This window comes from Euprymna scolopes, chromosome 20 (assembly GCF_053919585.1).
Source record: "Euprymna scolopes isolate OS-2025 chromosome 20, ASM5391958v1, whole genome shotgun sequence".
NCBI lineage: Eukaryota > Metazoa > Mollusca > Cephalopoda > Sepiida > Sepiolidae > Euprymna > Euprymna scolopes.
In genome coordinates this window covers 33,451,312-33,523,400 of record NC_136501.1, presented here as the reverse complement: position 1 = coordinate 33,523,400, position 72,089 = coordinate 33,451,312, and positions in this window count along the sequence as shown.

Below are 72,089 nucleotides of genomic sequence, written 5' to 3'. Positions count from 1 at the left end.
ATGTGAGCGACGAACAAGGAAAGCGCTTCCATCAAGACATCAGCAACATGAAGGTCTGCTATCAAGGTGCGCTGGATACCACTATGCTTGCAGACGCCTGTTGGTCTGTCAAGCGCAATGATGCCAGAGTTACCATTTTAGAAAATCAGTAAAACGTTAATTTATGGATGATGATGATGATGATGATGATGACTATGTTTATCATTTTTTACAACTTCAAGTTTTAATTGTGAATATTTTGTTGTGATTTCATGAATATGTGCCTTAAAGTTACATAAAAATATTGTTTCCTTGATTTGCCTGTTTTCATTGTAGCTATCAGCTTCCTAGGGGAAAAGGAATACAATAGAAGAACAACTAGACCTGATAGAAAAAATGTGACAGCATTTCTGGAATCAGTGGCCTCAAATTAGGTAAAAACAGTTGAAACAGCTTAGAAACCATGATAATGTTTTGTTGGTCAGTGTAATCTAAGAGAATTTGTAACAGTCACCGAGAACTTGGTAATATAATTAATAAAAAATCGGAATGAAGGGAAAGACTCATACTACGCAACGGACAGTAATACAGAAAACAAGCTGAAATATTAGGAAAATCCCTCAAGTGAGGAAACTAATCTAGGTGAGTGACACATGCTTACCGGTTATATAGAAAATGCAACAGAAGTAAAACAAAGATTCAAAGAAACCTCAAAATTGTAGAATTACTACTCCCCCCCCCCAAAAAAAAAACAATTGTAGTGTCGACATCGACTGCCACCTCGCCAAATAGTCAAGAAGATATAAAAAGAATGGAAAGGGCCAAGAAATAGAGCACTAAGCAGATCTACTGGATAGGTGCGATGCTGGTCTTGAGAGGATTTATTGCCACTCAAACTTCAGTGAAGATAAATAGCTATTACCAGCGAGAAGTTAATGAAAACGACTGTTGAGATAACGCAAATTTATTTGCAAAGGTTATCGAAATAGACGGAGAGTACTGGCAATTTTGTGAAACTTGCTGTCACTCTAACTCCGAGTAATACGACTGGTTGTTGTCAGTGAGTAATCTTTAATGATAAACTGATGATGGGTACAAATAACAATCAGTTAAGTCACGAGATGTTGGAGAGGAAGAAATAAAAAGTAAATGGCATCAGCAATAATAATACTAATTTACATATGAAAAATTTCATTACTGACGTCATTCTATCATTTGTATTATTTGGATTCATCGGATTACTGATCTCATTTTTTTAGTGATTCAAATTCAGCAATGTCATGATTCTATAATATTTTTTATTACATTTTCACCTCAAACAAGGCACAGTGTCACTTTGATGTAAAGCGCTATTTTCAGGGACACTGTGCAGGGATACTATGTAGGGGATTGACCAGCAATATGTCTGTTAACTTTACACTTGAACTTCTGCATGTCAGTACAGTTGGAAAAGCAGGAATCCGGAAGGGAATTCCAAAGTCTAGCAGTTCTAGGGAATAAACTATTAAAGTAGCTTTCTTACATCTAGGGATTTCTACTGTGTAGGGTGGGACTTTGCTGCTTGTCGGGGTTTTCGGGGGTATTTACGTCGATGGGGGGAGGGCGTGTAGTTTGTCGGAGCATACACGATTAAAATACTTGTAAAACGTGCAAAGGGATGTAACATTTCGTCGATGGGACAGAGGTTGAAGTTTAGATGACAGTTCGGGACCTATCAGGGCGACTCTTATTTGAACTTTGTTCAGGAGTGAGAGACTAGTAGCAGATGCACCAGCCTAAATATGACAACAATATATACATGGGCGAATGGTAGCCTTGTGAACGTTAAACTGAAAAGTGTGAACGAATTACTTTCTGGTAATGTATCTTTAGCCATAACTATTGGTATTTGAGAATATTTCTTGTAATTGTTAAAGGAAACGAGCTTAGTCTTGGCAGTATTGAACGTTACCGTCCATTTTTTATCCCATTCCACTAATATATGAATACTATCATGGGTGCCCGGCGTTCATTGTGTGTTTGGAGGTGTATGCTGAGCAAAAAAAAAGTGGTAGTAGGAAGGTAGGCTCGAACCCGTACCGCAAAGGAGGAAAAGAACGGGAAAAAACGCGACGTCTTTGCTGTTACGACCACCGCCAAACCAGAAGTGACGTAGGTTTTAATTAAGGCAAGACAATCGAAAGGATAGGATGACTTCCGAAAATATCGGCGAAAAAAGTGAAGATATTAATGTTTTTAGCCAATTTTTCGAGAGGTCAAGTTTCAAAACGATACAGATCTAGTAAAAATCCGTCGCCCCTGTCGAAAGTTTTAGGCAGACATTCAAACATACATACATACTTACATACATACATTTATATATTGGCAGCTCAAATTTTCGACCAAAACCGATTAAAAAGCTTGCACTGTCTCTGAATACCCTTTATGTAAAATTTCAAATTGTCTGAGTAATTTGGTAGAGACCGAAGCGGTAAATTTTTTAAAACTTTGACCCCTATTATGACCCCTTAACATTAATTGCTTTGGGGTCAAATCAAGTTATTAAGTTAGAGCCATGTGCAAGGAACCTATATCTAAAATTTCAAGAGCTAAGACCAGAAATTGTCGGAGGAGTCCGGTAGCGTTCTCAAAGGTCAAATCGTTGAACTTTGACCTCTTAACAGCCAAATTTCTGGCGGAAAACGGATTACAAAGATTTTTCACATACTTAATACCCTGTATATCAAATTTCGAGTCTGTAGACTGACAATTGACAGAGTTATTGTGTCGGGAAATGTACACAGAGACCCATACACACACACACACTATGACTTTTATAGATATATAGATTAGTGCGAACACTGACGAAGCATACTTTTTTTCTGTAAATTTTGACGGAGAGAGTACACTAGTCTTTGAATAAAGCCGAAACTATTTTATGATCACATTAATGACTAGCTTCTGTGTGAACGTTGTACACTTTTCATTGCGTCCGCAAGCCTGTAAAATAATTTCATTTCTAACGAGTCAGTTTATGTGTTATTAAATGCTGCAGTTAAATGAGACCACCTGGAGACTATTTTGTGATCACCTTAAAGACTGACAAACACAATTAAAAGTATGGAAACCTAGAAAGTAATTAAAAATACATTAAAGTTTTATTTATTGTCTCTGGCGAAACCCCCGCTTTCTCTTGATTCATTTTCCATAAATGGATTTACTTTAAAATATGCAATGGTATGATTTATACACAAGCAAAGCAATCTCATTATCTTACAAAAATGGAGATGGTCTGCATTGTGTAACCGAGATTGCGCCAGAACTCTCAAAGATACGACGTATTCTGTCAAAATCAAATGTAAATCTAGAAATATGAGTATTATGAATTATTATGAGTTTTCGTCGAATGCAGGTTGACTCAATGTTGCGATAAAATGATTTGGTTTGTCTGACTGTGTTTGGTTGCAGTGTTTTTGTTTAGCTGGTGTTTTTGTTTAGCAGGTATTTTTGTTTAGCTGGTGTTTTTGTTTAGCAGGTATTTTTGTTTAGCAGGTATTTTTGTTTAGCTGGTATTTTTGTTTAGCAGGTATTTTTGTTTAGCAAGTATTTTTGTTTAGCTGGTATTTTTGTTTAGCAGGTATTTTTGTTTAGCAGGTATTTTTGTTTAGCTGGTATTTTTGTTTAGCAGGTATTTTTGTTTAGCAGGTATCTTTGGTTAGCTTGTATTTTTGTTTATCTGGTATGTTTGTTTAGCAGGTATTTTTGTTTATCAGATATTTTTGTTTAGCAGGTATTTTTGTTCAGCAGGTATTTTTGTTAAGCTGGTATTTTTGTTTAGCTGGTATTTTTGTTAAGCCGGTATTTTTGTTTAGCAGGTATTTTTGTTTAGCAGGTATCTTTGGTTAGCTTGTATTTTTATGGCGGTTTTTCTGTTGTTTAGCTGGTATTATTGGTTAGCAAGTATTTTTGGTTAGCTTGTATTTTTATATTTTTTGTTGTTTAGCTGGTATTTTTGGCTAGCTGGTATTTTTGTTTAGCAGGTATTTTTGTTTAGCTGGTATTTTTGTTTAGCTGGTATTTTTGTTTAGCAGGTATTTTTATTTAGCTGGTATTTTTGTTTAGCTTTTTTTGTTTTGTTTTTTTAACAAGTATTTTTGTTCACTGGTATTTTTGGTTAGCTGGTATTTTTTATCTGGTATTTTTGTTTAGCTGGTATTTTTGTTTAGCAGGTATTTTTTACTGGGATTTTTGTGAAGCTTGGGTTTTTGTTTAGCTGGTATTTTTTTAAGCTGGGTAAAATGTGATTGTGTGTGTTCTTCGTTTTGCTAAAAAAAAAAAGGAAAAAGGCATTAATATTAATGTTTGGTGCATTTTCGGTCTGAAAGCCAATATCTTTAGACACCCTGATCTGGTAGCAAATTTATTTTTGACCATTTTAGTTGTCCAATGATGTAATCTACCGTAAATGTAATCTAATGCCAACGCATGCGTTTCTCTTTGTCGATCTGCCAAGCATTCTACATCCACACTGTGTTTAAAGATCCACAGCAGTTTAGTAATAATTAGTGATTGAACGATTCCGATAGTTTACCTGATTCCGATACATTTACTGTTTTTTCTAAATTCCTAAATATTTAGTTATAGATTTGGGGTTTGTTTTTTCTGATTACCGACAAATCTCGCACAAACTTTTGAAAAATTACAAATACACTTGTCAAAGGGGGCGTATATTACACGAGTAGATCTATTTTTCTTAAATCTTTTGGTCATAATAATAATAATAATATTTTTTTAAAATCATTGCAAGATTTTCGTCTTTGTTTTTTAGTTGTGTTAATTTTTTCTATATTCACTTATACCATTTTATTTGTGCCATTTGGACATGTTGCATTTTTACTGTGCCATTTCTTCTGGTGTAATTTTAACTTAATTTGTTGTTATCATTATACAGATTTTAGTTTTTAATCGTAATTTAAAAACAATTAATATTATTTTTATATGTTTTACTTTTTTTTAATCTTTTGAGATGAGGCTTAAAAATTTTGTGCATTCATTCTTTTTGCGGACTGTTATCCACATCTTGGCTGAAACGTGGTAAAACAACAACAACAACTATGAAGATGAAGATAACAGTCGTCAAAAATAGAAATAAATACAATTAATATTTATCATCTTATTATTTTATCATTAGGATTAACAATGTAGAATTCTGTTTTAAACAATAACAAAATTTTTCAAAATCGTTTTGGGAATCGGAAATTTAGTTCGAATGTTTCCGATTTCGATTCCGATATCAGAAAAAAAGTTCCGATTCCCGATTCCGATTACTCATCTCAAAACTAGTATGAACTCAGCTATTCTGTAGCTTGGATAAATAACTGGGTGAAAATTCCCCGTTTTCAGCTAGTCTGTAGCATGGGTAAATAGCTGATCAAAATTTCCTCCTTTCTGATATGGTGCGGTAATATGTTGTCTCTACTGTGCTGTGTCCGACAGACTGTGAGCAAACAAACTGAAATAAATGTTTGCATACAAAAATAAAGATATTTTTGTCTTACAAACATTCCATATATTATAACTAACCGAACACTGTTACTCCATTGACTAACTAGGACCTATGTAAGATTAAGCTTAGAGCTTCAACTTTTTATTTATTCATATTCTTCAATCTTTGTAAATCAGAGCTTACTTGTTATTGCATACCTGAAAAATATTTCATACAGATGCATCCCTTAAGATTAGATCTAAGTGGATTGTGATTGGTCATGACCAATCCAACAATCAATAGACAGATCGGGTTGATTCATGCTTAGCCTTTTTTGAAAGTTCACCTACTAAAGTTGACTCTTCAACATAAGGTATGCTACGAAACCTACATCCCGTTCAGACGTGATTTTCCCCAATCATGATGTCATAAGTACCGTTGGGATATACATGGTTTCTATTATTCTACAAAAACAGACAAATCTTTAATGAATAAAACAAAAGTAAAATTCCTCTAATCCTTTGCCCTACCTTTACTCACTAACATGAATTATTGTACCATTATTATTGCTAAAAATATGAACGATATGAAATATGCTTTTAGGAAAATAATACATTCCTTCATTTACAACAATAACAAAATAAACGAAAATGTTGTACAGAAATTTTTACATTAACGAAACAAACGAAAATGTTTGCACACAAATATTTACAACAATAATGAAACAAACGAAAAAGGTTTGTTAACAAAAGATACAGTTGTTTAGAATTACTACTATCAATGTCAAAAAATAATGACGGCTTGGTTGGGTCAAAAAACAAGACAACAGAGTAACGGTTACGAGGGAGAAAGAAGGGTTCTCAAAATTAAGTACAGCCAGTAGGCAAGACTTCGAGTGACTATTCACTTTATTAATAACGAAATTAAATGGTAATAAGATGCTTTTTTTTGTTTGTTTGTTTGTTTGTTTTTCTTTTAAATGGTTGGTCGATGAGAAAATTTAAAAATTCTATTTACCACTAATCCAGAAGGCATTTTTTTTTTACATCAGCATCACCACTTATCGAAGCCCAGAGACCACTTGGCGATAAGGCTTAAGAGTTTACAGTAGTCAATTGGAAAATATAGTAATCGTTAGTAATGGAAATTTGGTAAATTTGTTAACTAAAGTGGAACGGCTCATCAAGAATTTGTTCACGTTGGACTTGAAGACAATCAAATTTTCTGCAAGCTTTCCGTTGGTTGAAAGGGTGTATTTTCCTTTTTTTTTTTTTTTTTTTTTTTTTTTTTGATTCTTTCGGTTGGACTTATCCACGTATCAGGGACCGGAGTTACCTTATCGATTTCGAGCTGATAACTGATTTGCTTCCCTTCCCACGCTTATTTATGGCAGCACAACCCATGCTAGGTTATTGTAAAACCCTCTGGGACCTTCTAGATCATTCTAAAACTTCTAAATCCTTCTAAAAATTTCTATGACTATACTCTGGTTTTTAAACTATTTCATGAATTAAAACCTTTTGGAATTTGATTATTAGGACTGCCTAGAATATTTTAGCACACATTTAAACTATTTATTGATTTCTTTTATTATTGTTTCATAGAAATGCTCCCTCGTAACACTAAATATAGCTCAAACTTGATATAGAGCAAGGCTTTTCTCTATAAATCCCTTGCATCTAATTTTTTATGTGTAAGTGTTCGTGTTTTGTTTTTTGTTTTTTTTTTCAAGTTTAAGTGTTCGTGTGTTTTTATTTTAAGTTTAAGTGTTCGTTTGTTTGTTTTTTTAAGTTTAAGTGTTAGCGTTTGTTCGCACACCCTTAATGATGAAGTTTACACAAAAAAATATCATGTTCATGGTACTCACTGTGTTGCCGAGCATATATTCTAGCACTTGTAATGATAGGTTCATTAATTAAAGAGTTCATCCTGTACGGTGAAATATATTACCTAAGTTTATATATACGCACCTCCTTTAATGTTAAAATGTACAAAAGTGTAATATGCCCATGTTACTTGCCGGGTTGCTTTAAATATATATTCTAAAATTCATATTTATCTATCGATTAGTTTAATAGTTTATGCGTGTGCATTTATTAATTTAATCAAAATTGATAAAATTAGTTTCTATTTTCCAATGCCAAAAACGATTCTTTTTAAGTGTTTTCTTTTGTTTTTATTTGAAACTTTCTTTATTATTGATGATACTAATTATGAAATGATCAATATTTATTGATTTTAAACTACCAGAAAAACTAAAATCTTTTGATTACTTTCCACTCCCCATACACGCATGTGTATTTTACGTTTGTGGAAATATATGCATGTATTACATCTTTTTTTTGGGGGGGGGGAGGCTGGTGCAATAATGAGAAATAAAAACAAAAAAACTTTATAGCTAACTATTTAAAGATTGTAAACGAATCAGACTCAGAAATTAAGAACAGAATACAGTATTTATATTAGAATCGGTAGAAATATTGGAATCCTCCCATATATATATATATATATATATATATATATATATATATATATATAGAGAGAGAGAGAGAGAGAGAGAGAGAAAGAGAGAGAGAGCCGGCAAAAAGATACTCCGCACTTGTAATTTTTTCAAAAACTGCAAATTAAAGCTAAATTTAATGTAACTGATTAAAACAAACTCTACCTCATTTAATTCGCCTTTTATCTCTCTATAATTTTACCTGTTCATATTTGACTTTTAATTGAAATATTCTAGAGTTCAAGGCAATGTAAAAAATTAACTTCAAATTGAGGAGGCCAAAAAAAAAGTCCGCAGCAACAAATTCGCTTGAAACCAGCTTAAATTATCACCCCTAAATAAGTTTAAAATATCCACCAACAGGCAGCAAAGCATCTCTAACCGTAATTATTTTTGTTCCAGGTAATACAGCGTAACATTTAGTCCATGTGCCACGACTTTCTCTTAGTGATCGTCAGGAACTCATTAATCTCCACCTTTCTGGTTTATCCAATCGAGAAATCGGCCGTAGATTGAAATGTGATGAGAAAACGGTACGAAAGACCGGCAGTGTTTGTGATGCGTCTAAATCTGGTCGTACTGGAGTTACTTCTAACAGGGTAGACAATGCTATCAAGATTTGCAGCTTAAGAAACAGATTTGAAACGCCCCCCCCCAAATCCAACAGCAGTGCAATCTTGTTAAAAATTGCTCTCTTTCTACTGTCAAGAACAGATTAAAGGAATTTAATTTGCGAGGATATGTCGTAAGACGCTAGGAATGATTTCTGTAAAGAACAGAAAGCGCCGTCTGGATTTCGTCAGATGCAATGAAGATCATGACTCTTCATATTGGTCAGAAGTTCTTTTTAGCAACGAAAGCAAGTTCAATAGGCTAGACAGTGATGGTAGGCAGTACGTCCGTCGGAGGAAAGACGTAGAATTTCATTCTAGGTGCTCAGTTTCACGCTGCAAGATAGTGGAGGTTCAGTTTTGGTGTGGGGTATTATTAGTACCAATGGTCCAGGGCCTATAGTTCGCTTGCAAGGTCGAATTAATTCGACTAAGAACAATATGTTGACTGAGCATTTTATACCCTTTGGTCGGAATTTGGATGAATCCCATCTTCATGCAGGATACACAATTGGCAATGTAAAGAGGTTCCTGGAAGAGCATAATATTCCGTGTTTGGATTGGCCTGCACAATCTCCAGACGTCAATCCTATCGAAAACGTATGGCATTACATCAAGCAACAGCTACGTAATGATAAAATTTCAAATTTGGAAGAACTTTGGACAAAAATTTCAGAAAAGTGGGATGCCCTTTCCCCGGGGTATTGCTGCTGTCTACTTCAAGGAATTCTCAAAAGATTGCAGGCTGTCAAATTGCAGAAGGGCAATGCTACTAAATATTTACTAGTTCATTGTGTTTCTGTTGTATTTGTGTTGCATTAATGTCCTAAAGTTACATTTAAATAACAAGTTTTCATAGTGCGGACTTTCTTTTTGTCTCCTCAATTTGAAGTTATTTTTTTAATTGCTTTGAACACTAGAATATTTCAATGTGTGTGTGTGTGCGTGTATTTCAATGTGTATTTCAATGTATATTTCAATGTGTGTGTATGTGCGTGTGTGTGTGTGTGTGTGTGTGTGTGTGTGTATGTGCGTGTGTGTGTGTGTGCGTGAGGAAACCTCTCCACCTATAAACTCAACGGATTTTTTATCTACAGACTTGGTATATAAGATATTCAGGTATGTAGAAAACTTTTTAATTTGTTTGGATACGGAAAAACGAGCTGCTTAAAGGGTTAAAATTGAGAAATTGTTACGTGGGAAGTTGTCAGATTTCTATCTGCTTGCTGTTTCACGAATGCGCGTACGTGAATGGTTCCCATGACAGATTTATTATGTTAAAAATAGTAAAGTTGGAAAACACTTTTTAAAGGTCGTATCAATCCGGCATAATGGTTATCGTACTTTACGCATTGTCTTTAGGTTTCGATCTCAGCGTGGGTATTTTATTTTATTTTTTTTTTTTTTTTTTTACTTCCAAGAAGTGAATTGTTGAGAATAAACACATAATACTTGCATGCGCATGTCTCAGTTTCTGTATGAATTAAACTATAATATTTATGCGTATTTTACAACCGGTCAACGCTGGGTAGCTTGCTAGTATATATGTATAAAGAGGTATAATTTGACTGCCAACAAATGTTCTAAAGTAATAAAAATAAGAGACGAAAAGGCGATATGTGAATACATAAAATAGGAATTAGCCGTTATTATTTGTCCAACAGGATTTTATAATGGATCGATTGAATAAACACTGTTGAACGTTCTGGAAGCTAAACAACACTTATAAAGCGTGCTTTGTTCAAGGACACGTGACGCACAATGTAACTGGGCATGCGCAGTGATAACCTGGCAAAAGCAATTTTATGCCTGACAGACTAAAGATGGCGTCGAAACAGTAATGAATGGAGACAAAACAAGGAAGGCGTGGTTCATTCAGCCCCTCGTTGGACTGTTTATGCATTTACAGGCAGAATACAGGTTTATTTGAATCTCTGTGAGTAGGTAGGCAGAGATAGATAGATAGATAGATAGATAGATAGATAGATAGATAGATAAATAAACAGAGGGGTGGAGAGGCTGTAGAGAGTGTAAAAGATATATATATATATATATATTTATATATAGGAGTCACCACTTATCAAGGCCCAGGCGCCACTCGAGGATAAAGGTTATTGAGTGTATAATAATCAATGGGATAATATCGAAGATTTGGTAAAGTGTATTACTTAAGGGGGCGGTTCATCAAGAATTTTTTTACGTTGGACTTGAGCTAGGAAATAGGCAAACGGAAGAGAGTTCCGCGGCGTGCAGTTCTAGGAAAGAAGCTTTGGATATTATGAGAAGAATAAACAAAGAAGCAAGCAAAGAAAACTGTTCTCAACTTTCATGGAAACAGAGTAATAACTAGGACTAGGACAACGGCATATTCTTTTCATTGTTTTGACCCTCAAGTGTGTATCCGTTGATATCTTATATGCTTTTATATAGAGTGATGTGGTTCTCGATTGATTAACTGTGTCTGTGTCAAATATATACCCGAGAGTCAAAACAACGAAAAGAATATGCTGTTGTCATAGCTCTACTAATAACTTATTATTAATTAACACGTTTAAGATATATATGTGTGTTTTGAGAAAAATAGAAAAAAACGAATGAAATTATTAAAAAAAAAAATCAACGTTTCGTCCTTATTTCAGAGGACATCTTCAGGATAATTGAAATAAAAATGTAAGAAAATAAAAAGTCGTAGATCGTGCGAAAAAGACAGTTTTTGAATCCTACCCATGTCGGGAAGGACAAACATATGTGTGCGTATGGGAAGGTTGGGTTGTTCGATGTCTATATATACACTTTTAAAAATGCGTTAAAATAAATATGTACATTTTTTTTTCTGTAAACTTATTCATTTTGTTGAAATATTTAAGGAAAAACGGTTAGCCAGGATCTGTTTTGATATTTTGTTCTTTTAACGCATTTTTAAAAGTGTATATATAGACATCGAACAACCCAACCTACCCATACGCACACATATGTTTGTCCTTCCCGACATGGGTAGGATTCAAAAACTGTCTTTTTCGCACGATCTATGACTTTTTCTTTTCTTACATTTTTATTTCAATTATCCTGAAGATGTCCTCTGAAATAAGGACGAAACGTTGATTTTTTTTTGTTTTTGTTTTTTTTTTAATAATTTCATTCGGTTTTTTTCTATTTTTCTCAAAACATAACGTCAACCACCGCTGGTATTTTTTTCATTTCTTATACATATATATGTGTGTGTAATGAATTTATAATTATAATTGCCTACGTTTCATCTAAAGTACCTGATTAGATGAAAATTAAGATTTTAAAGCATTTTCTGTTGCTCTTCAATTAAAGCAGTTAAAGTTCAATTTAAAACAGCTTAATTTCAAATTAAAACAAATCACATAAAATTAAATATACTGTGAAATTATGCCCCCCCCTCTGACTGAAGGAATGGTATAATGGGTAAAAATATATATACTACCCTGCTCTTTAGAAGGGGCAATGCATGGGAAGACAGTATCATGAGAAACAAAAATATATTGCACTAGCTCTCCAATAAGGAGGTAATGCCTGAGAGAGTAGTTTCATGACAACAGACCTAAATTACATTATTTTTAGAGGCGACGAACTTTAAATTAAAATAAACTATATGAAAAATATTTTTATTAAACAAATACATGGCTATTCAAAAGATTAATTTTTGCCATTTATAATTTAAATACAATTTACGCGGCTCGCGCGTATGTGGCGAAATGGAGCTATAGTAAATGACGTCACACGTGATATTATAGCTGCAAAGAGAGGGGATGCTGAGTTGGAAGCTCGGCGTGATCAGAGGTGATAAAAATGCATTATAAATCAACGATAAACGAAGTAAGGTGCCAAGCGTCAAAAGATCTTCAGCTCCGGCGTTTCTTCTGCAAATAAAATAATTATTCAAATTCGTAGTCTATGTATTGATTACTCGCATTTTAGCCCGGCGTTGCTCGGGTGTTGAGCAAAAATAAAAATAAAAAGCGGTCAATTTTTTTTAACTTTGACCCTTATTATGACCTCTTAACATTTAGTGCTTGGGGTTCAAATCAAGTTAAGTTAGAGCCATGTCCAAGGAACCTATATCTGAAATTTCAAGTGTTTAGACCCAAGATTGTCGTAGGAGTTTTGTAGAGTTCTCAAAGGTCAAATTGCTGAAATTTGACCCCTTAACAGCCAAATTTCCGGCCGAAAACAGATTACAAAGATTTTCCCAAATTTCAGTACCCTGTATATCAAATTTCCAGTCTGTAGACTGAAAATTGACAGAGTTATTGCGTTGGAAAATGTACACACACAGACACACAGACACACACACAGACACGTTCACTTTTATATATATTACTAGCATGGGTTCCCGGCGTTGCCCGGATTATGAGGTGTATCTTAAGCAAAAAAAAAAGCAGGCAATTTTTTTAACTTTGACCCCCTATTATGACCCCTTAATGTTTATTGTTTTGGGCTCAAGTCAAGTTATAAAGTTAAATCCATGTCCAAGGAATTTCAAGTATTTAGGCCCAAAATTGTCGGAGGAGTTTGGTAGAGTTCTCAAAGGTCAAATCGTTGAACTTTGACCCCTTTACAGTAAAATTTCTGGCCAAAAATCGATCAAAAAGATTTTCCCAAATCTCAGTACTCTTTTCATCAAATTTCGAGTCTGTAGACTTAAAATTGACAGAGTTATTGCGTAGGGAAATGTACACACACATATAGACACACACACAGACACACAGACACGTTCACTTTTATAGATAGATAGATAGATAGATAGATAGATCGATAGATTAAACAAAAATATATACGTATACATAAATATATGTGGAAACAATTTTGTGTATACTGTAAACTTTTTACGCAAATATTATGCACGCATAAATCATGTAGAATACCTGCATTACACGTAATAGTTAACTAAAGATGATCATCCCATAAGAAATCCGAAGCAACTAATAGGGAATTAATTAAAATGAATGTTTAAAAGAATATGCAAATTAGCTAGATCTTTTGCATGTGAATGCAATTCCATAAGCCATATATAAGAAAATTGTATTTTCTTTTTAAATAAATAGAAAAGAGGGTTGGCTTTTTTCTGTTTTTTCTTCGCCTTCGGGCCGGGATCAAATTGTAGTATTTGTTCTGCAGATGCTGCACTTAAGATAATTTGTACCAGTCAATGGAGGGGAAACCCTCTATACTGGGACAATTATTATTTTTAGTCACAACCAGGGTGCTCCATTTTTACCCTACTTTTAGGGGAGCTGGTTTTCCCCCACATTAAAAAACGGGCTTGTGCCTAATTTGCTTTGGTTGGAAAGCAAATAAATACCTTAAATAAATAGAAAATACAGTTGCCTTTTTTCTGTTGTTCTTGGCCTTCGGACCGGGATAAAAGTATAGTATCTGTTCTGCAGATGCTGCACTTAAGGTAATTTGCCCTGGTCAATGGAGGGGAAACCCTCTATACTGGGACAATTATTATTTTTGGTCCCAACCCGAGTGCTCCTTTTGCCTTTATTTCGGGGAGCTGGTTTAACCCCACTTTAAAAACGACCTTGTGTCACATTTTGCTTTGGTGGGAAAGCAAATAAATACTAATAGAAAAGAAGGTTTTTCATATGAATATCAATACACACAAAAGAAAAACGAATTTATAGGAGTATAGATAGATTATTTTGGTTGTGAGGATTTTGATATCAGAGCTAAAATGCAACTTTCTCACGGGATGGCAGCAATTGAAAGACGACTGGAAAATACAGAGACGATCTTGCATGAAATGCTCTCAGTCACACAGAGTCACTGTGCTTGAATGTGTCACTATGTATGATTTAATCGAACCCTTTCAAAACAAGAAAACAAGAACATTTATTTGATCGTGACATACGAAAAGTAATTGAGATAATGCAACATAGATATTGTGTTCTGTTCCCGTTCGATCAGCAAAGTTAAGCAAAGTTGGTCCACGTCAGAACTAAAATGAGTGACTATTTATGAATACTAGATGTTGTATGTGTTCTCCGCTTATCATGTCATTTTTTTTCAGTCTCCTTGGACTCCTCATTACTACTGGAATAAAGCAGTGCCAACTTAGGAGATGTGTAGTCGGGGATTGCACAACCCTCGCTTCACAATTACACGCGCAATACTCTTGCAGGGCATATCCATTGTCTCTTAAGATAGAACGGAGGATATGATCATGATCATGATCCACAGAATCCAATCGAAAGAGCTGATGCGTCGTAAAACCAAGTCAAATTGAGCAGAAATCGATGGGGAAACATACAAGGTCAAAGGTCACTAAAAGCTTCCGTAACTCAAACAGCATGTCGTACTTGTAGGAGTGCAATCCGATTAATGTTTAAGGTCAATTCCGATGAGCTGTGACCTAACATACCGTGTGAAATCAGTACAGGATGAAGTACAGGAAAGAAAAACAGCAAGGCGAGATATGCTTGAAGAGTAACTTGTCCCATTTGATTGATGAGCTTATGTGGCGAATCTCCTTATATGTTTTTCGCGGGAACTTGCTTGTTGACGCAACCGCAGCCAACGACATTGATTTTCGCGCGAGATTTGTTTGATGATCAGAACCATGCAAGTCATGATTGTTTACCTGCATTCAAACATTGATCTCTACGATGAATAATTAATACGCAACTACTTTAGGCACAAAAATAGTCCATGGTATTTTCAGCTCAATCTATAATATACATTCGGTGACTGTATTTGTTTTGCGTTTATTTATCTCGGTTAACTCTTAAAAATCAAAGTCCATTTCATTGGTCTAACACTTACTTCCTGATTTGATGCTTTAATAACCGAGTGTTTATTTACAGTCTTCATCCACTGTCCAAACCTGAAGTTTGTAAAATAATAAAAAGCAATGAAAGACAGTAATTTTGTCTTTATCCAATCTACAACTTAATTGTTTTTGTTTGTTTTATAATCTTATTCACTCCAAACAAGGCACATTGTCCAATTTGACGTTAGGAGTTACTATGTTGTACTATGCATACAGGAACACGATGGAGGTAGTTGAGCAGCGGAATGTCGGTTCTAATTACATTTAAATTTCGGCCTGTTGGTGCAGTCAAGTAAGCAGAAAACACGAAAGGAATTCCAAAGTCAAATGCTTCTATGGAAGAAACTATTAGAGTACAAAGCTTTCTGGTATTCAATCACCTCTACAATGAAGGGGTGTGATTTTGCAACTCATCAGGTTAAAAGTGGTTATTTACGTCGAATGGGGAGCACTAGTGCTAGGCATTTGTCAGGGCACATTTCGTTAAAGTACTTATACAGCAAGCACGGGGATGCAACATTGCGGCGATGGTACAGGGGTAGGTATTTGGATGACAGTGCAGGACCTATTAGATTAGGTACTCTATTTATAGCCCTATCTAAGAGGAACAAATTAGTGGTAGATTCACCATCCCTAATGTGGTAACAATACAATCGACTTGCGATGTAAAGTGGGGTTTTTACGAAAGCTGGCGACTCTCAGCTAAGTGGTTAAACGTCGGCAAAGCCCACGACATTTCCCGAGGTCAGAGTTGCACCCAACAAAGATCAAAGGTTTGGTTTTGTGCGACCAGTCTCATCCATTAGAGTTTCTTTTTAATGCAGGCGAAATTATTTTTGGCAGAGAGGTACTCTCAATAAATGAATGAAATGCGTCAGAAACTTCGACAACAGCAACCAGCATTAGTCAACAGAAAAGGCCCAATTCCCCTCGACAACAATGTCCGAGCGCACGTTGCTAAACCGACTCTGCGGGAGTTGAACGAATTAGGCTACGAAACTTTGCCTCATTCACCTTACTCTCCGAACCTCTTACCTACCGACTATCACTTTTTCAAGCATCTCGACAACTTTCTGTGAAAGAAATGCTTCAAAAAGCTAAGTGATGCCAAAAACGCATTCAGCGGCTTCATCGCTACTAGAATGTAAAACTTGTTTTGTGTTTGCAAAAGTGTGTTCATTCTGGTGGTACTTACTTCGATCAATAAATTTTTGTTTGAGTCGAGATATGTTCATCTGAATTTAAAAAATAAAAACCGCAAGAATCTTCTTTTCAAAACTTGATAGTTGTGTGTAATATTTTGAATATTTGGTCAGTGTTTACTTGTAGGACGATATATTCTCATGTGATGGTGTCCTAGGATACCCCTGTATAGAGACAACGAAAACACTAGACTACAGTGTACAGTAGACATTCACACTTTTTCTTTTATCAATATATCTTTTATCTATATATATTTATCTATATATATTTTATCTATATATATTTCATCTATATATATTTTATCTATATATATTTATCTTTATATCTTTTATCTATATATAATTTATCTACATATATTTTATCTATATATATATATCTATAACTACTTCATTTACTCACATAAAATTAATATACGAAAATATAGATTTATGCGTAAACTTTAAGTATTTACTTCAAAAGTGCTCAATACGTAGGTAGAGCTAGTTAGTTATTTATAAAATATATATGGCGATTAAGCTACACTGAATATTCGGCGTTTCATCCACTCTAGGATTCGTCAGGCTTATGCGCGAATTCTGTGGTTGTTTATTGTTTTTATATGGTCCTCTTCTGTTGGGGGTTTTAGTTAGCCAATCAGCTTTCTAATATCCACCGCACCCCTTCCTATCAGCCAATGGGCATGCATTTTTTCGAACAAAGGATCTGTTTTAAAACTAGTTTAGTGGTTTAAGGCAAACATTTCTTTCTTTATATATATATATATATATATATATATATATATATATATAAATATACACATGTGTACATACATATATGCACATATATATACATATATATCTACATACATATATATGTGATCGTTTATGTATATTCATGTCTATTTAATTTATTTATTTGTTTATTTTCTATTGTTTTTGTTAGTTTTAAAACTATTTTGTATCGCTATCCTAGAGTAAATTTTATTTTGTGAAACAGTTATTTGCTATTTCTCTTCTACAGTTTAATAGATTTTGGGGTTCTTTAAAGTACAGGATAGTAAATTTTTCATGAAGGCATAATTTACATGGGTCGTCTAAATGCCTACACGTGTTAGCTTGTCTTATTATTTTCCATGGAATTTTGTTCACAAAATAAAATTTACTCTAGGATAGAGATACAAAATAGTTTTAAAACTAACAAAAACAATAGAAAATAAACAAATAAATAAATTAAATAAACATGAATATACATAAACGATCACACATATATGTATGTATATATATATATATATGTATGTATATATATGTGCATATATGTATGTACACATATGTATATTTATGTATACAAAAAAAAAATTTTTTAAGAAAGAAATGTCTGCCTTAAACCACTAAACTAGTTTTAAAACAGATCCTTTGTTCGAAAAAATGCATGCCCATTGGCTGATAGGAAGGGGCGCGGTGGATACTAGAAAGCTGATTGGCTAACTAAAACCCTCAACAGAAGAGGACCATATAAAACAATAAACAACCACAGAATTCGCGCATAAGCCTGACGAATCCTAGAGTGGATGAAACGCCGAATATTCAGTGTAGCTTAATCGCCATATATATTTTATAAATTACTATATTTCTCTATATATGTTGTATCTATATACAATTATCTATATATGTTTTATCTGTGTAGATTTCATCTATATATCTTTTATCTATATAAATTAATTTATATATCTTTTATCTATATATATTTCATCTATATATATATTATCCATATATATTTCATCTATATATATTTTATCTATGTATATTTATCTATATATATTCATCTATATCTATTTTTCTATATATCTTTTATCTATATATATTTATCTATATATATTTATCTATATATATTCATCTATATATATATATATATATATATATATATATATATTTCATCTATATATATTTATCTATATATTTTTATCTGTATATATTTCATCTACATATATTTATCTATATATATTCATCTATATATATTTCATCTATATATATTTATCTATATATCTTTTATCTATATATATTCATCTATATATATTTTATCTATATATATATTATCTATATATATTTTATCTATATATATTTCATCTATATATATTTTATCTATATATATTTTATCTATATATATATATATTTTATCTATATATATTTACCTATACATCTTTTATCTATATATCTTTATATATATTTCATCTCTATATATATCATCTATATATATTTATCGATATATCTTTTATCTCTCTCTATATATATATATATCTATATATATATTCATCTATATATATTTCATCTATATATATTTCATCTATATATATTTATCTATATATATTTATCTATATATATTTCATCTATATATATTTATCTATATATATTTTATCTATATATCTTTTATCTATATATATTTCATCTATATATATTCATCTATATATATTTCATCTCTATATATATCATCTATATATATATTTATCTATATATCTTTTATCTATATATATTTCATCTACATATATTTATATATATTCATCTATATATATTTCATCTATATATATTTATCTATTTATCTTTTATCTATATATATTTCATCTATATATATTTATCTATATATATTCATCTATATATATTTTATCTATATATATTTCATCTATATATATTTATCTATATATATTTTATCTATATATATTTCATCTACATATATTTATCTATATATATTTTATCTATATATCTTTATATACATTTCATCTATATATATTTCATCTATATATATTTATCTATATATCTATCTTCGTATCTGAGAATGCAATTGAAACTAAACGGCCATATTAGTATCCATTTTTTTATCACTTTTCTCATAAAATTTGATAATGAATTAAATGGCGGTAATAAAATGTTATAATTAATTCTAATGGTGGTATTAAATTTAAAAAAAATTCTTTTTATAATTATACTAGCGGGAGTACCCGGTGTTACTCGGATGTGGCGAGGTGTGTGTGGGGAGTTGAATCAAAACAAAATAGAAAATAAAGAATAAACGACGTAATAACCCTGTTTAAATATTTTTAAAAAAACGATGTCAAAACTTCTTTATAAAATAAGAAAAACAAAAACAAAAACAGCCTTCGTGATGGATAAAAAACAAAATAAAACGAACGTGATGGAAAATAGGGAATAAGCAGACAATGTTAAACTTCTTAAAAAACAAAAACAAAAAAACAGCGAACGTGATAGAAAAAAAAGAACCAAAATGGCATAAATAATCCTGTTTCAATATTAAAACTTTAAAAATCGAGAAAAAAAATATCTGAAATCTAGGCTCCAAGGTGCAATCTAAAGATAACGACGCTGCTATTTAACCCACTGGGCTATGACTGCGTGAGCGGAAGTAGGTGTTTTTTTTTATATTTGAACTAATTCAAGGAAGAACTTTTTTTCGCATGCGTGTATAGCTAAATTGCCACGAAGAAACGATTTTTTCTACCCCCCCCTGTAGAAAAGTGCCCAGTTGAGGGTGAAGGAATTAATATTTTTAGCCAATTTTTCGATATTTGTCGTCCGAAGGATCGCGATTCAAAAGGAATGAAAATTCGTCGCCGCTGTCGATAGTTTTTGCGAGACAGACAAACAGACACACACACACAAACAGACACACATTTTGCCTTTTATATATATATATATATATATATATATATATATATATATATATATATATATATATATATATATATTGTTTGTGGAATCATATCGTACTTCCATTCACAGGGAAAACGAGGTTCTACTTTACATTAGTAAGTTTTCAAGTAACGCCAGGGATGTGAGCTCGTTTACGTAGCAAAGTTTAGTCTTCGTTGTTTAAAATATTATTTGTTAATTAATTCAATTGGGTGTATACGCAGAGATATATGCGCAGAAACAAATTTTAGCATTTTTTTTTTTTTTTTTTTTTGTATACCGAAGATCAAACTAAGCAGAATAAAAAAATATAAACATTTGTTTTTTTAATATGTACTGTGCGACGTAGTTTTCTCTACGGTGTCCTAAATAAAATTGCTTAAAATCTTTGTTTGCGCAACCGGCTTCGCCTTACAACCATAATAACAACAAATAACAAATATTTTAGAAACAGAAGCGTAAACTTAGTCGCTCGTTACATTTATACCAGATGCTATCGTATAAACTGCAGAATAGCAAATGTTTGTAGTGGTTATATTATCGCTAGATACAATGGATACGCTCTGAAAAGATGCTTCTGCGTGTAGAAGTATTGAATAATAAGATGTCGACCAAAGGCTCTGATTGGTTAAACAAGATCGCGTGTTAAATCATAACAAGCTCTTTTTTTATAGTCATATTATTTCGGTTGGTTAGACGCATATTTAATAGCAAGTTAGACACCCACCCACATTAAAAACGACCTTGTGTCACATTTTGCTTTCGTGGGGAAGCAAATAACTACCAGTAGCAAGGAAGACACGAAATACGTTCTTACTGTATAGACACCTAGAAAACAAAATAAACCATATCAATAGTAGACACGCTTTTATTTATGTATTGGAATTCTTTTGAGATGAGTAATTTGTATATTTTTTTCATTTATTTGCGGACTATTATCTTCATCTTTTTATAGTTGTTGTTTCACAACGTTTCGGCCAACTATTTCTCTGGCCTTCGCAAGTTTGTTAACCGGGACGAGATAAAAATGCTGAATCTTCAACTGTATCTCCAGTAATTACTGCCTTCCTTAGTTGTTGCCGTCTCACCACGTTTTGGCCAACTAATCTTTTGGTCGGCATATTATTCAATTTATTTCTACTCCTGTAAATTTCTTAGTGTGTGTGTGTGTGTGTATTGATATTCATATTAAGACCCCTTTTTTTCTATTTATTTCAAAAGAAAATAAAACTTTGTTATATATGGGTCGTGGAATTGCATTCATCTGCAAAAGATCTAGTTAATTTGCATATTCTTTTAAACATTCATTTTAATTAATTCTCTATTAGTTTTTTTTCGGGTTTCTTATGGGATGATCATCTTTAATTAACTATTACATGCAATTATATTCATGCAGATATTCTATATGATTTATACTTGTGTAATATTTGCGTAAAAAAGTTATAGTAAACATAAACCTCTTTCTATGTATACTAGCATTTCATCCCGGCGTTGCCCGGGTGTTTGGAGGTGTATGCTGAGCAAAAAAACAAAAAAAAAACGGTCAATTTTTTTAAACTTTGACCCCTATTATGACCCCTTAAAATTTATTGTTTTGGGTTCGAATTAAGTTATTAAGTTAGATTCATGTCCAAGAAATCTATATCTAAAATTCTAAGTGTTTATACCCAAATTGTCGGAGGAGTTTGGTAGAGTTCTCAAAGGTCAAATCGTTGAACTTTCACCCTATAACAGCCAAATTTCCGGCCGAAAACCAATCACATCAATTTTCCCAAATCTCAGTACCCTGTATATCAGATTTCGAGTCTGTAGACTAAAAATTGACAGTTATTGCGAAAGAAAATGTACATAGACACACAGACAGACAGACACACGCACACACACAGGCAGACACGTTCATCTTTATTATTATATTATATTGGACCCAATGTATGGTAATAATTTAAAAAGTAAAAAAAATTTTTTTTTAAATGACTCGTGCGTCACCACCTAGAATCGAAACCAAAACCTTTAGCTTACGATTTACTTTTTCCTTTGACGTTAATGTATGAGATATGAAGACATGTTTGCTGTAAGGCGTTGCCCGGGTGTTTGGAGGTGTATACTGACCAAAAAAAAAAAGACAAGAAAAAACGGTAATTTTTTTTAATTTGACCCTTATTATGACCCCTTAACATTTATTGTTTTGGGCTCAAATCAAGTTATTAAGTTAGATCCATATCCAAGGAATCTATATCTAAAATTCCAAGTGTTTACACACCAAATTGTTGTAGAGGTTTGGTAGAGTTCTCAAAGGTCAAATCATTGAACTTTGACCCCTTATCAGCAAAATTTCTGCCTGAAAACCAATCACATAGATTTTCCCAAATCTCAGTATTCTGTATATCAAATTTTGGGTCTGTAGACTAAAAATTGACAGAGTTATTGCGTAGGGAAATGTACACACTCACAGACACACAGACATGTTCATTTTTATAGATCTACTAGCATGGATGCCCGGATTTGCCCGGATGTTTGGAAGTATATGCTGAGCAAAATAAAAAATAAAAAAATGGTCAATTTTTTTTATTTTACCCCTATTATGACCCCTTAACATTTATTGTTTTTGGCTCAAATCAAGTTATTAAGTTAGATCCATGTCCAAGATACCTATATCTAAAATTTCAGGTGTTCAGACCCAAAATTGTCGGAGGAGTTTGTTAGAGTTCTTAAGATTAAATCGTTGAACTTTGACCCCTTAACAGCCAAATTTCTGGTCGAACACGGATTACATAGATTTTCCCAAATCTCTATACCCTCTATATAATATTTCGAGTCTGTAGACTGAAAATTGACAGCAGTAGTAGGATATAAAAGTGAAGTGTCTGAGCGCCTTTCTGTCTGTTCGTCCGTTCGGTCACTGTCAAGTACGGTTTAACAATATAGAATCTCATAATGGCTATGATTTAAATTTGGTAATGAACAGTGTGCTTTCATTTTCTGTTCAAGTGCACTAAAAAAATAAATCTATACAAATATAAATTTGTCTTACTAACATTAACATTAAAAGTCAGCAAAAAAGTGAATACATTTACCTTATACGGGGTGGCCCAAAAAACGGGCCCCAACTCTAATTACGCCCCGTTTCTTAGTGTTTTGTCCGAATGAAATGAAACTTTGGTCATAACTAGTTTATTATATTCAAAACATCACATCAAAACACTAGGGTCTTTGGCCTTTTTTTCTCCGTTCAGATGGCCTCCATTTAGCTTTTGTTTTTTGTTGTTTTTTTTTGGGGGGGGGGTCACTGTATACTTAGCTGTGAATATACCGGCGACTTCAAAAAGTAATTTGAATATTTCTTTCAAAACGAACCTTTATTAATTTATTGTTTGTTTTTATTTTGTTTTCTGTTTTCTTGTTGGATGATTAGTTTCATTTCACTATTTTGCTACATTGTGTAGAATTGGACTTGGAGCTGCATTTCTATTAATTCTCTATCTACATCTCTTGTAGTCTGTGGAACAGTCTCTTCCAAACAACTATATCAATTTTTGATCTACCAGACTTTAAACTTGATATATGGGGTATTGGGACCTTTGGAGCAAAATCGATTTAGTTTTAAACCGGAAAATGGCTGCTAAGGGCGTCAAAATTAAAGAACTGTCACTTCGTATGCCTAGTCCGACCTAATATTATGGTCTACGCATACGCAAATATACATTTATACTTTTGACTGCGTTAATTTCTCAAGTTTAATTATACGTGCGTTGTTAGCTCAGATGACAACAAAAAGAGCAAAATATTATGGTTTCAATTCTAACTGAAGGCACCGAAGTCATGTATGTTTTTACACTTTTGATATCACTATTATATATTGGGGAGAATAAAATAATCAATAGACAATTGACTATAATAATTAATACAAAATCTGCATGAGTTAAACTGGTATATGTAAACGTATTTTAAGACCGCGCAACGCCGGGCGGCCTGCTAGTGTTAAACAACCTACGAGAAGAAACTAATGATGTAAATAATTGTTTAAGCGTACTGTGATTGCAAAGGTGTTTATGCTTGATTTGTTTGTTCAAGATATAACATAACAATTTCTATTATTTGGATAAATTGTTTCTTATAAAATACTAGCAGGTCGCCCGGCGTGGCTCGATCGCAAAATACGCATAAATATTATATTTTTAATAACTGCAGAATTCTTATTTATTATAAACAGATATACCGTAGGTATTAAACGTATCATTAAATTCCTTTAAAAAATATGAAGTAAAAAATACAGAAAGAAACTGAGACATATGCATGCGAGTATTATGCTTGTTCTAAATAGTTCAATTCTTGTGATTTAAAAAAAAATACTCGACCTCAGATCGAAACCAAAACGTAAAGACAGTGAATCAAGAATGATAACCATTAGGCTAGCTTGACACGTTTTAAAAAGTGTTTCCAATCCTACTTATTCAGAACATAACGACTCGCGCATGCGCATTCGTGAAACAGTTGACAAACAGATAAAAATCCGATGACCCCTTCGTATCAATTTTCAATTTTGACCTCTGAGCTGCACTTTTTCCGGAAGAAAACCGATTAAAACATTTTCCATGTGTTTGAATACCTATATACAAAATTTTACGTCTGTTGTGAAATATTATTAAAAATAATGAAAGAAATGACTAATCTGTTCCGAAATTCGCTTAAGATGTTGTTTAGTCGGGGTTTGTATACATCGGGGATAACAGATAACGGGAACACGGAACGGGGGGGGAGACATTTATATATTGCATACATCACGACGACGACTACTGCGATGACATTTCTTATTACAGATAGATTATGAACATTCATTATTGAAAGAGGGATACCGTTAACATTATTGAGGAGGGAGACGTGAAATACAGTTCTTTTAAACATGGTTGGTTGGTTGGTTGTTTGGTTGGTTTGTTGGTTGGTTGGTGGGTTGGTTGGTTAGTTAGTTGGTTGGTTGGTTGGTTGGTTGTTTTTGTTTTACGGCATATCAACCCTTTTTAGGTTATTTAATGCCGAATCCAGTGATTTTGAAGAAAAACTTTTTAATAGAATATGTGTGTGTGTGTGTGTGTGTGTGTGTGTGTCTGTGTCTGTGTCTGTGTCTGTGTTTCTTCAAGTTGGTTTCTATTTAACCCATAGTTGGGATCCTAACAGGTACTACCACTCCGAGTCGGAGTGGACCTAGGAGCAATGGCAATTAAAGGGTGGCTCCACACTCCCCAAAGCCCGCAAGCTGGGGCCTCACCATCGGATATAATTTAAGGTTCTTTTAAACATGGAGAAGGGAAAGACATTATTGATGATGACGAGGACAGACAGTTAACATTTCGGAAAGGTGTTTCATACAACGTTCGTTTACACATATGATAGACAAAATCACGTTACCTTTCATGCTTGAAAGATGACAAACGAAGACTTATAAATATATGATGACCTTTTATTTTATACGGATGATATGATCAGGGATTCAATGCCTTTTAGATTCTACATTCTCTCATTTTCCCTTCTAGAATTTTTGGTGTGATTTTGACTGTTCATGCTTTTCTTTTTGGGTTTCTGAAAAGAGATTTATTCATAATTAGATTCCAAAAAGTTCGGTTATAAAATGTCTTAATTTTATTCTTTTTACAAGTTTAGTGAAAATGTCGGCTATATTATTTTCAGACGTCACATAAGTAAGAGTAATAGATTTTTTTTTATTTCATCCCTTATAAAATGATATCTGATATCAGTATGCTTCGGCCTTTGATGAATCATAGAATTATTTGCTAAAATACTGCTCTGATTATCACAATGAATTACTATAGGTCTTTTACTTAGATCTGGTTTTAAAATAGATTATAAAAGGGTGTTCAGAAAAATTGCCTCCTGCGCGGAATGAGTAAGAGCCACATATTCTACTTCACAAGTAGAAAGGGCAACAATTTGTTGCTTTTTAGTTTTCCAAGAGATCATAGGTCCAGTCTTTGACAATCTAAAACAATACCCCGCTATACTTTCTCTATCCTCAGAGTTAGCCCAATCTGAATCTGAAAATCCTTCTAAATTTAGAGGATATTTAGACTTTTTAAATATTAAAGATTGTTCCTTGGTTCCTTTTAGATAACTAAGGATTTGTTTTGCACGATTAAGGTCTTTAATTGTCGGTTTCGATAAGTTTTGAGATAGCTTTGTTACAGTGTAACATATGTCAGGCCTGGTTGCGGTCATCAAGTAGATGAGGCTCCCTACCATTTCCCTGTATATTCGATTATCTATGGATTTTATTTCGGTCCCTGTATTTTTATTTCTATCCCTTTCGACGGGGGTTGAACGCGGCTTACAATCTTGCATTCCGAACTTGAGCAGAATATTTTCAATGTATCGTGATTGGTTCATAGTTATAATTTCATTTTCACAGGCAAATTTTATACCGAGGAACAATGACAGTCGTCCAAGATCGGCCATTTTAAATTTTTCATTTAATTCATTTTTAACATCTTTTAACGTGTTGTCACAGTTTGAGGCGAATAATATATCGTCAACCCAAAAAAACAAAACCAACAATTTATTACCTACATTTTTGGTATACATGCACGCGTCTACGGGACATTGTTTGAATTCCTGTTCTATTAAATAGTTATGGAGTGTTAAATTCCAAGTGTGTGCACTTTGTTTTAGTCCATATAACGATTTATTTAATTTCCACACCCAATTTTTATTTTTCATTTTAAATCCCTCTGGAGGGTAAATGTAGATTTCACAGTCAATCGGAGCATTTAAATAAGCATTTTTACATCCATTTGATGTATTTTTAAATTGTATTGAGCGGCAAGTTGTAATAAAATTCTAATTGTCGTTAAATTTGTCGTTAGTGAAAATGTTGGAAAATATTCCACTCCAGAAATTTGTGAAAAACCTTTTGCAACAAATCTTGCTTTAGACGTTTCACTGCCAGAAGCTGTGATTTTTTTTTTGAAAAACCCCAGCGTGAAGAAATTATATTTTTATCTGTTGGTTTTGCCACTATTTCATATGTGTTATTTTCAGATAAAGCTTTCAATTTGGATACCATAGCTTGTTTCCATTCTTGGTGATTTTCTGAATTAATCTCCTGATTATAACTTTCTGGTGCGCTGTTCAACGAATAACAGTAATCCACGGCGTAATCTTGTATCTTTTCAATTTGTAAGAAGTCTGGCCTTTTTCGCTCCCTTATTGGGTATCGACGTGTCTAGTTAATATTTTCGTCAGAAGTTCTACTGTAATTGTCGTCGTTATTAATATTTTCATTGTGATCGATTAAGATGCTAGGTAATATTCCACGTTTTTCATCCACTGGATCGCCATTTTTTAAATTTAATGTATCATTGAATTTTACACATCTAACCCTTTTTATGGCATTTCGGGTTGGAAAATAGATTAAATATGCCGGACTATTTTTATCGTAACTTACGAAAGTACCTTTTTCGCTTTTAGTGTTTAGTTTACTGGTGTTTTCTATAAATGCAAAACAATCAGAGATGCATTCTGTTCATTTTAAGTTTTACACCGCAAAACTTTTCATACGACGTTTTTCCTAGCCTCTTATTGAACGATCTATTTCTGATATATGCTGCTGCCATTAAAGCGTATGTCCATAAACTATGCGCTAATTTCGATTCGATAAGTAGGCATCTTGTCATCTCAAAAAGGGTTCGACATGCCCTTTCAGCGGTGCCATTTTGGAAGGGGGAATACAGCGCTGATTTCTCGTGTTTAATACGGTGGTTAATTAATAGAAGTTTAAAGTCTTTACTAGTAAATTCAATCCCATTGTCTGAGCGAATACATTTTACTGAACCGTACGGGCAATATCAGCTAAATATTTCTTAGTGGCGAGGATAGCGTCGGATTTGTTTTTTAGAAAATAAACCATAATTAAACCGGAAAAATCATCAATAAAGTTCAAAACATACCTTAGATTATTTCTCCTCATCGGGCTGATCGGACCTGCTAAGTCATAATGCACAAGTGAGAGAATTTCCGTAGCTTTTTTGTCTGGCGTTCGGCTTATATCTTTTGTAATTTTACCCTGTGCACACACATCACAATTTGGGAGATCGTCTGAAGGTATTATTTTCATGCCTTCGACTACATTTGGTAATTTTTTAATATCAGCTGTGTTGCAGTGTTCTAGAATTTTATGCCAGGTTTCCAAGTCGTGACAGGCAGTTTTTGAGGGAACCATACTTTTTAAATAATATAGTCGGCCATTTTCTTTAATGTCAAATACAGTTCCATTGGGGTATATCAATTTTGATTTATTTTGGCCAAATTGTATATTCGCGCCTTGTTTAATTTCAGCCTGTACGGAAAATATGTCTTGCTTCAATGTAGGTATGAACAGAGCATTTTTAGAATACAGTTACAGATTTCGCCTTTATTATTTTTTAGGGATATTTTAGCATCGCCTCTTTTCAAGATTATATCATTTATTTGACTACCGTCGGCAAGTTCGACCAAATGACTTCGAGGATTAAAGTTTGAATCAAAATTAATCAAATCAGATTCCTTGGTGATAAAGTGCGCTGTAGCACCACAGTCTACAAGGAGATTTTTACCGTTTGTGGTATTGTCAAAGTTACATGTGAATAGAAATGTATGTTCTTCCTCAAAGTTCTCAACGTTTTTTTTACGGAGTCCATTTTAGAGCGTTTATATCGACAATGGAAACTTTTGTGGTTGGGTCGTCCACAATTATAGCAGATAATTTTATTCTTTTTCTAGGAAAAATTACTTTTGGAGAACACGTTGCGGTGAGGTGCGTAATTTGGTGGTGTCTGCTTTCGAGAAGCATTTTTGAACTTCATATTGTTGGAGTTATTATTGTCCACGAGCATACGATTAGTCTCTTCGTAACTGTGCAATACCACTTTAAATTCGCTGAAATTTATGGGTTTGTCTTTCTGAGTTATAACAGTTGTAAATGGTTTAAAATCGGCTGGAAGTCCCTTGAGGGTCATTGATATCAATAAGCTAGCGCTTATTATTTCACCTGAGAGTTTTAAGGCATTGGCGGTTGTTTCTGCCCTTATAACGTAGTCGGTAATCGTTTCATACTCGTTATGTTTCAGAGACGTTAGTTCTGTATATAGTGATATAATTTTCGGTTTCCCTATTTGATAAATAATGTTCTCTTAATATGTTCAATGCTTTCCGTCTATCATCCAATGCGTCTCTTATAATCAGTGACAGACTTCTATCGTCTAAACATTGAATCAGTTCTGAAAAAGCAGTCGCGCTCTTTTCGAGAAATTCGGCGTCGTTTGGATTCTCTGTTGGAGATTGTATGACTTTGTGTAGTTTTCGAATCCTTAGATATCCCAGAAATTTTATCTGCCACAATTCGAATTTAGATTCCGATCCGTCAAAGAAAAGACGATGGCTGGGCGCATAACCTGTTAAGTTTTGAGACATTGTGTTGAACAAATATGGCAGCATAGTTCAGATCAGTAACCAAGATGGCGGCCAAGAATCAAATGCGGTCCGTGGCGTAGTTAATGGCGAACTTGTATTTAGTCGTTACGGCCCCGACCTTGGCATTATCTACTGCCAAGGCCTTATTTGGGGTCCGTAACAACTTAGGCACCAGGGCCAGTAGGGGGAAGTGGGGAAAAAATAGGGGTCTTTGCTAGTCCTAGGCTAGACTTGCGTTTGATAGCAAGTACTTTATTAAGTAAAACCTATACTAGAGTTTCTATCACGCACTATTTGCATAACCGCCTTACATTCTTACCAGGACCTACTTAAAATAACAGCTCCCCAGTTTACACGGATGGCGGGCGACATTCATGCTGAAAAATTTTAAAACAAATATATACAGGAACAAAACAAAACTTATTTATATACAAAATAAAGTATTTTTTTTTTTATAATAAAAAATGGGGGTGAAATGATGGGGAGGGGGGCAAACTAGAAATAACCCAAAAAGAAAGAAAAAGAAAGCAAATAAACAAAATGCCTATGGGGGCAGGTTAGTAAGGGACCCTCCCTACCTAATAGCTGGTCTGTCGTGTGAAACGCCCACTGTCTTCCGCTCCTCTCCCCCGGGGGGAAGAGGTGAAAGCAAGCAGGTCGTTCCCTAGAGGGGAGTGGAGGACCTAAGGGTATGTGTGAAAAATAACTTGGGGTTGGGGTAAACCGGGGTGGATGGCGTCTTCCAAGATAAAAGTGAATAATGGGCAAAAATAGACCGGGGACAAAATAAACAAGTGGACTGGGCATCTTTGGAAGCTCTCTTAGTGCCAATCTAACGAAAAAATAAAAGACTACGGGAAAAGGATAACATGCATACTACCCTAGTCTAGGCCCTAATAAAGCATAAGCTATCCACTCTTGGTGGTTACACACCTACCTAGCCTACTCCTACCCATCGTATAAGGTTAACCTTATATTACTTTACATAAGGGGCTGGGTTCCGAGAAAACCAAACCTCAGCACCTTAGGAACAATACCACTAGGGTGGAAACACGAACTCGAACCTAGCTCCTCGTCGGATGCACAAACTAGTGTTGTGCACCCATCTCCTATCAAAGTCTATGCGGGACAATCTCCTCCAATCACATCTGATTTTTATTTTAAGTTGATGCTTAAAATAAACAACCAGATCCTGATCGGAAAAAGATCGCCCCTCATAGACAATGCCCAGACGCGTATTCCACGTCACTAATCGAGCTACCGCTAGGATCGCTAAAAACACCAACCGTTTCTCCCTGTCAAACGGCGGGTCCACATTGTCGACTGCGTACGCTAAATCAAGTGGCACCGACCGCTCGGGGTCGATGCGAGCCGTTACCCCTTCGACATACTCCCAGAGACTCCGCACCCCGCTGCAAAGAAAGAACGCGTGTTCTCTTGTTTCCTCCTCCTCTTCATCATTGCAGCGTGGGCACGGGGGATAATAATATTCGCTATCCCTACAATCCCTTGCTAGTCTGCCAAGGAGTGGCAGCGCGTCCCGGACTAGCCTCCACGTTATTGAAAATTCAGAATTATTGATGTAGCTACTGGCAGGCGCCCAATTCCAAAGCGAGAGAACTTCCCCCCTCGACAGATGTAGCCGCTCCACCAGCGGGTCTTTTGCAGTCCCCTCCACTAATTCCTCATATAGCCTCCACCTAGGCCGTGCAAGGTCCCTGGACCTCGGCAATGCCCTAAGGGCGGCTCGGCATTCGGTCAGGAAACACCGTTCCCCCACTGGTCTTTTGCGACCTTCAGCGGCAGGGGCGGATATGAGCCGTGGAAAAGCCTGTTCCACGACTGGTACCCATGGCGTTTCCTCCATCAGTGTCCGACTCAGGAACGCCAATCTTTCTGCATGTTTATGGCTTTGCAGATCAGGCATCCCCAAGCCTCCCTCGCTAAGCTTCTGCGTACTGACCTGTCTACGGACAAACGGCTTTCCTCCCTTCCATAGCAGTTTGAAAAGGAGGCGCTCTAAAGCCTTACAGCGGTCCGCAGGCAGGGGAAGAACAGATAAACGGTAAAGGATCAAAGGAAACACGTACGTAGCACATGCCTCCGCGCAACCCTTCAAGGACAATTTCCTCCGAATCCAAGTCCCAACCGACGACTCGACCTTAGTCTGTACTTCCGACCAATTCTTGTCCAACTGGAGGTCCGGCCCGAACCACACACCGAGGATTTTTACTGGGCCATCAGTCCAGCCGAACGCACCTGGAAGCGAGTTTACCCCGGTCCAGGCGCTCAACCGCAGGCCAACGGACTTGCTGCGATTGATCACGGCCCCTGTAACAACTTCATACTCAGCGATCGCCTCTATCACCGCTCTAATATCGCTACGGCGCGCAGCGAACACGGTGACGTCATCGGCGTACGCGGACACCCTGGCAAATTTGCCGCCAGGCAGAGCTATGCCGCGCAGGACTGGTCTCGCCGCCTCGTCCCTTAATTTGCGAAGGAAGGGCTCCAACGCCAGGACATACAGCAGAGGCGACAGCGGGCAACCCTGCCGCACCGACCGGGAGACCCCAAAGGGCTCCGACAACCTACCATTTACCTGCACCACTACCGCGGGATCACGATACAGGGCGGAGATCCACTTGCGGAAGTCCGGACCAAAGCCGGCGGTTTCCACAACAGCCCTCAGGAACCCATGGTCCACCCTGTCGAATGCCTTGGACTGATCTAAATTGATCAGCGCGGCTTCAGCGTCGTCTTCTAACCCCTCTATGATCGTGCGAATCAAGTGCAGATTGCTCTGAATTGATCGACCCTTCACAGCGTAGTTCTGATCCGGTTCGACCAAGTCACCGATAACAACCTGCAGTCGGTTCGCAAGAACGCGGGCCAAAATCTTGAAATCTGCGTTAAGCAGAGTAATGGGCCTATAATCGTCTAGATTCCCCCCTCCATGTTGGTCCCCCTTCTTCAGAAGCGTGACCACTCCTTTGGTTACCTGCCTCGGGATCGAATCCTGGGCAAACCAGTGGTTAAACACGCCCGTCAGAAGGGGCACAAACATGGGCGACAGCCTCAAGAACAATTCGTAGGGCAAACCATCAAGCCCCGGAGATTTGTTGTGGCCAACCTGCTTCAACGCAGTAATGACCTCACGCTCCGTAACCATCCCCTCGCAGCTAGCCGCTCGGGCCGCAGTAAGGCGGGGCGAGCCAGCTAAATAGCCGCCAAACTCCTGGCCGCGGAGTCTGGGTAGTTGGGTGAAGCGTTCCTCCAAATGTTGCCGAAACCCATTGCAGATCTCCCGTGCCGACACGAGAGAACGCCCTTCCAGGTTTTTCACCTCCCGAATGTACCCATCCGAGCCACGTCTTAGAGCAGCCTTACGCTCAACAGCGTCAACATTCACGGCTTCGTTGGAGACTCTGTTTAACCTAGCCCTAACTACTTGACCTTCATATCGCTCGCTAGCCAAGCGATTGAGGTCCCCCTTAACTAGAGCTAGATCTAGGGAATCCCCCCCTGCCACCGCCCGGGTCAGTCTATCATCTAGGTGCCTTTTGGTCCGAGCCCTATCTAGCGCGAGGCGTTGGCTGTATTGGACACAAAAGTGCCTAATGGTGACCTTAAGTTTAACCCACCAGCTACTCCCGGTAACCGCCCCCACTAACTCCCTCTGAATTAGTGTTGTCAGCTGCTCCCGAAAGTCGTTCGACTCCAACAAGGAGACGTTCATCTTCCAGTAGCCCGCCAACCTAGGCCGATTACCTAATTTCAAACGGGCCAATACAAGTTTGTGGTCCGAATGACCTAGCCAGTGGAAAGTGGGACAAGATAGAAAATCTACATCGGCCCTTCTGATTAACATCCGGTCCAAGTATGTACTTGGACCGGCGGCCGAACTAGATTGCCACTCCACATTTCCCTCCCTGGGTGATCCAGCGGAACCTGTCGACTAGATCGCTCGAGGCCATAAAGCCAGACAGGGTGTTGTCACACCTTTCCAACCCACTAGCCCCCCCGACCTTATCTATCTTGGGGTCCAGGATGGCATTCCAGTCCCCCATTAACACTACCCGCTCCGGACCCGAAGAGAGAAACACCTCCACCCGCCGAAAAAAGGAAACCCTCTCGCTTTGGATATTAGGCGCATAAACTGCCACGATCCGGAACGCGCCGCTTTTAACGGCAACATCGACCACGACCAGCCTCCCATGAGCGTCCGTGTGAACAAGCGTAACCGTCGCAGCCAGAGTGCGACTCACTAGTACAGAAACCCCCCGGCTATGGAGGCTGCCATATGCTGAGTAAACATGAAAATCGTCTACCAGCACATCGCAGTCCCCATCCCCAACAAAGTGGGTTTCTTGTAGGGCAGCTACGTCTACCTCAAGGGCCACGAGATCCCTCAGCACGCGAGCAGCCTTGCTTCGAGATCTCATGCCCCTCGCATTAAAACTAGCTAGGTTCAAGGCCATGTTTCCCTAACTAGTAATATTCTTCTACTAAGGGTCTAAAATCCTCGGGAGTGAGGACGTCGAAGGCCTGACCAAGACTGCCCGTGAGCAGGTCGGACGTAAGCCGTCCGTCTCGAGCCAGGCCCCCCACGTCCAAGGGGAACGTCATTTTCAGAGCCCTATAAAGGGAGGGGTGAACATAAAGCGGGACCCTCCCTTCACATTGTGTGGTTATTTTTCCAAGTGATGGGTGCTCCCCGTCCACGATTTTGAGGCCCCCGAAGGCCGACTTGGCTGCTTCTATCATGCGCCATAGCGCTTTCGCTCTTCCTCCACTATTCACCCGGACGAAAGTGATGATAGACGGAGCATCCTGGAAGTTCCTGGGGTCTGTCACCTCTTTTCCGTCCACTTTCCGGAGACTTTCCAGTTCCTTTAAGTATCGCCTCTGTCTCCCATTTAAATCCGAGACCGCGTTACTTAAGTCGGCGTTGCATAATTGTTCCCCGGGAAGGAAAGGGTGCTTCCTGGTTTTCCCCTCCCTCGGGGCTGCCGACTTTTGTTCCAGCCTTTGCTTCTTCCTCTTGGGCTTCTTGGACAACTTCTTCTGCCACTGGAGCTTCCATTTGCTCCGTTTCCTCGTTAGGAGTGGTGAATAGGGGAGGGGTTTGCTGATCTTCTTCCTGGGGGCTTTGCGGCTGAAGCTCAGTGCTCGGGTCTTGCTTGTCATCTTTCTTCTCTCTCTTCTCCCTCTGTTTGTCCTCGGCCCCTTCACTGTCGGAGCCCGAGGAGCTTCCTCTCGCCTTTCTTTTTGTAGCTGTTGCCACCGTTCTTGTTGTAGTTTGTGGAGCCGGCTCTTGTTTCTTTGCCCCCTTTTTGGCCGCCACTGTGCTCCACTTTTCTTTTGTTGGGGCTGCTTCCTCCTTCCTGGTCTCTGTTGGGGGGTTTTTCTCCGCTGATTTGCCCGTCTCGGCTATTCCGGCTTGTCTTTGAGGGCAGAACCTCGCTACGTGGCCTGTTTTTTGGCATTGCCAACACTGGGGTCTTCTGCCCTCCACAATGACGGCGAGTGACCAGCCCTCGCAGGTAAATTGGGCCGGGATCCCGTGGAATTCCTTGCGGGACAGCCTCATTTTGATCTTGTAGTCTCCCGACATTATATTCCGGGGGCCCTTTACCGCCTCGATACCTTCGACTTCTCCATATTGGGACATGATTGCCCCAAGCTGCTCCTCCACAAGAAAGCACGGCACCCCTGTAATTGTGACCAGCGTCCTCCTCTTTGAAAGGTACTCTGGCCGTACCTTGATGTTTTTCCATGTGAGATCCCCTCTTGCCAGCTTCTCCGCATCGTCCTTTGTTGGCAAGAGGACCTCCCACATGGCGTTAAAGCGTCTAACGGCGTACTGAGCGGGGATCCTCAGTTCCCCCAGCAGCTCCATCATGCGGTCTTTCGGTACTCCCAGAAGGTCCTTTCCGGTGGCATTCAGAGTCAGCAGGGACACTGATCTCTCCCTTATCTTCGTCAGTGTCTCTGGAACCACCTCTATCTGGTTCCCTTTTGTCAGGTTCTTATATTTGTCTTCAAAAAGCCTTCTGTAGTACTCTGGGGACTTCGCTGGTGCTGATTGCTTCGGCCCCCAACTCTGCTTGGTCTCACTGGCTGTTGCCTCCACTGTTACGGCTGCTGCTGGGGTCCTCTGTGCTGGGGTCCTCTGTGCTGCCGGTATCGGGGAATCCGTAAATGAGAGAGCTGGCCACTCCTCTTTCTTTTCCGACTCCACCATCTTCGATCCCCCCACACCCGGGGAGCACCCATCCACTACAAACACGTCCATGGACCTTGTTCTCCTCAGGCTATCTTCCGCCGACTTTCTGGGGCTACTCCTAGCCGACTGCGAAACCGTTGGCGTTTCCTTGTCCCAACGCCTTGCGGGACGCCTCCTTCTCTTTCCTTTCCACGGTCCACCTCGGGTTTCTTCAACAAATCTTTTCCAGGCCTCGATCTCCTCCTCCCTGGACGTTGCTGTTCCCATATCAGGCATGATCCACGGCCATCCTGAATTTACTGATCTAGGGATGTCCTCCTGGGAGGTCATCCCCGTGCCCGAAACCCAACCGGGCGCACCTGCACTGGGGGTGCCCTGCACGGCGTCTGCAACCCTGCCAGACGCTATTGGGGTGGAAAGCGACCGCGACGCAACCGAAAACGACCTTTTTGAGTTGGGGTGGCGACCCCCGGAACCGCACCGGCACTCGACCCTTCCGAACTGGGGGTGGCGACCCCCGAGACCCTTCTCGACACGAAACTCTTCTCGGCACCTACACCTGGGGCGTCCCCCAAGGTGGCCGGAGCAGCGGCCTGCTCCATCTATTTTGATGGCCCAAGGCCCAACTAGATGCCCGCCGATTTGGAAGCCAAGGGGACCTTCGCCTAAAAAGGCACGTCGGTTTCCCTTGGTCCTGCCGGCTGCTTAAGCACTAGCTGGACCCCGGACTACCTGCAATAAAAACGAAAACAAGAACAGTTAGTAATTTGCCCGAGGGCAATAACAAAAACAATCTGAATAAAACAATGAAAAGCAAAACTTTGCTGGTCTAAATCCCCAAGAAGGGGCTGGTCCTTGCGAAGTCAAGCGTAAAAAAAAGAACTCGGACTCTTAGAGCGTGGACTGCAGTCTGAACTTTAGTCTTGGCCGGCAGAGACCGAGCGTTGCCAGTAGCCACGTGCGTAGTTAATGGCGAACTTGTATTTAGTCGTTACGGCCCCGACCTTGGCATTATCTACTGCCAAGGCCTTATTTGGAGTCCGTAACAACTTAGGCACCAGGGCCAGTAGGGGGAAGTGGGGAAAAAATAGGGGTCTTTGCTAGTCCTAGGCTAGACTTGCGTTTGATAGCAAGTACTTTATTAAGTAAAACCTATACTAGAGTTTCTATCACGCACTATTTGCATAACCGCCTTACATTCTTACCAGGACCTACTTAAAATAACAGCTCCCCAGCTTACACGGATGGCGGGCGACATTCACGCTGAAAAATTTTAAAACAAATATATACAGGAACAAAACAAAACTTATTTATATACAAAATAAAGTATTTTTTTTTTTTTATAATAAAAAATGGGGGTGAAATGATGGGGAGGGGGGCAAACTAGAAATAACCCAAAAAGAAAGAAAAAGAAAGCAAATAAACAAAATGCCTATGGGGGCAGGTTAGTAAGGGACCCTCCCTACCTAATAGCTGGTCTGTCGTGTGAAACGCCCACTGTCTTCCGCTCCTCTCCCCCGGGGGGAAGAGGTAAAAGCAAGCAGGTCGTTCCCTAGAGGGGAGTGGAGGACCTAAGGGTATGTGTGAAAAATAACTTGGGGTTGGGGTAAACCGGGGTGGATGGCGTCTTCCAAGATAAAAGTGCGTAATGGGCAAAAATAGGCCGGGGACAAAATAAACAAGTGGACTGGGCATCTTTGGAAGCTCTCTTAGTGCCAATCTAACGAAAAAATAAAAGACTACGTGAACAGGATAACATGCATACTACCCTAGTCTAGGCCCTAATAAAGCATAAGCTATCCACTCTTGGTGGTTACACACCTACCTAGCCTACTCCTACCCATCGTATAAGGTTAACCTTATATTACTTTACATAAGGGTCTGGGTTCCGAGAAAACCAAACCTCAGCACCTTAGGAACAATACCACTAGGGTGGAAACACGAACTCGAACCTAGTTCCTCGTCGGATGCACAAACTAGTGTTGTGCACCCATCTCCTATCAAAGTCTATGCGGGACAATCTCTTCCAATCACATCTGATTTTTATTTTTAGTTGATGCTTAAAATAAACAACCAGATCCTGATCGGAAAAAGATCGCCCCTCATAGACAATGCCCAGACGTGTATACCACGTCACTAACCGAGCTACCGCTAGGATCGCTAGAAACACCAACCGTTTCTCCCTGTCAAACGGCGGGTCCACATTGTCGACTACGTACGCTAAATCAAGTGGCACCGACCGCTCGGGGTCGATGCGAGCCGTTACCCCTTCGACATACTCCCAGAGACTCCGCACCCCGCTGCAAAGAAAGAACGCGTGTTCTCTCGTTTCCTCCTCCTCTTCATCATTGCAGCGTGGGCACGGGGGATAATAATATTCGCTATCCCTACAATCCCTGGCTAGTCTGCCAAAGAGTGGCAGCGCGTCCCGGACTAGCCTCAACGTTATTGAAAATTCAGAATTATTGATGTAGCTACTGGCAGGCGCCCAATTCCAAAGCGAGAGAACTTCCCCCCTCGACAGATGTAGCCGCTCCACCAGCGGGTCTTTTGCAGTCCCCACCACTAATTCCTCATATAGCCTCCACCTAGGCCGTGCAAGGTCCCTGGACCTCGGCAATGCCCTAAGGGCGGCTCGGCATTCGGTCAGGAAACACCGTTCCCCCACTGGTCTTTTGCGACCTTCAGCGGCAGGGGCGGATATGAGCCGTGGAAAAGCCTGTTCCACGACTGGTACCCATGGCGTTTCCTCCATCAGTGTCCGACTCAGGAACGCCAATCTTTCTGCATGTTTATGGCTTTGCAGATCAGGCATCCCCAAGCCTCCCTCGCTAAGCTTCTGCGTACAGACCTGTCTACGGACAAACGGCTTTCCTCCCTTCCATAGCAGTTTGAAAAGGAGGCGCTCTAAAGCCTTACAGCGGTCCGCAGGCAGGGGAAGAACAGATAAACGGTAAAGGATCAAAGGAAACACGTACGTAGCACATGCCTCCGCGCGACCCTTCAAGGACAATTTCCTCCGAATCCAAGTCCCAACCGACGACTCGACCTTAGTCTGTACTTCCGACCAATTCTTGTCCAACTGGAGGTCCGGCCTGAACCACACACCGAGGATTTTTACTGGGCCATCAGTCCAGCCGAACGCACCTGGAAGCGAGTTTACCCCGGTCCAGGCGCTCAACCGCAGGCCAACGGACTTGCTGCGATTGATCACGGCCCCTGTAACAACTTCATACTCAGCGATCGCCTCTATCACCGCTCTAATATCGCTACGGCGCGCAGCGAACACGGTGACGTCATCGGCGTACGCGGACACCCTGGCAAATTTGCCGCCAGGCAGAGCTATGCCGCGCAGGACTGGTCTCGCCGCCTCGTCCCTTAATTTGCGAAGGAAGGGCTCCAACGCCAGGACATACAGCAGAGGCGACAGCGGGCAACCCTGCCGCACCGACCGGGAGACCCCAAAGGGCTCCGACAACCTACCATTTACCTGCACCACTACCGCGGGATCACGATACAGGGCGGAGATCCACTTGCGGAAGTCCGGACCAAAGCCGGCGGTTTCCACAACAGCCCTCAGGAACCCATGGTCCACCCTGTCGAATGCCTTGGACTGATCTAAATTGATCAGCGCGGCTTCAGCGTCGTCTTCTAACCCCTCTATGATCGTGCGAATCAAGTGCAGATTGCTCTGAATTGATCGACCCTTCACAGCGTAGTTCTGATCCGGTTCGACCAAGTCACCGATAACAACCTGCAGTCGGTTCGCAAGAACGCGGGCCAAAATCTTGAAATCTGCGTTAAGCAGAGTAATGGGCCTATAATCGTCTAGATTCCCCCCTCCATGTTGGTCCCCCTTCTTCAGAAGCGTGACCACTCCTTTGGTTACCTGCCTCGGGATCGAATCCTGGGCAAACCAGTGGTTAAACACGCCCGTCAGAAGGGGCACAAACATGGGCGACAGCCTCAAGAACAATTCGTAGGGCAAACCATCAAGCCCCGGAGATTTGTTGTGGCCAACCTGCTTCAACGCAGTAATGACCTCACGCTCCGTAACCATCCCCTCGCAGCTAGCCGCTCGGGCCGCAGTAAGGCGGGGCGAGCCAGCTAAATAGCCGCCAAACTCCTGGCCGCGGAGTCTGGGTAGTTGGGTGAAGCGTTCCTCCAAATGTTGCCGAAACCCATTGCAGATCTCCCGTGCCGACACGAGAGAACGCCCTTCCAGGTTTTTCACCTCCCGAATGTACCCATCCGAGCCACGTCTTAGAGCAGCCTTACGCTCAACAGCGTCAACATTCACGGCTTCGTTGGAGACTCTGTTTAACCTAGCCCTAACTACTTGACCTTCATATCGCTCGCTAGCCAAGCGATTGAGGTCCCCCTTAACTAGAGCTAGATCTAGGGAATCCCCCCATGCCACCGCCCGGGTCAGTCTATCATCTAGGTGCCTTTTGGTCCGAGCCCTATCTAGCGCGAGGCGTTGGCTGTATTGGACACAAAAGTGCCTAATGGTGACCTTAAGTTTAACCCACCAGCTACTCCCGGTAACCGCCCCCACTAACTCCCTCTGAATTAGTGTTGTCAGCTGCTCCCGAAAGTCGTTCGACTCCAACAAGGAGACGTTCATCTTCCAGTAGCCCGCCAACCTAGGCCTATTACCTAATTTCGAACGGGCCAACACAAGTTTGTGGTCCAAATGACCTAGCCAGTGGAATGTGGGACAAGATAGAAAATCTACGTCGCCCCTTCTGATTAACATCCGGTCCAAGTATGTACTTGGACCGGCGGCCGAACTAGATTGCCACGTCCACATCTCCCTCCCTGGGTGATCCAGACGGAACCTGTCGACTAGATCGCTCGAGGCCATAAAGCCAGACAGGGTGTTGTCACACCTTTCCAACCCACTAGCCCCCCCGACCTTATCTATCTTGGGGTCCAGGATGGCATTCCAGTCCCCCATTAGCACTACCCGCTCCGGACCCGAAGAGAGAAACACCTCCACCCGCCGAAAAAAGGAAACCCTCTCGCTTTGGATATTAGGCGCATAAACTGCCACGATCCGGAACGCGCCACTTGTAACGGCAACATCGACCACGACCAGCCTCCCATGAGCGTCCGCGTGAACAAGCGTAACCGTCGCAGCCAGAGTGCGACTCACTAGTACAGAAACCCCCCGGCTATGGAGGCTGCCATATGCTGAGTAAACATGAAAATCGTCTACCAGCACATCGCAGTCCCCATCCCCAACAAAGTGGGTTTCTTGTAGGGCAGCTACGTCTACCTCAAGGGCCACGAGATCCCTCAGCACGCGAGCAGCCTTGCTTCGAGATCTCATGCCCCTCGCATTAAAACTAGCTAGGTTCAAGGCCATGTTTCCCTAACTAGTAATATTCTTCTACTAAGGGTCTAAAATCCTCGGGAGTGAGGACGTCGAAGGCCTGACCAAGACTGCCCGTGAGCAGGTCGGACGTAAGCCGTCCGTCTCGAGCCAGGCCCCCCACGTCCAAGGGGAACGTCATTTTCAGAGCCCTATAAAGGGAGGGGTGAACATAAAGCGGGACCCTCCCTTCACATTGTGTGGTTATTTTTCCAAGTGATGGGTGCTCCCCGTCCACGATTTTGAGGCCCCCGAAGGCCGACTTGGCTGCTTCTATCATGCGCCATAGCGCTTTCGCTCTTCCTCCACTATTCACCCGGACGAAAGTGATGATAGACGGAGCATCCTGGAAGTTCCTGGGGTCTGTCACCTCTTTTCCGTCCACTTTCCGGAGACTTTCCAGTTCCTTTAAGTATCGCCTCTGTCTCCCATTTAAATCCGAGACCGCGTTACTTAAGTCGGCGTTGCATAATTGTTCCCCGGGAAGGAAAGGGTGCTTCCTGGTTTTCCCCTCCCTCGGGGCTGCCGACTTTTGTTCCAGCCTTTTCTCCTTTGCTTCTTCCTCTTGGGCTTCTTGGACAACTTCTTCTACTGGAGCTTCCATTTGCTCCGTTTCCTCGTTAGGAGTGGTGAATAGGGGGGGGTTGCTGATCTTCTTCCTGGGGGCTTTGCGGCTGAAGCTCAGTAATCTGGTCTTGCTTGTCGTCTTTCTTCTCTCTCTTCTCCCTCTGTTTGTCCTCGGCCCCTTCGCTGTCTGAGCCCGAGGAGCTTCCTCTCGCCTTTCTTTTTGTAGCCGTTGCCACCGTTCTTGTTGTAGTTTGTGGAGCCGGCTCTTGTTTCTTTGCCCCCTTTTTGGCCGCCACTGTGCTCCACTTTTCTTTTGCTGGGGCTGCTTCCTCCTTCCTTGTCTCTGTTGGGGGGTTTTGCTCCGCCGATTTGCCCGTCTCGGCTATTCCGGCTTGTCTTTGAGGGCAGAACCTCGCTACGTGGCCTGTTTTTTGGCATTACCAACACTGGGGTCTTCTGCCCTCCACAATGACGGCGAGTGACCAGCCCTCGCAGGTAAATTGGGCCGGGATCCCGTGGAATTCCTTGCGGGACAGCCTCATTTTGATCTTGTAGTCTCCCGACATTATATTCCGGGGGCCCTTTACCGCCTCGATACCTTCGACTTCTCCATATTGGGACATGATTGTCCCCAGCTGCTCCTCCTCAAGAAAGCACGGCACCCCTGTAATTGTGACCAGCGTCCTCCTCTTTGAAAGGTACTCTGGCCGTACCTTGATGTTTTTCCATGTGAGATCCCCTCTTGCCAGCTTCTCCGCATCGTCCTTTGTTGGCAAGAGGGCCTCCCACATGGCGTTAAAGCGTCTAACGGCGTACTGAGCGGGGATCCTCAGTTCCCCCAGCAGCTCCATCATGCGGTCTTTCGGTACTCCCAGAAGGTCCTTTCCGGTGGCATTCAGAGTCAGCAGGGACACTGATCTCTCCCTTATCTTCGTCAGTGTCTCTGGAACCACCTCTATCTGGTTCCCTTTTGTCAGGTTCTTATATTTGTCTTCAAAAAGCCTTCTGTAGTACTCTGGGGACTTCGCTGGTGCTGATTGCTTCGGCCCCCAACTCTGCTTGGTCTCACTGGCTGTTGCCTCCACTGTTACGGCTGCTGCTGGGGTCCTCTGTGCTGGGGTCCTCTGTGCTGCCGGTATCGGGGAATCCGTAAATGAGAGAGCTGGCCACTCCTCTTTCTTTTCCGACTCCACCATCTTCGATCCCCCCACACCCGGGGAGCACCCATCCACTACAAACACGTCCATGGACCTTGTTCTCCTCAGGCTATCTTCCGCCGACTTTCTGGGGCTACTCCTAGCCGACTGCGAAACCGTTGGCGTTTCCTTGTCCCAACGCCTTGCGGGACGCCTCCTTCTCTTTCCTTTCCACGGTCCACCTCGGGTTTCTTCAACAAATCTTTTCCAGGCCTCGATCTCCTCCTCCCTGGACGTTGCTGTTCCCATATCAGGCATGATCCACGGCCATCCTGAATTTACTGATCTAGGGATGTCCTCCTGGGAGGTCATCCCCGTGCCCGAAACCCAACCGGGCGCACCTGCACTGGGGGTGCCCTGCACGGCGTCTGCAACCCTGCCAGACGCTATTGGGGTGGAAAGCGACCGCGACGCAACCGAAAACGACCCTTTTGAGTTGGGGTGGCGACCCCCGGAACCGCACCGGCACTCGACCCTTCCGAACTGGGGGTGGCGACCCCCGAGACCCTTCTCGACACGAAACTCTTCTCGGCACCTACACCTGGGGCGTCCCCCAAGGTGGCAGGAGCAGCGGCCTGCTCCATCTATTTTGATGGCCCAAGGCCCAACTAGATGCCCGCCGATTTGGAAGCCAAGGGGACCTTCGCCTAAAAAGGCACGTCGGTTTCCCTTGGTCCTGCCGGCTGCTTAAGCACTAGCTGGACCCCGGACTACCTGCAATAAAAACGAAAACAAGAACAGTTAGTAATTTGCCCGAGGGCAATAACAAAAACAATCTGAATAAAACAATGAAAAGCAAAACTTTGCTGGTCCAAATCCCCAAGAAGGGGCTGGTCCTTGCGAAGTCAAGCGTAAAAAAAAAGAACTCGGACTCTTAGAGCGTGGACTGCAGTCTGAACTTTAGTCTTGGCCGGCAGAGACCGAGCGTTGCCAGTAGCCACGTGCGTAGTTAATGGCGAACTGATTGAATCCAAAATTCGACAATTTTTATAATAATTTTGAAACGTTTTCATTGGTTGTTTAGCATAGCCGTTGGTTATAAAAATGATTGCGAATCCATTATTGTCATACCCCCATTACCTGTCTGATGGGGAAGGTCTCCTAGCGGCCTCAGCTGCAGGGAGACAGGGTAGAAGTACTCGTCAAGGATCCGTTCTTGACACTCAGCCCGACAGGTGAGGGGCCGGGAACCGGCCCAGCACCTGTCGGACTAAGGTACGCCGCCTGGGTAATACCTTGGAGGTTCACCCTCCCAGGCCTTGCCACTGGGCTTTCCGGTGGAGTAAGTTTATAGCTTACTGCCAGAGGCGTCCCTACCGGGGAATGCCGACGGGGTTACTCAGGCAATATTTACAACTGCAGGAGTGCCCCTCCTTTAGGGGAGCCTGCTGGTTTCCCACTTTCCGGCCTTGTGCCACATTTTGCTGAGATGGGCAGCAAATAAATCTCTATTCCATTATGAATCAAAAACATTGTACAATTTGTATGTGTGTATGTGTTTTTTTCTTCAAGTTGGTTTCTATTTAACCCATAGTTGGGATCCTAACAGGTACTACCACTCCGAGTCAGAGTGAACCTGGAAGCAATAGCAATGAAAGGGTGGCTCCACACTCCCCAAAGCTCGCAAGCTGGGGCCTCACCATCGGATATAATTTAAGGTTCTTTTAAACACGGAGAAGAGAAAGACATTATTGATGATGATAAGGACAGACAGTTAACATTTCGGAAAGGTGTTTCATACAACGTTCGTTTACAAATATGATAGACAAAATCACGTTACCTTTCATGCTTGAAAGATGACAAACGAAGACTTATAAATATATGATGACCTTTTATTTTATACGGATGATATTATCAGGGATTCAATGCTTTTTAGATTCTACATTGTCTCATTTTCCCTTCTTTGTTTCCAAAAGAGTTTCAGCTAACTCTCCTCTGTCTCGACTCGACCCTGACTGATCTGTCTCTACTACTCTCTCTCTCTCTCCCTCCCTCTCTCTCTCTCTCTCTCTCTCTCTCTCTCTGACTCTCCTCGACTTTCTACCATGACTAAAACTGACTCTCTGAATATATTGGAAACTTCTTTCTTTGTGTCGTCAAAACGTGCTCCAGCTATGTGAATATTCTCACGTAGATTTTACATATCCACATGTATTTAACACGCCTTCGGCCAAACAAAGAAAATTCCCAAACTGTTTTTATTTCCCAATTGTTCTAACTCTGAACTCTGGTTTATCATTATTTCTAAACACAATAGACAATTCCTAAATTCGTGGGATTGCGAAATGTATTCACTTTTGAATACTTGGTTCGATTCTAACCTTTTCCTTTTAATAAATATTCTTTTCAAACTTATCTACGTTGTTCTTTTAATTACTAGAATTACTAGAATTTTAATTACTAGAATTACTAGAATTGCTAGGATCTGTTTCCTTCCATGTAACAAAGCTAAATCCATGTTACCATTACGATTAAGAGAAAAAATATAGTGGAATGGAGATTATAGCGAGGGAAAGGAAAGAAAGATGGAACAAATAGTAACCGCATTGTTTCCTAAGTGATTTTTGTTAGCAAAAAATAAGGTTTCCAGAACCATGTAAATTATTTATAGAATTCTCTAAATGATTGCAACTTTCTAAGAATGGAGAATAAGTCAACCTATTGTAAGGTACTAATTGATTAAATTTTGTAGTATAATATTTTATATGTTCACCATTCCGATTTAATTTTGAAGAAATTTAAGCTAAATAAGGTTTAATAAATATAACCTCATATTAAATCCTTCGTTTTATTTCTCTGAGTAAACTAGATAATTTTGAGATGCTAGTCCCCAGGATTATTGGTGAATGATCTAAATCCCTCCGCTCTGGTTATGCTAATGGTGTTATTTTCTAAAAAAAAAAAAAAAAAAAGCGAAATACAATGGCAGATCTTCCGCGGTCGTTTTTTCTTTTTAAGATAAAGTTGCAAAAACGAATCACAGTTGCGCATGACCGATGAGCAACAGCTGTAATCTTAAATGGATTGTTCAAGTCAAGCCGAACAAGTTAACGTTACGATCATATCCATTGTGGAAGTTTCGCATGCACCATGGAGCGTTGGGACGTAATAAAAAAAAAACATGGACGCGTTAAATTGATTCTATAAGCCATCGATCAGTTGTGCTCGTTCGTAACGTCATCGCGAGCAACCATTGACACTGGGTTTACGAGGCGGTAAAAAAAAGGGGGCAAAACGTGCGAAGCTGGTGAACAATGCGTGGATTAACTACCAGCTGAAGCTCAACGCTCGGTATTAAGATTGCATATGTGGACGTCATTTGTGTTATTGGGCGAGGAAACGAAGGAAAAGGGAAAAACAGAAGACGAGAAAAAAGTCTGAAAGGTCTGCGATTATGATTATAAGACACGAATAATGCAGAAACCAAAATAAGAGAATTTACAAAGTTCGAGAGTGTCAATGTATAAACGATGTATTACAGTTTGCTTAATTATGTGTATGTGTAGCCATACTTGTGTCTTTATCAATGCGTCTATATCTGTGTAAGGTTTTGTACTTGTGTCGATTATCGATACTTATCGAAGACATTCCGATACAAACCTAAGAACACCGTCAAGAAAATAAAGTACTTTCGTGTGAAATTTCATAAACTGTTTTCTGAATCCACAGGGAACTAACTCCCATACACATACACACAAAGTTCCTTTTATATAATAGTATATATATTAGCCTGGCAAGTAACTACTCGACGAAAGAAAATGTTACTTGCAGACTACTAATGAATAATGAAGCTGTAGGGGCCGCATAAGAAAAAAACAAATTTTAAATTTCTTCGCCAAATATTTAATGAATTCCTTTGGAACAGTGATAATAATAATGTTCATGTTATTCTGGTTTATTTGAGATATTATCCCTATATATATAAATGAACTCATTTTTCCCCTCCGATTTTGACCTTAATAGGATTAAAAATCAAAACATTTCATGCAAATGCAATACGCACAAACTGCAGCACAATATCTGAGGTGTGTTATAGGCCTATTACCTATCCACTCGCTCGATAATCGTAGATTCCTATATTCTATCTGCTGAGAGTTCACTGCCAAAATCGGTTAAGATCAATGGAAGTGGTAAAATCTTTTCTCTCTAATAAATTCCTCTTTCCCGCGCCACAACTTAACACCGTTGCTGGATCATCCACAGGAAACAGTTACGAAGGAACACCGCTTTGGGTTTTTTTTTTACTTCGTAGTTTCTTAATAAAACTAGAATGGAATTTTAATTCTACTTGGTGAAATACGCTATGGAGTAAACCGAATCGAAGGGTTATTTATTCCATTTTTTTCGCTTCATTTCGTTTTGTAGTTGATTAAAAAAACTGGAATGGACTGGATGAAACGCACCATGGAGTTAACCGAATCGAAGGGTTATTTATGTCATTTTTCTTTCGCTTTTCGCTGTGTTTTTTTTGTTTGTGTTTTTCCGAACACGTCCATCATTTTTCCCCCTGATGTATGCTTTTTGTTTTTCCGATTTCTTTTTTAAAGAAGTTTTACGTTTGTTTACTTTTTTTGTTTGTTTGTTTTTTTGGTTTTTGGTTTTGCCAATTTTTTAAAGAAGTTTAACATCGTTTTTATTTCTTTATTAAAACAGGGTTATTACTTCGCTTATCCTTACCTTACCCCCCCCCACACACACACACTTTACACACACACCGGGCAACAACCGGGCAACGCCGGGTACCCCCGCTAGTTTTATATATTTTGATATAATATTGATTTAAACAGAAAAATATACTTTACAGATTTTGTTCTTAAAATTTTTCCACTGCGACTATTTATACTACCTTTTCTATCAAAACACGCTGAGCAATATTAATACTACCTTTTCTACTGTCGCAATAGCTGTTGGCGTCAAACACGCGTACTAACTGATCGCTTGTTAGAACTATTAATGCTATCTTTTCGTTTTAATCAAAGCTGCTTGTCTTACCGGGCTGTTTGTAAATAACTATTTTGTATTTCCACCTAACAATTTAATGAACAAAGATATAGTAAAACTTGAATTTAACTTGAAAATACTAGTCGAACAATGTAATCCTTAAAAAGGGACTCTTTACGTTCAACACCGGTATCGATTTATTTAACCAGAAGTTTGTTTACATTTTGAAATGAACAATACGTTTCACAAACTTTTAATAGGTAGAATTTAATCGCACTATTATTTCAAATGTACGGATGTGATTATAATTTAATTTTAATTAACCACGTGTTTAACAAATAAAAAATAAAGCAGGATAAAATTTTAAAATGATTATATGTTTAATTTTATGATTTAAAAATAAAAACATTGCAAGGTAACATTTTAAGCACTAATGTATTTTTGGTACCGTGCTAAAATAATAATTTTATTATTTTGAAACAGATATCGTGAACACTTGAATTGCACATGAAAACAGTATTTACAAATAGCGTGGTGCCAAAAATGCACACGCACATTTTATGAGCATTCTTGAAGGAGATATTGTTTTTAAAAGAGACTATCCCCCCTAATATTTTTTAGTTAATTACTGTTGCTTTAAAAAAGGTAAAATCGATTTTCTAAGTGTTCGTTTTCTACCTAGCTGGCTAAGTTGGTAGTGGTTCAACTTATCTTAAAGCGTTTATTCAGTTCAAAAACGAGACTACATGCCGCATAATATTTTAAAAAATATTTATACTTATTTACTGTTGTTTTAAAAGGGCCAAAATAGATTTTAATACCTATGTTGCTAAGTTGTTAGTGGTTTAACTTATTTTAAAGTGTTTATTTAGAAAGAAAACAACAAGACAAGAAGGATTTCTCCTCCACTAAACGAGGACAGAAAAGGTGGTGCAGCCTCAGAAAAGATACTAAACTTTGCTGCTGCTGCTGCTGCTACTGCTGCTAATAATAATAATAATAATAATAATAATAATAATAATAATAATAATAATAATAATAATTATAATAATAATAATAATAATAATAATTGACACCAAAGAGCTGAGAAGTATCAAGAAGGACTAAAAGACCGAGGAGAGAGCACCAGCCAGACCTCGGTCGGACAAGCGCAAAAAGAACTGGGACTTTGGAGATGGTATTTATTTGCTCCCCCACTGAGCAAATTAGGCACAAGGCCGTTTTTAATGTGAGGTAAAAACCAGCTCCCCTAAAAGTAGGCAAAAAGGGGGCACTCTGGTTACCAAAAATAATAATTGTCCCAGTATAGAGGGTTTCCCCTCCATTGACTGGTACAAATTATCTTAAGTGCAGCATCTGCCGGAACAGATGGTATTTATTTGCTCCCCCACTGAGCAAATTAGGCACAAGGCCGTTTTTAATGTGAGGTAAAAACCAGCTCCCCTAAAAGGGGTCACTCTGGTTACCAAAAATAATAATTGTCCCAGTATAGAGGGTTTCCCCTCCATTGACTGGTACAAATTATCTTAAGTGCAGTATCTGCCGGAACAGATACTACACTTTGAGATATTAAATCTTTTATTCATGTTAAAAAATACAGTAAAATTAACGGTGAACAAAAAACTTAGGCACATGGCCAACTCAAAAGGGGGGATTTTGGGGGTCGTTGGTCATCCTTGTCACTCCAGAACTAAACAAAGTCAAAAGTTTCTCCCAGCTAGTATCTTCTTTCACCATAATACCGCATTCACCCTTTCATATTGGGGGACGTCCTAGTAACTCCCAATTTTTAAAACATTTTTTATTGACGTGTAAAAACAAAAAAGATAACAATAAAATGGTAACAATAATTCATTTGTGTCGAGGGAGGGGGAAGAAAAAACAAAAGGTGATTAGTAGGACCCTCCCAACCCCGTCTAGTTGATAGACTGCCCGTTCCACTAGGTTTGTAAAAGGAACCTCGCTTCTGCGGGTCAGTCTCTAGGTGGGGATGCCCTCTAGATGGGGGTGAATGGAGAAAAGAAAATTTTTTTGGGTAAGGGATGGAGGTTAGTTTGTATTTCTTTTTCTCCAAGATGGGTAAAATTTAGAGGAAGGGGTGAAAACAAAAATTGCAGGTAAGAGGGGATGGGGATCTTGGAGGCCTCCTAATCGGGGATGGATGGAACACACACTCAGCTAGCTGAGAGACTACTTGTTTAATTTAACTTTACAGAACTGCGCGTTCCACACCTAGGCGGGGAACACGTATTCAAATTTGGCTCCTCTTCGTACACACAGACTTGCCACATGTATCCATCTTCTGTCAAATGCCGCGCGATGCAGCCTTCTTCTATCACATCTGATCTTCACCCGTAGTTGGTGTTTAAAGAACGCGATCAGATCTTGATCAGAAAAAGACAACACCCCCCGGCAACCTTGCAGACGCGACGTCCAAATCACCATTCCCGCCACGGCCAGGATCGTAACGTAGACCATTTGTCTTTCCCGGTCCCACGGCGGCCTCACGTTGTCCACAACATTGGATACAGTAATTGGGCGAGGATGCTCAGGATCGATGCGAGCCGTCACCCCACTGACATACAACCAGTACTGGCGGAGTTCGCGGCAATCGAAGAAAGCGTGATCCGTAGTTTCCACGGCCGTTGTCCCACAACGGGGACAATCAGGCGACTCCAGAAACCCAGAACTGCATTGTATGTTGTTGAGTGGAAGTGCATTTCGGGCCAATCGCCAGGTCAGAGAGAACTCTGAATTGTTCAGATGACTCGAACCTGGCGCCCAGCTCCACGCGGAGCGGATCTCACTCTGCTGCCACCCCAAACGCGCGCATAGCGGGTCGTCCGCGGCCCCCTTCACTAGATCCCTGTGGAGTTCCCTACGGGTAGCAGTCACAAGGTCACTGGACCTTGGTAGTCGTTTTAGCGCGGCTCGGCACTCTTTCATGTAGGCAGATTCTCCCCGCGGCCTGCGACGGCTCTCGATGGAAGGGTCGAGAACGAGGTCGGGGAAGGCGGCAGTAACCACGGGGTGCCACGGTTGGTCATCCTGCATATAGTGGCTCAGGAAGGCCAGCCTCTCAGCATCTCGATGACACTTCAAGTCCGGCATTCCCAAGCCTCCCTCACACGGACGTTGAATACAGACCTGTCTGCTCACCCAGTGTCTTCCTCTGTCCCAAAGGAGCGAGGACAAGAGTTCGACAAGAGCTTTTAGGTGTTGTGCAGGCAGGGGAAGTACGGCCAGTCGGTAAAGGATGAGAGGAAAGACGTAAGTGGCGCACGCCTCAGCTCTACCCTTTAAGGAAAGTTTCCTAGGAAGCCACGAATTGACTGCAGCCTCCACCTTTGACCGTACCTCCAACCAATTCTTGTCAAGCTGGAGACCCGGTCCGAACCACACGCCGAGGATCCGGACCGGGCCATCTGTCCAGCTGAAGGGCGCAGGGAGGTTTGCGTTGCCACTCCATGCGCCCAACCGCAGTCCTACCGACTTGTTGCGGTTTATCTTGGCCCCTGTAATTCTTTCGTACTGTGTGAGTGCCTCCGACACGACCTCAATGTCTCTGAAGCCCGACACGAAGATCGTGACATCATCGGCGAACGCGGATACCTTGGCAGCTGAGCCGCCAGGCAGAGCCATTCCGCGCAGGGCCGAATTTGCCTCCCCATGTCTCAGCTTGCGGAGAAGAGGCTCCAAAGCCAGGACATAAAGCAGGGGCGACAGCGGACAACCCTGACGAACCGACCGAGAGATAACAACGGGTTTCGAGCGCTTTCCGTTCACTTGCACAACAGCCATGGGCTGTCGATACATTATGGAGATCCACTTGCAAAAGTCCGGTTTAAAACCGGCGGCCTCTAAGACAGATGCCAGGAAACGATGGTCGACCCTATCGAAAGCTTTGGACTGATCTAAGTTTATCAGCGCGGCTTCCGTGTCGTCATCTATTCCCCCCTCTAGGATCATGCGGATCAGGTGCAAGTTGTTCTGAATCGATCTCCCCTTCACAGCGTAGTTCTGTTCCGGTTCAACCAACTCGTCGATAACAACCTGCAGCCGATTCGACAGGACCTTGGCCAAAATCTTCAACTCTGTGTTTAGCAGAGTTATGGGCCTGTAGTCGTCTAACTCTTCCCCTCCATGCCCGTCACCTTTCTTCAGCAATGTGATCACTCCCTTGGTCACCTGCCCTGGGATAGATCCCTGAGCAAACCAATGGTTGAACATATCCGTCAGAAGAGGCAGAAACATGGGCGACAGCCTCAAGTACAGTTCGTATGGCAGACCATCAAGTCCTGGCGATCTGTCACAGCTGACCTGCTTCAGCGCAGTAAAGACCTCCTGCTCCGTCACCCGGCCCTCGCAACCAGCCGCTCTAGCCGCCTCGAGGCGGGGAGAGTCGGCCAAATAGTCGCTAAACTCAAGGACCGGAAGATCGGGCTGCTGCGTAAAACGCTCCTCGAAATGTTCTCGAAACCCCTCGCAGATCTCCCGAGTCGATTCCAGGGTGCGTCCATTCGGATGTTTGATTTTTGCAATGTATTTGTCCGAGCCACGCCTAGAAACCTCACGGCGCACGTCTGCATCAGAATTGACTGCTTCGTTGCCTATCTTTCTAAGCCTAGCTCTAACTACTTGGCCTTCGTAACGCTCGCTAGTCTCGCGTAGAAGGTCCTGCTTAGCTAGTTCCTGACTAACCCTATCACCCTCCCCCGTAGCCTGGGCTAGTTTCTGCTCTAGCTTCTTCTTCGTCTTGGCCTTATCTAGTGCGAGGCGCTGGGCATACTTGACGGAGAAGCTTCTGATCTTGGCTTTGAGACCTAACCACCACTTACTCCCGGTAACCGCCCCCACTAGTGCCTTTTTAATCAATTCTCTTAACTGATCTTGGAAGTCTTGTATCTCCAGAAGGGAGGTGTTTAACTTCCAGTACCCCGCTAACTTAGGCCTATTTCCTAGCTTCAGCCGGGCCATAACTAATTTATGGTCCGTCTGGCCTAGCCAAGTGAACGTGGGACAAGATAAGAAGTCTACTTCGCCTCTCCTAACTAACATCCTGTCCAAATAGGTATTTGGATAGGAGGAAACACTATTGGTCCACGTCCACATCTCCCGCCCTGGATGCTCGAACCGAAACCTGTCGACCAGACCGCATCTAGCAATCAGATCAGCCAGGCTGGACTCGCACCTCTCCGATCCTCTAGCTCCGCCTCCTACCTTATCTATGTCGGGGTCTAAGATGGAATTCCAATCCCCCATTAGCACTACCCGCTTCCGACAATCTACAAACGCGTCAAGCTGACTGAAGAATGAGACCCTCTCACGAGCGGTGCTGGGCGCATGAACCGCAATCACCCGAAACACAGAATCTTTTACGGCAACATCGGCCACAACCAGCCTACCCACCGCATCTCTATGGACAACGTCGACCGTCGCCGACAAGGTACGTTTAACCAGCAGGGAAACTCCCTTCCCCCGCGGGCTGCCATATGCTGAGAAAACCTCAAAGTCTCGGGCCAGCACCTGACAGTCCACAGAGGAAACGAAATGCGTCTCCTGAATCGCAGCAACATCCACTCCCAGGGACAAGAGGTCGTGCCGGAGGCGAGCCGCCCGGCCCGATGATCTCAAGCCCCTCGCATTCAGACTAGCCAAATTCAAAGCCATGGTACCTACCTTAAGGTGTGTTACACTCAGCTCCGAAGTCAGCCGGGGAAAGGACACCGACGTTGTGTGCAATGCTCAAGGTGGTCAGGTTTTTCATGTCCTGACCTTCTCTCACAATGCCGCCGACATCCAAAGGGTAAGTCAATTTAAGGGCCCTATAGAGTGACGGATGGACCAACACGGGGACCCTTCCCTTGCATTGTTTTGACAGTTCATCAAGAGAAGGGTCATTTTTTTTCACCAGTTCAATTCCCGGAAACGCCCCTTCAGCGGCCTGCAGCCTTGTCCACAAGTTGGTCTTGCAGGCCTCTGGAGTTCTGACAAAAGTTATTAGGAGTGGGGCGTCCGGGAAATTTGAGGGGATATTTACATCTTTCCCCTCTATCTGTTTGTAATCGAGCAGAGGTTTTAAGTTTTTCCTCTGCCGATGGGAAATGTCTGTGGCCACAGATAGAGGGTCTACATTACATAGTTCCTCAGGGGCAAGGACCTTTGGTCTGCAAGAGGCAGAGGAGTCTCTCCTCTCCCTCGGTTCATTCTTTTCATTTTCTTTTTGGGGTAGTGGCTCAGTTTTCCTTGGTGTGGGGACGGGTGTTTGTGTGGTGCCTGGTGTTGGTGTTGGTGTTGGTGTGGTGTCTGGTATTGGTGCGGTGTCTGGTGTTGGTGTGGTGTCTCGTGTTGGTGCGGTGTCTGGTGTTGGTGCGGTGTCTGGTGTTGGTGCAGTGTGTGATTTGGGGGTGGAAGTGGATTTTGTTGTTAGGGGTGGTGTATGTTCACAGGGAGTGGGGGCCACCTTTTCTTCCTCTTTTCTTCTTTTATTTTTCTTTTTCATTCTTTCGAATGAACCGGGGAGAGGTGAGGTTGAGTTCCTCTCCCTCTCACTTGCGGATTCATCCTCAGAGGAGCAGTCTTTTCTCCGCTTGATCCTCGTCTCGATTGGTGTGGGGACCGTTGGTTGTGTCTGCTCCTCTATTTGCTGCTGCAGCTGTTTTTGTTGTTGCTGCTCTCGCTGGTGTCGTTGCTGCTGCTGCTTCTGCTGCACTTGCTGATTTTGCTGCTGCAGTAGTTGTTGCTGCAGTTGTTTCCGCGGCATTGGCTGCGGTGGCTGTTGGTGTTGCTGCATTTGCAGAGGCTCCTGCCTCGATTTTTGGGCTGGTGGTGGGACGGTGGCAGAAGGGATTATGTGTTTCCGCTTTTGTCTCACTACCGTGCTCCATTCTTCCCCCTTGGCCTCCTGGGTGGTTTGGGTTTTCCTTGGAGCTGGGGTTGGTGTTGCAGTTGCAGGGGTTGTTGCCGCCTGTTTTGGTGCGGGCGTTGTCTCAGGGGTTGTGGCCGCCTTTTGGGTTGTTGGATTAGGGGTTACCCTTTGGGGGCAACTCCTAGCCATGTGGCCCTGCTTTTGGCAGAACCAACAGTGTGGACGACGGCCCTCCACCACTACCGTTATGCTGGCATCTTTGTATGTCAGCAGCGGTGGTATTGCTTGAAAACCTTCCCTCTTCAGCCTCATTGCTATTGTGTAGCAGCCCAGGTGAGTCCCAGTTTTTGACCGTACTGGGGTCACCTGTTCTACCTCACCGTACTGGCGTAAGAGGCATCCTAATACTTCCGCAGGTATTTGGGTTGGCACATTAAATACCTGCACCCGAGTCCTTCTCTTGCCCTGGTATTCAGGTGTTAGTTTGACTCTCCCATGCTTTATTTCTTGGAGGGAGAGTCTTTCCGCATCATCCTTGGTGGGTAGGAGGATGTCCCACACAGCGAAGCTCCTCTGGTACAGGTATAGTACTGGGATGTTAAGTTTGTGGAGAAGCCCCGCCATGTCTTCCTTCTTCATTCCTAGGAGCCGGTTTTCCGGTATATCGGAAATGGCAAAGGACAGGACTCTGCCCTCAATCGCCTCCCAGGCCCCTGGTATGGGTTTTATATCTGCCCCCTCTATGTATTGTCTGTACTTTGTCAGGTACAGGTCTCTATACTCTTGAGGGGACAGTTGTTTTTCTACAGTCTTCCCCCACGCAGACCCTCTTGTTGGTGTTGGTATGGGGTCTTTAGTGGGGTTAGATCGTTTTTGGTCTTTTATGGAGGTCGCCCCTGCCTGTTTATTGGCGACGCTTCCTGCCTCCCCAGATGTCTTGGTCAGTCCTTTTGTGGGAGTGTCACATTTTTGGGCGGCGGCTCCCTTGTTAGTGTCTTTTTCGGGAGCAGCTTCCCGTTTTGGGGAGTCGGCCTCTTGGGGAGCATGATCCTTTTTGTTTACTTTGAGGCCATCTGCCCCTTCCTCGTTTGTGCGGTCCAGGCGGTATGCCCCCTCATTTTCTTGATCTGCTCCCCTTTTGGGAGAGCAGCCCTCCTGGGGAGCGCTGTCCCCTTTATTGTCCTTTTGGTCCGGCACCTCCTCCTTTTTGTGGTTGGAGTGAGATGCTACGACCGATTTTGGTTTTGCTCCCCTTTGGGGGGAGTCGCCCTCGGGGGGAGTTGTTGTTAAATTTTCCCCCTCCTGGGGAGCGTCCAATGGTGTCATACCTGGGCGGTACGCCCCATCAGCAGTTGATTTTTCTCCTGTTGGGGATTCGTCCTCTTGGGGAGCAGTAGCTCCCTGGCTGGGGGTATCCATATTGGTGGGCCCCTGGCTGAGGGTATCCATATTGGTGGCCCCCGGGCTGAGGGTGTCCGTTTTGGGTCACTCTTTTAAAAAATTCACTGAAAAAAGTGACGTGGAATCAGCGTCCAAAGTGGGGAGCCGACTTTGGCGCCAAAAAGAGGTGGCGCCAAAAGGCGGCAAGAGGGGAGATAGTACTGAGAGAGGGAGTGGGAAGTTAGTGGAGGGAAGAGAGAAGGTGTTTCCGACCCTCCCTCGCGGGAAGGTCGTAAATTATCAGCTCGGATCCCCCCCCGTGGGGGAGGGGGGAGAGCAGAGAAAGACAGACAAAGTGGGGGTGCGGACAGAACGCGACCCAAAAAGCTGGTCAGGTGTTCCGGGCACGAGAATGTGTCGCCAGAACAGCACTGCCTCGCACGATGTAGGTATCAGAACAGATACTACACTTTGAGATATTAAATCTTTTATTCATGTTAAAAAATACAGTAAAATTAACGGTGAACAAAAAACTTAGGCACATGGCCAACTCAAAAGGGGGGATTTTGGGGGTCGTTGGTCATCCTTGTCACTCCAGAACTAAACAAAGTCAAAAGTTTCTCCCAGCTAGTATCTTCTTTCACCATAATACCGCATTCACCCTTTCATATTGTGGGACTTCACACTTTGATCCTGGCCCGAAAACCAAGAACAACAAAAAAAGGCAAGCCTCTTTTCTGTTTATTAAAACTGGGACTTTGGAGATGCTTAGTGCCACTCAAATTTCAGTATAAACCAATGGCTACTGCCGGCGAGAAATCAATTGTAAGAGGATGTTGCGATGATGCAAATTAATTTGCAAATGCTATCGAAGGAGATGGAGAGAACTGGACGTCTGGGAAGACTTGTTGTCACTCAGCCTCCAGAGAACACCGCAGGTTTCCAATCAGATCGTTTGTTGATTTGTGTGAAAGCTCCATGTGAGCCAATAATAATAAATATACAAATTTACCTTTAGATGAAACAATGTTTTACTCACTGACCGTATTAAATTTAAAGTTAAAGTTAACGATAAGTATGCTTAGAATTAATTATAAATTGGATGCAGCGTAGAATTTAGGAAAACTCGTCCATTTTTGATAGGTTGGAAAACTCTCCATTATTGAATACATATCGATCGAAAACGCATTTTAGGACCGTTCTTGAAGGAGGTATTGTTTTAAAAGAAACTATACCCCCATAATATTTTTAAAAATATATTTACTTGTTTACTGTTGTTTTAAAACATATAAATTGATTTTCTAAGTGTTCATTTTCTACATAGCTTTGTAAGTTTTTAATGGTTCAACTTATTTTAAAGTGTTTATTTAGTAAAAAAAAGTAGTGTCGAGTGTTACTTTAAAACAAAAAAATGTTCGACATGAGAGCATTATTTTATTATATTTTTTTTACAAGGTGGTCACCACTTATCAAGGCCAGAAAGTCACTCAGGGATAAGGGTTATTGTAAGTACAGTACGTTAGTGTGGATATTTAAAGTGTCTACTTAAGGGGGCGGTTCATCAGGAATTTGTTGCGTTGGACTTGAAGATATCCAAGTTGTAGTCAGGAGGGAAGCAAGCAGACGGAACAGAGTTCCACAGGCGTGCAGTTCTAAGAAAGAAGCTTTGTTCATGGAATCTACGTTTTGATTTAGGCATACATAAAGAGTGCGGGAAGTTTTGACAGTGGATTCAGCTAGACGGGTGTTTTTCGTAAAAGATTGGCGAGGGGGGACCAGAGATTGGAGTTCAGACGAGCACCTGCCATGGAAATAACGATAAAACAAGGACAGGCTCGCAACGTCTCTTCTGTGGGAGAAGAGAAAAGGGCATCCCCCACTAAGCCACGAAGTCTATTTTGTACTCTGTCAAGGCAGGATAGGCTGTTTTTAGCAGCTCCTGTCCAGATATGGCAGCAGTACTCCATCCTTGGACGTACTTGGCTTTTATATAAATAGAGAATTGCATCAGTAGTGAGATATCTTCTGGAGCGGTAGAAGGATCCCACCATCTTTCCGGCGACCTTGGCAACAGACTTGATGTACGTGTTCCATTTCAGATCAGGAATAAAGGTCAAACTCAGAAGCTTGTCAAAACATGGGGCTTCTCCTAGACGAGAGCCATCCATTTCAATTGATGCCAGATGGGGATCAGAGCGTTAATGATGTAAAGATAGAAGCTTGGTTTTAGATGCATTAAAGGTAACCAGCCACGTCTTTCCCCACTGAACCACTCGTTCGAGATCAGAGGAGAGAGAATCAGAGAGAACTTTGTCATTTACAGCCTTTGATGTGTTGCCGTAGATGGTCGTGTCATCAGCATAGATGTCAACGAATGATTTAAGTATGTGTTTAGGGAGATCATTGATGTAGATCAGGAAGAGAGTTGGGCCCAGGATGGACCTTTGAGGGACGCCAGCATTAATACTGCAGGCCTCTGATGTTTGTCCATCAAATACTACTCTTATGAGCCTATCAGAGAGAAATGATTTAATGATATAGAGAATATTTCCAGTTATACCGTAGCTGGTGATCTTGTGAAGTAGACCCTTATGCCATACCTTGTCGAAGGCTTTTGATATGTCAAGAGCAATTGCCCTGGAAAGGAAGCCTTTGTTAAGAGATTCACTAATCCTATGAGATATAACCGTTAGCACATCTGCGGTAGATCTTGCAGAAAGGAAACCATATTGCGTGTCACTAAGAAGGTTTATTCTGCTGAGGTGGTTGACTATTTCTCTATTTAATATGGATTCCAGCAACTTACTCATGACACACAGGAGACTTATTGGTCTGTAGTGAGAGGGAGATGACTTATCACCTGAATTCTTAAATACAGGGCAAACTGATGAGGTCTTCCAGGGAGTCAGAAAGCACTTCTCCTTAAGGCAGCGCTTAAACAGTTTCGTAAGTATGGGTGTAAGTTCTGGTTGAAGCTTTTTTAACACTATAATTGGGATGCCGTCATGGCCAGTAGCTTTACTGAAATCAAGGTTCTTGATTAGCTTGGCGACCTCATGCACAGATATTTGTATGTTACCTAGCGTGTTCTGTGTTATAGGAGGAAATATGGGGAGTTGATGGCCTTCGTCGCATAGGGTAGAATTAGCTGCAAAGTTCTTGGCAAATAGTTTGGCCTTGTCTGAAGCTGACCAGATAATCCCTGGTCTGTTGATAATGGTTGGGATAGAACGCACACTTCTGTTCAGGATCCTATTATTCTCGGGAATCTCGATAATCGCTCAAAAATAGAAAATTAAAGAAAATACTGAAGTAGATATAGTTTTAAAAATAGCCTTCCCGCCTCCAAAAGAAAAAAATGTCTATTTTTTAAAGTAATATCCAACATCAGTGTTTGGCAAAAATCAAACTATCGGAAGTTGATATGGTTAATTATGTAATGCAATTGAACGAAACGGAGTCACGGAGTCAAGACACGAAAAACAAGACAATATATTTATTTAAAAACATGTTAACACTTCTTGTGTTATTACGAAACAAAAAAAATGAAAAACTTCTTGTATTCTTGAATAATAAAACAAATATTACATTATGTGATGATACTTTTCATGTTATCCTGGGCATGTTTTATTAATTAATAAATATCATTTTACTATTGTTGTTGTTGTTATTATTAATGTTGTTGATAAATATAATTTTACAAAGTTAGGTATTTTCTTGAATAAAGATTTCTTCTTCACCATAAAAATATTCAAACAAAATGTTTACCTAGAAAAGTATTTTCCCGAAAACTATTAATATTAAACTTTAAAAAGGAAGAATTTAAAAAGAAAAACTATTTTATTTACATTCGATCAGATGTGCCTTGTGCACAAATAAAAATGCAATTGACATTTTGTTGCACTTTTTAAGATTTTAAATATTTATACATTTTCTCATTATAAAAACGCTGTTATCATTTCTCATTAGAAAAAATCTGTTCTTATTATATATATATATATATATACATATATATATATATATATATATATATATATATATATATATATGACTTCTATATGAGGTACACAGCTATTTGAATAGTCTATTAAAGTTTCATTTACGTATCAAATGTTGAGATAGAAGTGGTTATTGACCAGTAAAGTTTGTTATAGTATATTTTCCTTGTAGTTTCTACGTCTTACCGAATTTCAGGAAAACATTTCAACTAGTCTGATGGAGTATCCGACTAAGCCTTGTTATTTGAGGCAACATCAGAAAGAGAATGAACCAATGTAAAGACGAGTCGATGTGGTGTTATTTCGGTTTCGAATTCTATATTATTTTGAATTATTTTGAATATTTGACCAAGGATTACTTGTTGGGTCAAGTAAACATATTCATTGATTATTTAGTTACGGCGGATGTCGTGCAAACACTAGTATAAGTCCTTGACGTGTCTAATGGATAATTTAAGTATTCATGAAGCATTATTGGGCAACTTGCAATCTCATTAACCTTTACTCACGGTTTCTCGATTGGGTCGGTAGAGCACCCACGATGCATAAAGAAACAAGCGCGAGAGTAAATTAATATTTACTAGCAGAACCCGTGGCAATTTCTACGAAATTAGAAATATATTTAATGAGCAAATATATTTTGAGAAAGCTGATATTTTTTCGGATAGCGCAAAAATTATCTTTTTGGGCAGAACAAGAAAACAATTACACTAATATGAGTTTATTAACATTTCTCTGAAAATATTGTGAAAAAGTGCATATGAGAGCGTGGGAAAACAGCAGCAGCAGCAGCGAAGGATGACTGGCTTGTGAAGAGATTAGCAATAACGGCCGAAAAAAAGCGCATATGCAAATTAGGAAGTGTGCGCGAGAAGGAAAAGGCAAAAGGAAAAAATGCATCACGTGGTCTGAAGAAAGAGACCGACGTCAAAGAAAATGGACGTATAAAATCGAGGACGAAAATGAACCTGCTGTGACCGGCATGCGGTCAGTGGAAATAGAAACGCACGTCAGGCTAGATGGACATGTGAGAAAGAGAGACTTTTAAGAGGTGTTAAGACGGTAGGAAAACGGTAATAAATGCTTTTGTTAAAAAAGAAAAAATTTCGACCCGGATTTTTATTTCTTTCGTTCCTTTATTTTTATGTAACAGCAATGTTACATGTGTCCATTGTATTAGATTAGATAAATTTATAAGTACTAATAAATACTCAGAAAGTAATACTGTGCTATATCGTTGCTTCTGCTCAGTCTCGAAAGACAAAGGATGTCACCTGTAGAGGCAGCTGCGCGTGTAATTGTGAGGCAGGGGTTGCGCAATCCTCAACTACACCTCTCCTGTATCGGCAGTTTGAGTCCAGTGGCAAGAAGAAGTTCAGGACGATTGGAAACAATACTGCGATAAACGGAGAGCACTTACAGCACCTGGAAGACCCAAATAGTTACCCATTTAGTACTAACCAAGTTCAACGTTGCTTAACTTCAGTGATCCAGCGGGAACCGGTGTCAACGTGATTATGCCGTATCGCGCTATATAGTCCAATACAAACAATAAAGTCACATTGTAAAGCCAAATTTTAAAATTATTCCTTCCGTCCACAGGCAGATAATATTTCTTCTTTTTTGCCCTGTTTCTTTTGAATGTTCTCTTTTTTACGTAACGTTTCCTTATTTTTTTTCAGTGAAGAACCGCTACACGCCGAAATTACTATGGATGCCTCTTTTACACTATTAAGCAATTATCATATATTATTATAATGCTATTCGAAAACGAGGCTACGGTAAAGTAAGGTACCTTTCATATTCTTGTCCAGAATTGCCAGACTGGCTATTTATAACACATATTTTGCGAATCTGGCCTTTTTTTAAGCAGTTAAGCCTTCGAAAATTGTATTTGACTTTGTCAAAGCGTAACGTATCTAGCAGAATGTCATATATATGAGAAATATAAATAAACAGTAATAAATTCTTTTTTGTGTTTTCTAGTCTTCATTTGTGAACAAAGCTGTGGAAGAAGATGTTTCGGGAAACAAGTGTTAGAGTAATTATTTCTTTTTATTCTTATGTAACTCGGCATCTTCAGCGAAGATATTGACTTCGTGACGCATAATCATAAGAAGCACCGTCACACATAATCATTTGACATTCTTTACAGATTTTTGTATGTGACTCTTGTAACGAACATTCAGAGCCAATATGTCACAGGAGTTCTCATACTAGTAATTTCCATTAACTTCTCACTAGTAGAAATAGTGGTGTTCCCTGGAGACTGGATGATAACAAGTCTCATTAGATTTCCAATCGTATCCGTCCTTTTCGATCACCGTTGCAAATCACATTATTAAGGGAACTCTAGTAATAGGTTCTGGATTTCTCTGGGATTTGATTGAAAAATAACCATTCTTAGAATTCCAGTACATCCCGGTCGGGATGAAGCAAGAGGAAACTCTGGTGAAAGTCCAAAGCGGCTCTGATGTGCAAATTGATCGTCAGATCCCGATGTAGGGGCGAAAAACCAATCGAGCCGTCTAGTAGCTTGTTACTGGGGGATATTGAAGAGATGTTATGGTGGTAATCTAATCAAAGGTCTTACACAATTATGAGTCGCCAACCCCGTTTTCCCTCCCCTTATGCCTCTACTTTCTTCTTCACTCAGCCTATTTCTCTCTTTACACACACACACACACACACACACACACACACACACACACACACACACACATATACAGTCGTTCTAATTAAGTTCTGAATCATGGTATGTTTTCTGGATCGTTTCACTATCTCAGTCCATCTATGGTCGTTTTGTGGCATTAACTGATGTTTTATTTGTTTGTTTGTTTTTTTCAGTATCAGTTTCTTTAAGTTTGTAAATACTCCTAATTGTGTATATAAATGGTTATTTGATATTAATCTAGCAGGGCTGCCTGGTATTTATCTCAGCAAAAATCTTACACAACTTCTATCAGTCTCCAACCTCGTTTTCCCTCTTCTTATTCCTCATCTACCTATATTTTCGTCTTCACCCAGCCCATTCCTTTCTTTAGACACACACACACAACTAGAATCGACATAAGGAAAACACCTCTGTGCAAAAAATAAGAGTTACTGCCCTTTAAATGTACATAATAAAAGATGTGCGTACGTCTTGATAACATTAAATTATATAAATGGCCAGTTGCCTCCAAAGTAGTGAATTGTTTTTTTTTTTTTTTTGTTTTTGTTTTTTTACACAGTGATCACCACTTATCAAGGCCCGGAAGCCACTCAGGGATAAGGGTTATTGCAAGTACATTAAGTTAGTGAGGAGATTTGCTGAAGTGTTTACTTAAGAGGGCGGTTCATTAGGAACTTGTTAACATTGGACCCGAAGACATCCAAGCTGCAGTCCGGAGGGAAGCAGGCAGACGGAACAGAGTTCCACAGGCGTGCAGCTCCAAGAAAGAAGCCCCGCCCATGGAATCCGCGCTCCGATCCAGGCACAGATATAGAGTGGGGGAAATTCTTCACAGTGGACCCAGCCAGACGGGTGTCCCCCGTGAAAGATTGGCGAGGGGGGACCAGAGATTGGAGTCCAGACGAGCATCTGCCATGGAAATTTTATTATCATTGTTTTAGTATCAAATTTCCTAATATACGTCGTTTAATAAAAGTTAACTTGATAGGTATTTGTGTGTGTATCTTTCTAGTTTTAGATAGACATACCAACAGACATTTCTGATCTAGTATATCAAAATACGAAACGCTGGACTCGCTTGTAATTTCACATTTCTGAACAACAGATCTGAATAGGCATTTCACATGATCAATCTGCTCCGGGTGAACTGCAAGTCAATTGCTGGCTTAATGAATCGCCTTGTCATCAGCGATAAGCATCTCATATCTACGAAAGTGATCCTAATCAAATACGCATTGACTTTTCAATATGGATGCGTGTTAGAGAAAACGTGGGTGGGTCGGTTCTTTCAAAGACTGGCTTTTCTTGATTGGCTAAATTTTCACTACATCATGTTTCATTTGACTCCTCAGAATTCACGAAACGGAATTACACGATAATTAGATAGAGCCTCTGATCACATTTACACAGATAGATACGGAGGTAGATAAAGAGAGATATATATAGAGAGATATATACATACATGACGGTACATAGATATATTTATTATAATAAATCCGTATTCCTGTCTGTTTATTTGTTTGTTCATAATAATATAATATAATATAATATAATATAATATATATATATATATATATACTTCATTATTACTTCGTAGCAGATGATATCATGTCGAACATCACGTATGACATCATGTAAAACGTTACCTGTAACGTTATGTATGGGAAGTGCAAATATGAAAGTATACTCCCCGAGCAATATATATATATATGTATGTGTGTGTGCGTGTATATATATATATTGATGATAGATAGGCAAATATATATATATACATATATTGATGATAGATAGACAAATATATATATATATATATATATATATATATATATATATATATATATATATATATATGCATGTATGCATAAAGGCAGACAAGGAGCTGCTAGAAAGGACTTGTCCTGCCTTGATAGAGTTCAAAATAGACTTCGTAGCCTCGTAGGAGATGTCCTTTTCTCTTCCTTGCAACCTCTATCTCACAGAAGAGATGTTGCGAGTTTGTCTCTGATGTATCGTTATTTTCATGGAAAGTGTTCGACTGAGCTTCAATCTATGGTCCCCCCTCGCCAAACTTTCACAAGAAACACTCGTCTAGCTGTAAACACTATCAATAATTCCCCCCACTCTTTATCTGTGCCTAAACCTAAACGTATATTCCATGAACAAAGCTTTTTTATTAGAACTGCACGCCTGTGGAATTATCTTCCGTTTTCCTGCTTTCCGGCTGACTACAATATGGTTGTCTTCAAGTCTAACGTAAATAAGTTCTTGATGAGCCGTTCCATATGAGTTATCAAATTTAACAAATTTTCATTACTAATGATTATTATATTGTCCAATTTCTACTGTATACTCTTTAACCTTTATCCTCGAGTGGCCTCTTGGCCTTGATAATGTGTTGATACCTTTGAAAAAAAAAAAGAAAAAGTCCAATGTGAACAAGTTCTAATTGAATCGTCCCCCTAAGTAATCCAAGTTACAAAATTCCCACTGTTTACTATGCTAAAATCACAATGACTAATGTATACCTATTAACCCTTATCCTTGAGTGGCCTCTGGGCCTTGATAAGTGGTGACACCCATGTAAAAAAAAAAGTAGAAAAAAATCAAATTTAACAATCAAAGAGAAAAAGTATGGAAGAAAATAAAACTATCTCAAGGAGAATTTAACGAGTGGCAATGGATAGATATACATACAGACAGATAGATAGATGGACATGTTATAATTTCTCGCTCACATGAATATATAATAGCAAAAAAGTATTGTCTTTCAAGATGAAACGAAATCATTTTGATATATATGAATATACTGAAAAGATTAGAAATAAAATATTGTGAGATATCCATAGATGAAAAGTTCGATAAATATGTAAATATCTTATATATATGTATATATATATATATATATATATATATATATATATATATATATATATATATATATATATATATATATATATATATATATGTATATGTATAAGAAATTATTAACATTTATAAAGAGAGGAATGGATGTATAGACGGATGGATTTATAGTTAAAGAGACAAATAGACATAGATAGAAAAATAGATAAACAGACAAATATGTTTATAGATATATAAGTAGGTAATGAATTCTAGGTAGACAAACAGAACTGTATATATATATATATATATATATATATATATATATATATATATATATATATATATATATATATATATACTAGCAAAAGTACCCGCCGTTGACTGGGTTCAAAAACAGACTACAGACAATGGACTCTGATTTATGAAAGTATGATAGATTATGAAAAGGAAGGGTTGTAAAGAGATAGCTTCGAATTTGGAGGTAATCAAAACCCAAGCAAAATATGATGAAAGTAAAAATAAAATAGATAAACCCCATAATTTATTATACCATACCTGTTCACACTGAAACACTTATCACAATATTATGTGGATCTATATTAAAAAACCTTGTTAAACTTTGTGATATATTTCTATTCTATGGAGGTCAAGTGCGAACGAACACCCCATAATTTTATTATACCATATTTCTTTAAACTGAAACATAATTATCAAAGTATACTTACGCAGATAGATATGAAAAGTCTTTATTAAAGTGTGTGCCTATTTCCATTCCATGGAGGCCAGGTGCGAACGCAGCCCCCACAATTTTATTATACCATCCCTATTTACGTTAATACATACTTATCAAAGTATTCTTATGTACATCTATATCAAAAACACTTGTAAAAGTTTTTGTATTTTTTTAATTTTTAAATTTTTTATTTTCATACTTTGTGGACCAGGCGTAAACGCAGACCCCATAATTTTAATGAACCACCGTTCTGTAGGATCAAACATACACATTCCCATCTTCTATCATTATATGTAATCAGTTTTTTAAAATAGTCAACCATATAGGAACCTATTCGTGACCAGACACACACACATACACACACACATTCAGCTTTATATTATATATATATATATATATATATATATATATATATATATATATAAATTTCCTTCAGCCTTGACAGATGATGGATACCCACTATAAGTGTGCCAGCGTGTGAGATTTTTGTGGCAAGAGTTGCCCAATCTCCAATCACACCTCTCCTGAGTCGACATTGTTAATACCAGTAGTAATTAGACGTATTATTATTATTATTATTATTATTATTATTATTATTATTATTATTATTATATTATCATTATCATTATTATTATCATCATCATTATTATTATTATCATAATTATTGTTATTATCATTATTATCATCATCATCATTATTATTATTATTATTATTATTATCATCATTATTATTATTATTATTATTATTATTATTATTATCATCATTATTATTATTAGCAGCAGCAAAGTTTAGTATCTGTTCTGAGACTGCATCACCTTTTTTTCTCCTAACCAACCGAATCGAGTTTTTTAATTACTCACAAATTTACATTTTGTATCTGGGAGTGTTCTTAAATATGTTTTGTATCGGAGTGTTTTCAATAACTATTGATAATCGATAATCGAAAATATCCACGTAAAGAAAGGACATGCGATTTTGAATAAAGTAAACCACTTATACAGCCTAACATCACAAGTCCATTTGAGAAGTTTTAATATAGCATGAGCAGAAAGACCCAGCAGGAAGAATTAACTGTAAATTCTTTGATATGACAGAGGCGCATTTGAAATTTTACTATGGTACATGATTCTGGCATTTAAAACTTTAATGCAAGTTATTATATATAACAAATTTTATAAAATCAACAGTAGATTCTCGTATAGTGCAATCTAAATAACAATGTATTGTGGCCTAAGTCACTGCGAGGACACATGTGAAGCTTCTTCCCGCTGTACCGAAGTGGGTCCCAAACTAGAGCAGTCAAGTAATTGACTTAATTGAAAAAAGTGTAATTTTGTGAGTGAAAAATTCGTTGATCCTCATTCAATTCTGCGCAACCTCGAGTTTCCCCCGCTAATATATATATATATATATATATATATATATATATGTGTGTGTGTGTGTGTGTGTGTGTGTGTGTGTGTGTGTGTGTGTGTGTGCGTATGTCTCTGTGTGTGTATGATGTCTGAATTTATGTAAAATGGCCTTGCAATAGAAAGCGACTAACTTATTACCAAAATTACAATGTAACTCTTTATGTAAATTGCTTAGCTTTTTACCGTATATATATATATATATATATATATATATATATATATATATATATATATATATATATATCAAGTAAAATACATTTGTTCATAAAAATACATAAAGGGACAATTGACTTATCAAACTCCAATGTTGATTTATGAGAAGAATTGCTATCGATTACAAAATCCTAAAAATCCAACAAGATCAATTTATATAATAGCTTATCAGGCATACGTCTGTATTACTTATAAATAAATAAAGAAAGTGCGATAGCAGTTTACTCTTCACAGGTAGGTACTTTAGCTAGTTATGCACAAGAGAGCAATACACTGGGAGAATGGACTGAATAATCAAAAATGGTAATCAGTAAGAGAATAAAATTAGCAGCTGCCGCTGTCCATCTTTTATTAGGATTTAATGGCGTCGATTTGTTTGGAAAATCGTTAGCCAATTTCAATACAAAATGGCGCATGACAGTAAATTGTGTACACTTCATCACGATGGCAAATCAAGCTGAAACAAAATTGTCTCCAATATTCGATTTCATCATGTAAACTAAACAGTTATGGATGACGCCAATAACCTTATGGTTTCTCAATGACACTTGAGCTTTGATCTTGCAGGTATATATTTATGCAAAGCAGTTTCATTATATTAAATCAAAAGTTACATTATGAGGATGAGCGTAGGATATAAAATTTAAATTTAAATAAGTTTTAAATAATATTAATGATATGGGCCAAGTGACATTTTTTATTGAAAGCAAAGTGTAGTATTTTTTTTTATTATAAAGTTCATCAGTTCTATCGTTAGCAGAATAGGAGAATTTTTTCTAGACTGAGGTAGTTTTTATTTTTGTTCCAGTCCAGTCTACACCTGTTTGAGGAACTGGATTTTCTTCACACTAAAAGCTGACCGTGTGTCTATCTCTGCCCCCGTTAGGAAACAAGTAAATATGAACTCTTCCAGAAACTTCGCCCTACTTTCGATGGGAGTGTTGGCAACCTTGACGTAGTTCCTTCTGTGCGTACCGAGTAAAGTAATATGGAAAATGAATGCCGACCAGCTAATCAAAACATTGAAAGATTTTGATTATTAAAATTACGTTTTTATCAGAAATCTCAAGTTACTTTGAGTTAAGGCCCATAACCAATTCCATAATTAACCGCTTAATCTTTATAAACAGACTTTCGTTTAATTCTGGTAAGGATATGTATGAAAAACATTCACTCCAGAAACTCATCTAGAGCGTACAAAACATTACAACCTGATTGGTCTCACAATGTCTGATAATCTTCAGACTCTGACGCATCGCCGCACTGTGGTATCTCTGTTCTTATTTTATAAGAACTACGGAATGTTAAGGGATGAAGTTGCTGCACTTCTACTTGCTACACAAACATACCAGCTAACCAAAAATACAAGCTAAACACAAATATCGGCTAAACAAAAATACGAGCTAAGCAAAGATACCACCTTAACAAAAATACCTGCTAACAAGAATACCTGCTAAACAAAAGTGCCAGAAAAACAAAATAACCTGCTAAACAAAATTACCTGATAAACAAAAATACCTGCTAAACAAAAATACAAGTTAAACAAAGATACCTGCTAAACAAAATATCTGCTAAACAAAAATGTTAGCTAAACAAAAATACTAGCTAAACAAGAGTACCTGCTAAACAAAAATACCAGCTAAACTAAAATAACTGCTAAAAAATACCAGCTAAACAAAAATACCTGCTAAAGAAAAATACCAGCTAAACAAAATACCAGCTAAACAAAAATTTATTTAGCCCATCTGATAAGTAATAAAATCTCACTTCTTCAATAAACGAGCATTTTGAATTGTAGATGAATCTCTTTAATGGGCTTTTTCCATAGATTGGTCTGTCAGACCCGTTTTAAATCGCATGCTTGTAAATCTGTCAAGCTTAATACAAAATATCGTTTTCATTGGTGTGTCATGCTTATGTTTGAAATAATATTTTAGACATGTTCTACGCATTTAGTCGCATATTTACCCCATATTTATCAATTCAGACAACTTCCTGTTTTCGAGGTCGTCCATAGTAAACGGTGTTTCTTAATCTGAAGATCTCGCTATAATAGATTCCATTTAATTATTTTAATTATTTATATTTTTTAATTTTATATTTTAACTCATTCGTTTTCTTTCCTGATTATTTAATTTATTTTAATTCATTACATTATTTTATTTTTAAATTAATATTTTAACTATGTTAAGTAAACAGTTATTCACTTTTTGTTTTTGTATTTATTTAATTTATTTTAATTATTATATTTTAAAAATACTTAAAACATTAGTTATTTCTGCAAATAAACATATTTTTTAATATCATATTTATATTTTAAAAGATTAGTAAACTAGCTTATTCAAATGAAAATAATCAATTTTTCGGATATTTTTATGTTTATTAACGAGGGGGGGGAGTTTTCAAATTATGTTAAACCGTTTACTACGGATGACTTCCAAAACAGGAAGTCGTACGCACCGGTAAATGTGCGGTAATATCCGAATGTTTATAATACGCTCTGCGATCTGTCGATCTGTCATGCTTTTAAACAGGGTTTTTATTGATAAGCACACAGATTATATTGATTAATTTTGTTACATGTTTAACGAGTAGATCAGCTAGTTGATAATAGAAAATACGACAGCCGAAAGGTCATCATCTGTTTTTAAAGATCATTGAGGTGCTGCCTATGTAGAATTTCTCTATTTTTTGGTTTCCTACGGTGCATATTTAAACCTGGTGTACACTGACAAATTTCCATTTAAAGAACGATTAATTATAGCTGCACAAGACCAAGGCTTACTCACAAATGGATTTAAGAAAATGGCTACTCTACAAAAAAAAACGACCAATGCAGATTCTGTCACTCAGCTGTTGAAAGCCCAAGCCACCTAATGTCTGGATACAATATCCTTCTAGCCGATGGTCATTACACTGCTCGCCACAACAAAGTATGTAGATACTTACATTGGAAAATCTGTGGAGAGATGCAACTAGATAGGTCGTCGAACATCTGGAAACATGAACCACCACCAATAACATCAAATGGAAAAGTGACAGTGTTCTACGACAAAGACATACAGGCAGGCAGATACATGAAAGACAAGGCCATCAAGCCAGATATAGTAACATGGAACAAGCCCGAAAGGACTGCACTCATTTAGACGTCACAGTTCCAAACGACTTTGGCTTTAATAGAGCAGAACGGAAAAAGATAACAAAATACCAGGACCTAAAAAATGATCTAAAAACAACATGGTCTCTGAAAGGAATAAACATTATACCAGTTGTGACAGGAGCAACTGGCCTAATAAAAAAGAAACTTCAAAAATACTTAGAAGTAATCCCTGGGAAACCAAGCTGTAAGGAAATACAGTTAGCAGCTATATCTATTCTTAAAAGATCCCTCGGATATAAATTTAAACTGTAATAGGATCAAGTGTTAGCCCCAGAAAGGAGCCGCTTGATCTCTTCAAACTAACAAAAGTAAAATAAAATAAAAATCAAAGAATAATAAACCATCTCACTCTCGGTACACTGCTGAAAGTTAATGTCGATGTTACAAAAAAGAAGTAAAAATGAGATAAGATAGACGAGATTCGAACCTCGTAAGCAAGGTTCAGGAATAGGGTCAGAAATGGAATTTACCCATTGTTTAGTTTTTACATAAAATAGTTTAGATATGATGGTTAAAAAGGAATTTAATTATTCAATTCTTTTTATGAAAACAGAATTAAAGTAAGGTCATATAGAAAGCGAATAATAGAAAATTAAAACATATTGAAAAATAAGTTAGGTAAAAAAAAATACGTTAGTAAGAATTCTTGTCTGCAGACATGTTCAGGCCACGTGAGTTCTCCATGTGAGTTCGAGCACGTTTTTGGCCATGCGTGTGACGTCATGGCAGGAAATGAATTCTAAATATAGTTGCTAATTTTAGGAGACAGGGCCGAAAGTCGATTCGGACGGGTCCCCCTTTA